The 72,089-nt window shown below is 34.7% G+C and overlaps 4 protein-coding genes across 8 annotated transcripts in view; 2 read left to right on the top strand and 2 right to left on the bottom strand.

Moving 5' to 3' along the window:
• The first annotated feature begins 13,568 nt into the window (after positions 1–13,568).
• LOC145791713 (uncharacterized) lies at positions 13,569–14,123 on the top strand. The gene has a single exon (XM_082872135.1). It carries the CDS (start codon positions 13,569–13,571, stop codon positions 14,121–14,123), a length of 555 nt encoding a protein of 184 aa, XP_082728261.1.
• Positions 14,124–43,421: 29,298 nt separating this feature from the next.
• On the top strand, positions 43,422–46,194 carry LOC114267143 (homeobox-leucine zipper protein ATHB-12-like). The gene is made up of 2 exons (XM_028208139.2): positions 43,422–44,095; positions 45,436–46,194. Exons 1-2 carry the CDS (start codon positions 43,751–43,753, stop codon positions 45,778–45,780), a joined length of 690 nt encoding a protein of 229 aa, XP_028063940.2. The 5' UTR covers positions 43,422–43,750; the 3' UTR covers positions 45,781–46,194.
• A 323-nt stretch (positions 46,195–46,517) lies between these two features.
• LOC114267142 (protein SHOU4-like) lies at positions 46,518–52,144 on the bottom strand. Of its 5 annotated transcripts, XR_003630865.2 has the most exons (6): positions 51,633–52,144; positions 49,078–49,233; positions 47,516–47,727; positions 47,068–47,294; positions 46,865–46,959; positions 46,518–46,769 (listed from the first exon to the last, which is right to left on the bottom strand). XR_003630865.2 is itself a non-coding variant. In XM_082869859.1 (5 exons), exons 1-4 carry the CDS (start codon positions 51,951–51,953, stop codon positions 47,081–47,083), a joined length of 903 nt encoding a protein of 300 aa, XP_082725985.1. In that variant the 5' UTR covers positions 51,954–52,144; the 3' UTR covers positions 46,518–46,959; positions 47,068–47,080. The 5 variants fall into 5 exon arrangements, 3 of the variants coding, with proteins under 3 accessions (XP_082725985.1, XP_028063938.1, XP_028063937.2); XR_014330187.1 differs by having other exon boundaries at positions 46,518–46,959; positions 47,068–47,313; XM_082869859.1 differs by having other exon boundaries at positions 46,518–46,959.
• A 17,504-nt stretch (positions 52,145–69,648) lies between these two features.
• LOC114267141 (ubiquitin-ribosomal protein eL40 fusion protein) overlaps positions 69,649–72,089 on the bottom strand; it is a 6,065-nt gene continuing 3,624 nt past the window's right edge. Inside the window, exons 4-5 of the mRNA XM_028208135.2 lie at positions 70,081–70,147; positions 69,649–69,934 (exon numbers count right to left, since the gene is read on the bottom strand). Of these exons, the coding sequence (XP_028063936.1) occupies positions 69,908–69,934; positions 70,081–70,147 (94 nt within the window). The 3' untranslated portion in view covers positions 69,649–69,907. The remainder of the gene's footprint in view (positions 69,935–70,080; positions 70,148–72,089) is intronic.

The raw sequence follows: 72,089 nt of genomic DNA, 5'->3' as shown, positions 1-72,089 counted from the left end.
TTTTTTTTCACGAACCATCATTTTGAATATAAAAATAACGTTTCTTTCTATATTTTTTTTAGCAAAAATCACTTTTTAAAAATTTGAGCCAAAAATATTTTATTTTTTATTTTAATTTGTTTAATTAGCAATTGAAATTAAAAACAAAATTAATAGGATCCACCATATTTGATAAGTGCTAAAAAGTGTAAATGAACAATAAATTATCACGTGTAAGCCTCATTTTGTTTAATTGATAATTGAAATAAATAAATAAATAAATAACAGAATTCATCATGTTTGGCAAGTATCAAAATAGTTTTTCATTTTCTTAATATTTTTATCTTTTGTTAAAATAAATGAATATATATATCAATATATATATATATATATATATATATATTTCTATTAAAAAAATTATTGTTCAAATCCTTATAGTTTAGAAGGATATAAATCATTATTTTTTTATTAAATTTGAACGAAAAATGACAAAAAATAAAAATATAAACTTTTAATAGCGAATAATAATTTGAATACGTGTATTTAATAATATATTATATTTAGACCAATAGTATTATGACACATCAATATGATACATGTGAATATTAATCTCATTTTAATTGTAAGAATATAATATAAACAAGAATTTAAATTTAAAATTTTATTTTAAGAATATAAAATTAATTTATAAAGCAATCATATTGTGACACTTATTAATAATTTTTTTTGAAAAAATCAAAAAAATGAGAAAAAAGAATTATAACTTTCAGCTTTATAAAACTGGCAACGTTTTGCAATTATAATAGTATGTAGCGTTTTTTCTTATATTATATAATATAGATAAATAATTTTAAGTTTAAATTAATGGATTGCTTTTCATATTTAGTGCCCTTCATATTCGAATTTTGAAATTGATTAATATACTTTTTATTTTTTTATTTTATATACTTGATATATTTTCCATTTGAAAGTAAAAAACCAAGGGATATTATTATTATTATTTTGCTTGAATTACAGTTAGCAAATAGAAGATTTTTTTTAATTATTTAAAATCAAAAAATAAGAAATTTTAGTTTGTGAGATTATTCCCTAAAATCATTATTTCCTTACAATTAAACAAAAAAGAAGTTTTTCCAATTTAAAAATAATAATAATAATTAATAAGTCACACACTCAAAAATATTTCGGTTATCAAATATTCTCCATAAAGAATAAAATGAGTTATATAATTAAATTTTCGTGATTATTCTTTTTTCTCACCATGGCTAGTATTAAACATTTTTATTACTTATTTTCTAACTGCAAATAATTAATTACAAATCAAATAATTTATATATATTAAGCAAAAGGAAGTTTTCAAAGGTGAAGGGTGTGGAACTTCCAAAACCTCATACTAAATTTTACGATTTTATGATTTTTTAACAATTGAAAAATTCCTATTGATTAATTCTCGTTTAATCATAAAAATAAAATTCTAATACTCCCATAAAGAACTCTAGCTATCTCATAAATTATGACTTTGAAATGGAAAGTTTGCTTAACCATTTCAAATTTAAATTTTGTCACTATACATGGAAGCAATGTACTAGAATCTAATTATAATCATAAAAATAAAACTCTAATTATTCCATAATTTATCACTTTTAAAAGGAAGATATATTTTCCCATTTCAAAATTTAAATTTATGTGCCTTTAAATATGATATATAATTCACTAGAATTTAATTTTTTATCTATATATATTATAGCTAACTGATATTTCAATACCAAAGGCTCTAGAATCTTCAAAACTTCATCTCAAAATTCTTTAATTTTGCGATTTTAAAATCCTAAAAAAATGCTTTTAGCTTTGTCATTATATCATATTAATATATATTTACCACAATAAGTGTGGGGATATATTTTCTGAGTACCAACACGTGGCAAGGTGACGCCGATGTGTCAGCCAAGGTGCCACATGTCTTGGTCGTTGTGCCGAGGTCATTTCGGCTAGGCCGAGGTTGCCTCCGAAGATATCGGAATCCGAGATAATCGGATAAAGGACAAGAATCCTAGAATGAAGAGGGAACTCAACTTGGATATGGACAAGAGTCCTAGATTGGGAGAAGACTTCAGTTTGGGTAAAGATAAGACTCTTAGAGAGTTTATCCTAATCCCACTGAGAGTCCCAGGTTAGCAGTAATCCTAAGACCATTAGGCCAGGCTCCTATTGGGACTAGGATTGTATTGGCTATAAAAGAGAGGCACCCCCATGGGTCTAAGGTATGCTTTTGATACTCAAGCTTGTGAATTTAGTACTTGATTTATCTTTGAGAGATATACTGACTTGATCGTCAGAGTGCCCCCGGGTGGTCGAAACCACCGCGGGATTCTTATATTTCTGTTGCAGGTCAGTCAGGTGCCATCTATTCTGCCAGTGCTCTCTAGCTGGTTACTAAGCGGGCAGTGTGGTCGGAAAATCACCCACACAATTTGGCGCCGTCTGTGGGAAAGAAAGAAGAATAGATGGCCAATGACGGACAGAAGGATCAGATTAGAGACAATGCTCCTGCTGGGAGTGGGAGACCTATCGATCTCGACGTTGAAGGGGACAACCGCAACACAGAAACTCGTGACCAGAGTCACGGAGTGAAAGACGGCAGCCAGGAAGGTGACACACCAAAGACAACAGATCGAAGCGGATATCACAACGAAGATGACCTCCAGGTATGGAAGGATAATACCTGCGGAGGAACGAAGACCCTTCCAGAAGGGATGCGAAGACAGGGGGCATGAGCGCTCCCAAGGAGATAATATTCAAGTATAGATGAGCTCAACCTGAGTGAGCAAATCCCGAATCCCAGATCCCAGAAGACATGATCTCAGCCTAGATAAGTAGGTTCGAGAAAAGAAGAGCTCAACCTGAATGAGCAAATCCCGGATCCCAGATCCCAGAAGACATGATCTCGGCCTAGATGAGTAGGTCCGAGAAAAGAAGAGCTCAACCTGAGTAAGCAGATCTAAGATTCCAGAATATAAGATCCCGGCACCTGAGTCCGAGAAGAGAAGAGCACAATGAGCAGATCTCTGATCTCAGAAGATAAAAAGGAAACACACAAGATCAGACTAAAGTTGGCCAGAATTGAGAAGTATGCTAGGGCCGAGGAGGACATGCCGGGAACAAAGGCGTCGGAACAAGAAAAGAGAAATGGCTCGCCGTTGCGAGGCCGAAAATCAAACTCAGGTTGGAGCCAAGTAAGATCAATAGAGAAACCAAAGCCGACAACCTCGGCTTGAATTAAACCTCGGCGACAAGGTCGAAGCTACATATATGATGAGAACCCAAGTGGATTTTAAGTTCACACTGGGGGGGCAGAGAGAAGAAGAATGCGTTTACCATTTGTTAAAATTTGCAGCAATTTACAAGTTGGTTAAACCAAGACGATGCTTAACCGAGTTAAGCCGAGACGATGCTTAACCGAAGTTAAACCAAGACGATTCTTAACCGAAGTTAAGCCGAGATGATGCTTAACCGAAGTTAAGCCGAGATGATGCTTAACCGAAGTTAAGCCCAGATGATGTTTAACCGAAGTGAAACCGAGACGACGCTTAATCGAAGTTAAGCCGAAGATAATGCTTAACCGAAGTTGAGCCAAAGATGATGCTTAACCGAAGTTAAGCCGAAGATAATGCTTAACCGAAGTTGAGCCGAAGATAATGCTTAACCGAAGTTGAGCCGAAGATGATACTTAATCGAAGTTAAGCCGAGATGATGCTTAATCGAAGTTAAGCCGAAGATGATGCTTAACCGAAGTTAAGCCGAGATAATGCTTAACCGAAGTTAAGCCGAAGATAATGCTTAACCGAAGTTGAGCCGAAGATAATGCTTAGCCGAAGTTGAGCCGAAGATGATACTTAATCGAAGTTAAGCCGAGATGATGCTTAATCGAAGTTAAGCCGAAGATGATGCTTAACCGAAGTTAAGCCGAGATAATGCTTAACCGAAGTTAAGCCGAAGATCATGCTTAACCGAAGTTAAGCCGCAGATAATGCTTAACCGAAGTTAAGCCGAAGATAATGCTTAACCGAAGTTGAGCCGAAGATGATACTTAATCGAAGTTAAGCCGAGATGATGCTTAACCGAAGTTAAGCCCAGATGATGTCTAAACCGAAGTGAAGCCGAGATGATGCTTAGTTGAAGCTTAAGCCGAGATTATTCCTTATCTTCACTTGTTGAAATTTGTAGCAATTTACAAGTTGGAGTTAAGCTGATTCCTTAATTCACTTGTTGAAATTTGTAGCAATTTACAAGTTGGAATTAAGCTGATTCCTTATCTTCACTTGTTGAAATTTGTAGCAATTTACAAGTTGGAGTTAGGTTGATTCCTTATCTTCACTTGTTGAAATTTGTAGCAATTTACAAGTTGGAGTTAAGCTGATTCCTTAATTCACTTGTTGAAATTTGTAGCAATTTACAAGTTGGAATTAAGCTGATTCCTTATCTTCACTTGTTGAAATTTGTAGCAATTTACAAGTTGGAATTAAGCTAATTCCTTATCTTCACTTGTTGAAATTTGTAGCAATTTACAAGTTGGAGTTAAGCTGATTCCTTATCTTCACTTGTTGAAATTTGTAGCAATTTACAAGTTGGAGTTAAGCTGATTCCTTATCTTCACTTGTTGAAATTTGTAGCAATTTACAAGTTGAAGTTAAGCCGAGATTACTGTTCCTCTTCACTTGTTGAAATTTGTAGCAATTTACGAGTTGAAGTTAAGCCGAGATTACTGTTTCTCTTCACTTGTTGAAATTTGTAGCAATTTACCAGTCGAAGTAAAGCCGAGGTTATTGCTAAACACTTGTAGCAATCTACAGGTTGGTTAAACCGGAGAAGATGCTTAACACTTGTTGAAATTTGTAGCAATTTACAAGATAATGTTAAGCCGACATGTGATCATCTGTTGAAATTTGCAGCAATTTACAAGTTGAGGTAAAAGCTAAGTATATTGTTTAAACACTTGTTGAAATTCGTAGCAATTTACAAATAGATTATTGTTTAACACTTGTTATGTTAATCCTTGTTGACCTCTGTTACAATAGATCCTTGTTGAAATTTGTAGCAATTTACAAGTAGGCTAGACCGAGATCACCGTTTTAACACTTGTTGAAACTTGAGAAAAAGTTCGCAAAGTTAACATTGAGTAGTATATGTTTCACACTTGTTAGAATTTATGAAAAGTTTGTAGGTCAGTATCTTGCCGAAGTAAAAGTTTTGTAGCTATTATACCCGAGATATGTAACCCCGAGAAGATCGCACAAAGGAGGCAAAGTATGAAAGACATGCAAAATATTCTAAGTATAGAATCATGCAAGAGCAGTTAGAAGAAGATCAAAACAGAATTCGTCGTGATTGACACGCCTTCACCTTACAACATCATCTCGGGAAGGCCATGGTTGCATGCAATGGGGGCAGTTCCCTCAAACGTTGCATCAACTATTGCGGTTCCCCACAGAACATGGGATTGAAGAAGTTAGAGGAGACCAACTGCAGGCAAAGAATTGCTCCATGGCAGCAATGAAAACTACCTGCAACATTCGGGAACCAGGGAAGGCAGAGATTGAAGACGAGGACATGGAGGTCCTAGATGATGTCGGCAAGGAGCCAGCCAAAAAGAGTGAAGAGACACTGAAGAAAATCCTCGTCCAGGAGGGCGACGAAGAGCGCTTCATTTAGAGAAGGAAAGTTGAATTAGACATTCAAGAACAAGGAGGCACATCGGCCATATGCAGAGCTTACATTATCTAACGAACAAAAAGGTACAAGAGTACAAGTGACAAAAAAAGGAAAAACTTCAAAAACTGAGATGATGCTTAACCGAAGTTAAGCCGAGATGATGTTTAACCGAAGTTAAACTGAGGTGATGTTTAACTGAAGTTAAATTGAGATGATACTTAACCGAAGTTAAACCGAAATGATGTTTTACACTTGTTGAAATTCTGAGAGAATTTACAAGTTAAAGAGTGCACAAAGTTAAATGTCGGCAAAAGATTTGCCGGAGTCAAACGTCGTTTTGATTAGAACCACTAAGTGCACGCCAGAAGTGGTGACCAGAATTGTGAAAGGAATAAATGCTTCAAGAAACAGCGATGATAGTTTGCAAAGGCCAAGAGAAAGAGGGTCTAAAGGGGGTGAATTAAATACCAGAAGTTTTAATACATCGGCGAAAGAAGAACACATCAGGTCTGTGACTACGGCACGAAGCCACCTTCCCTAATGTGATCCTAAGTACAACTTACGTTCACATTAGGGGGCAGGGAGAAGGTGTAGGGGGAAGGAATGATAATTAAGGAGCAAGGAATGTTAACACTTGTTGAAACTTTTGAGCAAATTACAAGATGAGTTAACCTAAGATTATGAAGTCTACCACTTGTTGAAATTTGTAGCAATTTACAAGTTTGTTATAGCCGAGATAACACAGAAAGACGTTTCCGAGATATGATCAACCGAGATGACCAACTAGCTTGTTAAGAGCTGAGAAGGTTGGCAAAAGTGAAGACCTTAAAGAACTAGGGACTGAAAGCAAGAACGTCGGACTAATCTGCTTCGACGGACGACAATGGTTCAGCCTCGGCAGTCAGTTGGAGGAGCTTCCCTACCACTACCTTAGAATCAATTTCAAGAAGGAAGCAAACTACTCGGCATCAGCGGTAGGTTGTGTCTCACCCCCAGAAGACAGTTGGAAAGAACTTCTCAGCAGCTTTCTCAGCCACGAACTCAGCATCAACCTCCTGAAGAAATTGATCAAAGCTCTTCTCGGCGATTGGCACCTTGGAGTTTGAAGGCAAAGATTGAAAGCAAGAATCTGGAAAAAGACACAGAAAACAGAAACAAGAATATAATTCGTAATCAAGAATGGTGATGAAGCTATCAAGAAATCAAGACAAAATGATTGCACAAGTGTGTCAAGCCAAGAACAGTGGTAGAAATCAACAGATGTGTGAACAGTGTGTATTCAAGAAGATAATTTGGAAATAACAGGTAAACACAAGCAATGGTGATTAATAATAAAGCAGAACTTCTTGGAAAGCAACAAGAAATAAAACCAGGAGGAATAGTGGCTTACCAGAAAGAGGGAAGCCGGAATGAGAATTACCGAAGTCTGACGACAATGACAGAATGACGTAAAGCTTCACCGGAGGAGAGAAAAGAAGACAATTGCAGAAGCTTAAAAGCTTGGAACAAATGACGGATTTAAGCAAAAGAGCTAGAAAGAGAAGAAGCTAGAGGATTGAATGAAAAAAGAAAAATAGTCAAGAAAATGACAAAGTTCAAAGAATAAAGCTAAGCGCACAGGCACTAAGTAAGTATGTGAAGAACAAGAAAGTAATGAACCAGGCATGATGCTAGCAACAGAAAGCAAATATGACAAGAACAGTTCCAGGCATTCTAACAATTCAAAAACTTGAAGACAGACGAAAATAGAAGGCAACAGATGGCAAATAAACAGATTCAAAGTAAAATCAGAAGAGTTATAAAAGATTGAGCTTAATAGCAAGTAAAGAGTTTATGAACCTACCAAGTGAAATGAACGCCGATATGAAGATCGCCGGAGTCAAATAGATGACTGGAAGTCAAGAACCCACCGAAGAATGTGAGTGGAGCAGTTGCAAAGCTCTTAGAGTTTACGAATTAATGGAACCAGAACCTCGGCTAGGAGGTGCGATTTCAAGCAGCTTGGAGAGCATGAAACTTGATTCTTGACACCAGTGGACAGTAAAGTCCAGGGAACTTTGAGGACGGCGAGTTTGATCTCGGACAGAGGGGCACAGATGAACGAACAGTGTAGGTTCCATCACCTCAGAATGCCGAGGTAATAGAACCTAGGGGGCAGTTGTGGGGATATATTTTCTGAGTACCAACACGTGGCAAGGTGACGCCGACGTATCATCCAAGGTGCCACGTGTCTTGGTCGTTGTGCCGAGGTCATTTCGGCTAGGCCGAGGTTGCCTCCGAAGATATCGGAATCCGAGATAATCGGATAAGGGACAAGAATCCTAGAATGAAGAGGGAACTCAACTTGGATATGGACAAGAGTCCTAGATTGGGAGAAGACTTCAGTTTGGGTAAAGATAAGACTCTTAGAGAGTTTATCCTAATCCCACTAAGAGTCCCAGGTTAGCAGTAATCCTAAGACCATTAGGCCAGGCTCCTATTGGGACTAGGATTGTATTGGCTATAAAAGAGAGGCACCCCCATGGGTCTAAGGTATGCTTTTGATACTTAAGCTTGTGAATTTAGTACTTGATTTATCTTTGAGAGATATACTGACTTGATCGTCGGAGTGCCCCCGGGTGGTCGAAACCACCGCGGGATTGTTATATTTCTGTTGCAGGTCAGTCAGGTGCCATCTATTCTGCCAGTGCTCTCTAGCTGGTTACTAAGCGGGCAGTGTGGTCGGAAAATCACCCACACAATAAGAAATTTTCAATTTCCTTAAAAGCAACTTTTAGTTTGGTAACCATATATTAAAGCTTACTATAATGGAAATATTGTAATTTTTTAAGAGGCTTTCACTAATTGAACAAAAATCTTGGCATGATTTTATATCGTTCTTGATTTTTTAAAACAAAAAATCCTAATTATTGTAATTATATATATTTTAAACTCTAGTTATTTTAACCTATATAGTCTTAATTGTATTCAACAATACCCATGTTCTCTTCCACTTTTTTTTTTTTTTTGATCAGCAAAAGGAAGACTTTATTGATGAAAATTTTTTTTACATCAATAAAGAGGAGCTTGGAGCTATAAGAAGCTCCAACCTCCTAGTTTGTGAGGAACCAACGCACAAAGCAAAAGTAAGAAAAACCAAAGATATTAAACCAGCAGCCCTTCCAGGCTGTGGCTCTACAACAGCCCAACCAAGCACCAAAACCTCCAAACACCAAACAGATAAGGAAATATTCTACCGCAGCCCTTCAAAACAACTCCAGCAGCCCTTCAATCAATCGAAGCTGCATTTTTGTTTATAGCATAGCATTCACCAAGAACAGCACCACAATAGAACAGGCACCACAGACCATCAGCACAGCACCACAACAGAACAGGCAGATTAGACACCAAAACAGAACAACCCCAGTTGAAGCTGAAATTCCATTTCTGTTGCAAAACCACCCAGTGTACCTGATGCAGCTCAGCATACCTTTCAACACAGCAGGGCAGCCCCTCCACCCAGCAGATCAGATCAACCACCAAGCCTTTATGGCATCCCCCAAACCTTACTGCCACCCAGGATACCAACCAGTGTACCTGATGTAGCTCAGCAGCAGAACAGATCAATCACCAAGCCTTTATGGCATCACCCAGCAATAACCCAGTCGAAACCTGACAATAAGGAGATAAAACCCAAACAACCAGAGCACCTCATCAACATGCAACCAGAACACCCCAGGGCTAATCATCAAAACCAGAACAACAGACAACAACTCTGTTGGGCTGCAAAAAGACACCAAAATTCCAATCCTATATTGCCTTTCAACTCTATAAGCTACCAGAGCACTCTGCTGCAGGAACTCCTAAGGTAAGCACTTTCTAATCTGCTGCAGATTATGCACCAGATCATGGACAGTGTAGTTCAAAGCTGGGACATAGGATTTAACCCACAAAGCAATTCGCACCTCAATGGTTTCACACAGAGCAACGAAATTAGGTTCCACCCATTGAACACAGAGTCGTTCCTTTGTTTCCATATTGACCAGAAAATAGCATATGGTATTACACTCCACAACTTCTTTTCAATTAGCCTCATTCTACAACCATACCACCATTGAAGAGCACTCTGAACTGAACCAGGTGACACCCACTGCAGCCCCCATCTTTTGACAAAATGAGACCAAATCAGCCACACACAAGGGCAGTGAAGTAACACATGATTAATAGTTTCCTCTGCTTCTTTGCAGAAAACACAGTAGACATCAACATTGGCATTGAGGATACCAATCCTATGCAAATAACTAGCATATTTGATTCTTCCCCTCCAAACCAACCAACCAAAGAATAGTGCTCTTGGTGGAGCAGGGGCCTTCCACAAACAAGTAGAGATCAAACTATTAGACCCAAAGCCCAATTCAAACCACTGATAGACAGATGATACACTAAAGCAGCCAGATGAAGTAGCATTCCAAGTCAGACAGTCAGCAACATTAGCTCTGAACAAAGGGGGGCTACTTAGATGCTGTAGCAATCTACTCAATTCTTCTTTTTCCCAAGCAAAGAGGGGGCTCCTAAAATTAAACACCCAATTCCCATATACATCTCTATTGCTGTGAAACATGAATACAGACCCTTGCTTGTCAACTGATAGGGAGTATAGCCTAGGAAATTCATCTCTAAGACAGACACCCTCTGCCCAACAATCAGACCAAAATCTAATTCTTCTGCCATCCCTAATCTTGACCACCGCATTGCTCTTAAAAAATTGCATAAGCTCTGCCCTAGAAGCCACAGTGTAAATAATGTCAGCCCATATCTTGGAGAAAGTGCTAGCCTTCTCACTAGAAGGAAACCATGCCCCACCTAACTCCCTGTACTTACCACATATAACATCCTTCCAAAGAGAGTTCTCTTCAGTACCAAACCTCCACCACCATTTCAGTAAAAGGCATACATTCATAATTCTAATTCTCTTAACATATATTATTTTTTTCAACCATTACATCGTTTCATACCATGTATTTTGTAAAATTATGTTAATGTATAGACTCTTATAAGTCATTTACAGTTTATTTTGCTCCATGTGCGAAGAATCCCAATATCATTTCGAAATTAAGTCATGTGATTCATTTTGCATCATGTATATTTATAAATAAAAAAAAAAAAAAAATTAGTAAAATTCATTCTAATATATGTGGGAATTTTTTTTTTCTTTTTACAATTATATGTATCATATGATTTACACTTTTTAGCCATTCACATTTATTTTGGTCCATATGCAAAAGAACCATGTATTAGTATGAATTTTACAAAAAACAATTCCATCTATTAGCATGAAATAAGTAATTTAGTAAGGTGATTTGTGAAAATGCCTGATACAAAATAAGAAAAAAATAAATAAAATAGTTACAATTGAGATAAAATAATTCAATAACCCTAAGAAAAAATGACATTGTTCATCTTCGTCAAACTTCTCTCAATTATGTCCTAACCCAAAGAATAAAAATTAATGAAGTTGTGAGAGTCTTAACTACTATTGAAAATTTAAAATTTTATGATTTACAAAAAAAAAAAAAAAAAGAAGAGTAAGAAATACAGATAATTAACTAATCCTTTCAAATCTAATTTAATTTATATATATATATATATATAGAAAATACAAAATAAAATTGTAATAGTATCTAAGCCATATCATATTTGAAATTTAAAAAAAAAAAAATAAAAAAATAAAAAAAAAAACTGTCTATTTTATCTATGGCAATATGTATCTATCTATCTATAAGTAAGATAATAATTAGTTCCATTTTATTAAATCATTATCACCATAACATTACTCTTTTTAAAAATCTACAAAAATAATTTAAATTTTGTAATGTGAATTATTCACACCCTATTAAGAATAAAAAAATTTATTAGTAAATTATAAAATTATCCTCATGATAAATTATTCTTGTTATTACATCTCATCCAAATGGTAGGCCAAATCCAAATAATTCGGTCGTAAAATAAAATCTAGGCTAAAGTTTTTTTTGATAAGTTAGGTTGTTACCAATAAAATGGGCATATATCCTAATCAAGACCTAAGCCAAAAACAATGGTTGGCCAGGTTCAGTTATTATATACAAATATATATATATATATATATATATATATATATATATATATATATATATATATATATATATATATTATTTATGTGATGAATTAACTAAAGACATTGGCCTATAATAAGCATGCATATTTTTTTCACATTTTCGACTAAAAAAAATTGTCATTAATTTCAAATCTCAACACAATTGTAAATTAATTGAATACATAAGATTATTCAAATTATTTTTTTTTATAAATCAACATACAAAGCTTTCAAATTAGGGAAAAACTATGAGATAAAAATGAAGGAGGTATGTCCTTTAATTTAATCATATTAGGGTTATTTTTTTTGATCGGCAAAAAAACTTTATTGATGGAAAGGAAAATTTACATCAATAAAGAGGAGCTTGGAGCTAAAACAAGCTCCAACCTCCTAGTTGGTGAGAAACCAACGCACAAAGAAAAGAACAAAAGCATGGAGGAAAAATAGACAGATCAGACAGCCCTTCCAAGAGTGGAGAGCAGCTGCCACTCCGAGAGGTGGATGACTGCTGGAAGTATGCACCAGATCAGAGAAGCAACCAGCAGAATGCCTCCACAACCCCATCACAGCAAGCACTCCAAAGCAGAGGTCCCAGTTTAAACACTGCAAACCACCACCCAGGGCATTTCCAAGACACCATGCAAAGCAGACCAGTACTCAAACAGAACAGCACCAACAGAAATGCACCCAAGCACTCAAGCAACCCAGCACACCAGTACTCAAACAGACCTTTCTCTTGAAAATCCTTATCAGTTTTTACAAACCCTGCAACCAAAGCCCCTGGCAATGCTGCAACCCACTCATCTCTGTTGAGATCTGATGGAATAGCAGCCAAAACATTATTCAATAGATTCACCAGCAACCAGCATCCATTCCAGCAGCCCTTCAAGCAATCCACGCCCCAATTTTGTTTAATCCATCACAATAGAACAGCAGGTCCAGATGAACTGACACACCCAAATGATATTTGACTCCATCTCAACCAGCCCAATTACGACATTCCAATTGTGATGCATCTGAGGCACCTCATCCCACCAGTTACAGCATGGCAGCCCCTCCTAACGCAAGCACTTACTAATCTGCTGCATATTATTCACCAGATCATGGACCGTATATTTCAAATCTGGGACATAAGCTTTAACCCACAGAGCAATTCGTACCTCAATGGTTTCACACAGAGCACTGAAATTAGGTTCCACCCCATTGAACACAGATTCGTTCCTCTGTTTCCATATTGACCAGAAAATAGCATATGGTATTACACTCCACAGCTTCTTTTCAATTTTCCTCATACTACAGCCATACCACCATTGAAGAGCACCCTGAACCGAACCAGGTGAAACCCACTGCATCCCCCACCTTTTGACAAAATAAGACCAAATCATCCATACATAAGGGCAATGAAGTAACACATGATTAATAGTTTCCTCCCCTTCTTTGCAGAAAACACAGCAGACATCCACATTGGCATTGAGGATACCAATCCTATGCAAATAACTAGCAGATTTGATTCTCCCCCTCCAAACCAACCAACCAAAGAATAGTGCTCTTGGTGGAGCAGGGGCCTTCCACAACCAAGTAGAGATCAAACTATTAGACCCAAAGCCCACTTCAAACCACTGGTAGACAGATGATACACTAAAGCCGCCAGATTTGAATGAGATTAACTGACTACTCACAATTCGTGGATCCATGGTGCTTGGGGGGTGATTTTAATGAGATTAAAAGCATTTCTGAAAGAAAAGGGTGTTCTAGGAGGGATAAGGGGATGAGGGAGTTCAATGAAATGATAGAACAATTAGAGGTCTTTGATCCACCTATGTGTGGCAGGAAGTTTACTTGGTGTCAGTCACAAGAGGGTGATAGATGGAGCAGGCTTGACAGATTCTTATTAAATCCAGAATGGGTGCAGACATTCAATTTCAAGCTTTGGGGTTTACCTAGACTGATCTCTGACCATTGCCCTATTGTTTTGATGGAAGATGAGAGGGATTGGGGGCCTAGACCATTCAGGTTTATAAGTGCTTGGATTATGCACCCAAAATTCTTGTCATTTGTGGAACAAACTTGGGCTGCTTTAAATGTGGTGGGTTGGGCTGGATACAGGTGCTTAGTCAAATTCAAAGGGTTAAAATCAGCCTTAAAGAGGTGGAATAATGAGGTGTTTGGAAATGTGGAGAACAAGCTTAAAGCTACAGAGAACGAAGTTCATGCACTTGAGTTGGTGGCTGAAGTAAGGGCTTTGTCGACGGATGAAGTAGCTAGGAAAAAAGAACTGAAAGGGGATGCGTGGAATATATATACATACAAGCAAGTTAGATAAGTTTATAGCAGGCTGACAGTAAAACACATTAATCGACTCATTAATTTTAAACATTTAACCCGTGCAACCAAACCAGTCCCATTGACTTGCTCAAACTACACAGATTGATTAGTTTTTTTTTTTTTTTGGGAATCGGCAAATGTTAGTTATTAGCTATTAGATTAGCACCTATGGTAAAAAATCTCTCTACCCATGACAAAGCACCTAAATGTTTGCAGTCTCTTAATTCAACTCTCCTAAGGAAAGTTAAACCCATGACTTTCTTAGAGGCTAAACCCTAAGGAAGCATAGTGGCTAATTAAATTAAACTTAGGTGGTTACATGGATCGATTAGTTTGGATTAGCGTGAATTTTTATTTTTCTCACACTCCTACGCTCATATTTTAATCAATTTTTTTTCTTTATATTTCAAACAAATTTTTTGATATTATTTAATTTTAAAATCAATTTTAATTAATTTTTTATGCCCGTCCATAGACCGGACAATGTGCTAGTTCATTGAATTAAAAGAAAATCCAACCCTAGTATTTAACTATTAATTTATTAAAAATTCCTTTTTTTTTTTGTCAAAGCTTGATCAGACATGGTTTCCTCGAGGATTACATCTCCAACCCCACTTGGGTACGTGTTCTCTCACTTATCTCGCAACCCCACTAAAACCTTGAGCAAAGGGGACTGCAGAGTAAGATGCTGTTTGGGAGGTTAAATTTTTTTTTAAAAAAAAAATTTAATTAAAATAAGAGATAAAAATAATAAATATGTGTAAAAATTTTTTTTACATTTTCTAAAAAAAGGAAAAAACAATAGAGTGAATAAAAAAACATCTTTGACTTTGTAAAATGAGAATAAATCTTTGACTTTTTTTTTTTTTTGGTTAACATAGCCATTTACCACTTGTTGATTTTTTTTCGTGTTGTGTGTAAATTTTTTAAAAGAATTTACAAAACTCGAACACTTTATTCTATTTTACTACACGGATTAAAAAAATATTTAAAAAATCTGGAATGGAGAATAAATCTTTGACCCCTTTTTTTTTTTTTTGTTAACATAGCCATTTACCAAATGATCCTTTGCTGATTTTTTTTCATGTTGTATATAAATTTTTTTAAAAGAATTTACAAAATTCGAACACTTTAGTCTAATTTACTACATTGATTAAAAAAATATTTTAAAAAAAAGGATAAATGTTTTTAAAACATTCAGAAAGAATAAATTTTTTTTAAAAAAATCCAAAAAGAATAAAAAAATAATTAGCTTTTGGACTTTTTTTAATCTTTAGTCAACTTTTTTTTTTTTGGATTTTTTTAGATTTGTTACACAAGACTAATTTGAAAAAAGATCATTAAAAAAAAAAAATTCAAAGAAAGATGTATGTGAAACTAGCCTTATTATTCTGTAGTATTGTTCAGAAAGTATTCTCAATCAGTAACGAAAAGCAATAATTTTACGAATAAAATAGTGTTGGTATTTAAGAAATATGGAGTGAACTTTCTTGAATGTGTTTGCACTTTTTAAATTTTGGGAAGAGATGATGCTATAATTCATCTGGTTTGATGTTGATCATATGACCTACCATAGAAAGAGAGAAAGAGTGAGTCTAAGTGAGCACCAATGTGATCAGGGCCGGCCCGACTTATTAGGAACTTAAGGTGAATTTTTTAAATTAATATCTTCACGTATTATTACTTTAAAAAAATTGTTTGGATATAATAAAAATGATAAAAATTTATTTCTATTGCATTACAATTTAACAAAATTTAGATAACAAATATATATATATATATATATATATATATATAATATTTGAACTTTAATTAGTTGAATCGAATTTTTTTTTTTAGCTTACCAATGCTATGAAAACTAAAATTAATTGGGTGTAAGGATGAAAATTTTCGACACAACTCAAGCAATATATAAAATTAGTAAGTTAGGGTTGACTATTTTTTAACATGAATCTAGGTATGACACAACTCAATGATATGAATTATTAGTTATATATTTTAATGTTCACTAAGGGATGCCATAACATTTTTTTAATCTTTTATTTAACTCCATCTAACTGAATAAAAAAGTATGTAAAATAATAATTAAGGCTAATATCTTTTTTTCATTTAAGATATGTATTTTTTTTTATTAGATTTATTACCTATTTTAGAGTCAATCTAATAAAAAATATATAGTAATAAGGTACAAATTTTTTAATTAGAAAAATACAATTGAATTAAAATCAAACATTCTATGAATAATTTCATGTAGTAAAAATAAATTTTATAAAATTCAACTTATGGGAAAAAATTTAATCTCTTCATACACTTGCTAAGTTAATTTTAATTAAAATTAAAAGTTTTCACATTAAATATCAATTAGACACAAATCAAAATAACACTATACAACAACATGAAAATAAATAAATTGAACTAATATTAAAGTAATCATAAAATAAAACGACATGATACACTCCCCTAATTAAGAACCCTAAATTTTGTTCAAAATTGGGGACCCGAGACGACCGCCTTAATGGCCTCACCTCAGGACCGACCCTGAATGTGATGCCATTCAAGACTCCTCCAATACTTAAATTAGATAATTTGAAAAACAATAAAAGAGAGGGAGAGAGGGAGATATTTGTGATTTAGAGTAGGAAAATGTCTCGTAACTCAAATTTTGTTACTCAAAAGTGGTTCAAATGGCCAAAACAACATCGTTTTGGCCATTTTTATGTTGTTCTGTACTCAAAACGACGTCGTTTTAACTATTTAAACCACTTTTGAGACACAAAATTTAAATTACGTAACATTATCATTTAGAGTATTGCATATCTCATTTTTAATTAAGTTTTTATAGCGAATGTCTAATGTGGGCCACTTGTGGTGAGCCCCATGTAGTGTGTTGAGTATATATGATTAGAAAATGTCAGAAGATCCTCCTAACTTAAGTAACTATACATTCATTAGAAAAAATTGTACAAAGATAACTTTAACAATATACTACTCATCAATTCATTACTTAAATTTAACATGATGGACACAAAACACATTCTCCAACATAGTGGTATCTATTGTGTCAAATTTAGCACGATACTATCCATTGTGCCAAATTTGACAACATAATAAATTTTGACTATTGTTTTCTTTTAATTTATTATATTAACTTAAAAAATATTACGCAACGTAGTTTTATATGAATTCAATAAAATTAACAAATTAATTGGTAAAAAACTAAAAATACTAACCTTCAAATTAAAATAATTTTAATGCAAAAATAAAGGTATTTTAACAAAGAAAAATACTAACCATCAAATTTTACTTAATGTAGTAAACTATATCTTAAATTGTATTATTTTAATTTAAGGACATTGTCTTATACTATTAGATACATAGTTGCATCGTATATTTTAAATTGAAACATGTTAAAAGATATAATATGCACTATTTATTGAAATAAATTCCTTTTGGCGCCGTAATATGTAAAAATATGATATTGACATGATTAAAATAAACAATTTGGTGGAGATGATCTAAATACTATATCATAATACAACCAAATTAGTTAATAATTTCTAGTGCGGAAAGAGGGTAGTAGTTGAAAAGTAGGAAAAGGATAAGCAACCTTTTATGCAAGCTTTATGCCACTCTAGTCAATTGGGGTTTGGTGTCTTCATTCAAAGTAAAAAAATAAGATACTCTTCTCTTACAAAGACAAACCCGTGTAGAATAGAATAGAAAGACAAAACCGTGTAGAATAGAATAGAAAGGAAAAGAAAAGAAAAGAAAAGAAAACTTAGTCAGGTTTAGCTTTTGTTGATTTTTATTTTTAGAAATTCAATTTCGTCACGCATACATAGACCTTTACCTATACCTAATTTTGACAAATATTCAGACATTGCTTTTTTGATTGGTAAAACCTATACTTCAAAACTCTACATGAGACTTTTTTTTTATGAAACCCCCAGGAGACTTGCATCTATGACTCTCTCCAATTGGTACATTTTGTTTTCCCCCTCTTACTTTGGCCTTCAATTTTTTATTTATTTTAATTTGCGCTAACATATGTAAAAAAATGTTTTATCCCCTTGAAGTTTTTTTTTTTTTTTTTTTCACTAGTCTCAAATGTTTTTAATTTTTTTTTTTCCCCAAATCCCATCCCCAACACTACACTTTCTCACTACCATCATGAAAATCTCAACAACACCATCCACTGGCTTACTCCACCTCTTCACTGCCATCACCAACCTCCCAAAACCACCATCAATCATTCACTGCCGTAGTCTTTTCAAATGGATACCATCAAACGATATATTCGGTTGTTATTTCAGTAGTTTTGGAGAGAAAGGGGACGGTGTGCAGAAAACTAAGACTTTTTATTTGTTCCCTTTTATATTGGTAAATTCTAAGCCTAATCACTTTAAACTATGGAAAATTCATATAGAATTGTGCACTAACATGATGTGTGGGTGACGTTTTTGTCGTTAAATATGGACATTATTTTAAAATAACAAGTCCTAATACAATAACCTCAAATTTTATCTTTTTTTTATTTATTTATTTATCATTACTCGTAATGTATTTTCATTTTATTTAATGTTATTTCTCCATTTTCATTAAACCATGTAAATATGAACCAAGGGTCCATTTGTTTTAGGAGATGGATGAAGGAATAAGATTGAGATGGATGTGGGATTCCGTAGATGGAGAGGGGATTCATAAACCCTCCGGATTAGAATGAGTCTTGGATGTTGGGATTAAGATAGAGACCAAAGACTTGGTATTAGAATATTAGTCCTCTGACTTAGCTCTTTTTTTTTTTTTTTTTTTTTTTACATGTTAGGCTTCTTTTTTTTTTTTGTTTTGAACATTAATGTTTTATGTTTTTATATTTTTTGTTAAGTAAAAATCATAGTTTTATTGTTTTATTATTTTATATGTCTTTTATATAAAAATAATGTAACAATTCTCACACTACTAATTATTATCAAAATAAATATAATTTTATTTAATCTTCTCACTATTAATCTCTTCTGCTCTACCTCGGAAAATAAAAGAACCCAAACTCCATGAAAATTGAGGTTGACTAGATTCACAGTCTCCTAATGTAATGACAAGACAAGCATACAATGGGCATAATGTTTCATGCAATTTAGCCTAAATGTTAAGATGGCCAACAATGGTAACTTTAGCTATCTTTTCGTATTTATTTTTGTCCAATAGTGATAAGGCTATGTACATAGATGGTGCTTTTCTCCTTAAGATCACGTGGTTTGCTTTCATTCGTACCAAAGTTAAAATTTGGCAAACATATAATGGACAATTATTTTCATGTCAAACTATAGGAATATCAAATTTTGTGGAAAAATTTAGCAAAAGCTCCACTCTCATGTGATTGGGCTCATAAATTATATTTATATTTGATATTTTTTTTAACAAAAAGAAGAAAGAAATGACATTAATACCTAGTGGCAGAATTAAGAAATTAAATCAGAAGAGAAACTGATTAATTACAATATTAAAAAAATTTAAAAAAATATTTCAAATAAATTTTTACATTTAATTTCAAGAAAGATAAAAATAAAATAAATAATAATAATGTTATTTGTAACTAGTGTATCATGTACAATATATATAAAAATAAAAATAAAAAAAAGTCATGGATATAAGTTTTAAAATAAATTATATAATGATAATGTAATTTTTTTTATACAAAATCTGAGTAAAAATTTAATATAATAGTAATAGTACGTCATTATTGACATGTGATATCACCAATCAATAATAAAGAAACACATGGAAAATGAACCCCACATGTCAAATGTAATTAACAATATAATATATGCCATATTTTTATTGGGATTAATTATGTTTGAATGTCAATAATAATAGATATCATTATTATATTGAAATTTTTATAACCAATCTCTTTATTTTCAATCAAAACAACTATATTGTTCTCATAATTTTAAAAATGTCATTGGCATTTCACTCTAAATAATATTTTTATAAATTTTTTTTATTTAAAATATTTTATTTATATTTGCAACAAAAAAAAAAAATCCAAAACCTAAGGAAACACGTGACCCCCCTAGACCATCTTTACCTCCGCCCTACTGATACCATTTGAGCTGAAATTGTAACATTTATACCATGTTAAAAATTAATTTTGAAATTGTCATTTTCACACTAAGTATTGAAAACGCTCCAACACTCGATTGGCATTTTTAACTATTAGTTCATCAACACCACAATGTCAATACGCCACAAATACACAAAAAAAATCTCACATAAAGTAACACAGACACTCACAAGAGTATCTATAAAAGTTGATTATGTGTATTTTTTTTTTTTTTTTTTTTGTCAGTATTACATCTACTTAAACTCTTACCAACAATTTTACTAAAAACGTACATGTATAAACATTATTGAATATTTAAATATCATTACTTTTGCAATAATCAATCACATTTAACTTCTTGTATATTTAGTATATATAGAATTTTTTTTTCCTCTTTATATTTAATATTCTGGCCTGTCTATCCGTTGATTTTTTGGGCTGGCCCGTGTGGTATATCAGTTTACCAAACTACATGACTTCTCAAGAGTCTCAAGTCCAGATCAATTTTATTTTTTTTCAGGTGCGATGTCTCATGTGGGAGTCTGACAGGTCAGGCCCAACAACAAATTGGGCTCTGGGCTCTTATGAGGATTTGTGCAGCCCATGCGAGACACGTGAGCTCCGGGAGAGTCACGTGCCCACTCAACTTTTATAAAATGGATAAATTACAAATACACCCTCTAAGATTTATTTAAATTACAAATTATCCTTTTAGTTTTAAAAATTATATTATGCTCCTTAAAGTTTCTAATTTCATAACAAATGGGTACTTTTATTAATAAATCATCAAGTTAATTAACAGTTTTTAATAATGTTAAAATTTTATTTCAATAATAATTCAGATAATTTTATTATTGTATAGGTGAACAGTTAAAAATTTAACTTTTTCAATTAATTTTGTTAAACAAAAAATTCTGACAATGAGGTATTTGTAATTTTCTAAACTACAGGAGACAATTCATATTTTAAATAAATCTCTGAGAGTATATTTATAATTTACCCTTATAAAATTATACTCTTATTTCTAACAATATATATATATATTCACTATTTTCTCTACCTTTTCTTTTTTCCCAAAAAAATCTATTTAATTTGTCACTTTAAATGTGTAATTATACTAAAAAAATTCTTATAAATTTTATATTAGAGAAATGTTATATGACACAAATTTTTTGCCATTGTTTTATGAATAATATTTTATGCACCAATTAGTGTACTAATTTTAGAGGTTTTGAATATTTATAATTTATATAATAATGTCATAACACTAGTTAGTACACTAATTGGTGTATGTAGCATCATTGCTGTTTTATACCACTTCTTATATGAACTCATAATTGATTCATTTGTTTACAAATAATTATTACACAATTAATGACAATTAATAAAATATTGTCATATAATTCAATTATATATAATGGTGAGAAAAAAAAAACAAGTGATATATAGAAACCACTATATATTATTTATTCTTTTTTTTTTTTTGTCTGTGTGCACGCGCGCGCATCTTGATAAAAAATTTGTTTTCATATTTCATGAGAGCAACATAGAATTAAATAAACAACAATAAAGATAACGATCGGTTAACTTGAATTTATATTTAAATATAATTTTTGTATCACACTAATTATTAGTCCTACTATCAAATAAAAAATTAAAAATTGGATTAAGTTGGATTACGATTTTTGTTAAAATTTCAACTCAATGGTGTCCCTTCTGAGCCAAAATTCTAGCTCTGCCATTGCGAAGAAGCACAATCTTCTTCCAATAATGTCAGGAATACTAACACATTTATTAACAATACTACTAACACATTCACAAATTTTAATAAAATTAACCATCACTTGATGTAAGGTCCACGACAATTTATAAGTATGTTAATAAAATTGTCAGTAAATCTAATAATATTAGTAAATTCTTCAATCTTTCACTGGACTCATCATCCACTTATCTGCTATCCCAACTCTCAAAAAATTAACAAAACACTCCTAACAGGGAATTAATCATTGCTTACAGTTTGTTTGGATTGAATGACTTGGTGATAAAATAAAATAAAGGGTAAATTACATTTACCTCCCCTGAGGTTTCTGACAAATACAGGGACCTCCCCTGTAGTTTGAATAATTACAGTAACCTCCCCTACTTTACCTGACAATATCAAAATTCCCCCCTGCCGTCAAAAGTCACTAAACGGTGTTACTTTTTCCTTAGAAAATTACCTTATTGCCCTTCCCTTGAAAATATTAAAAAATGTTTTTGGATTGGAGGATAGGTTTGGAGTGTTTGGAACAGTATTTTTTGATTTATTTTTTTAAAATATTAAAAAATGTTTTAAAAAAAAATATTTTTTATTTTAAATATGTAATTTTTATTTAAATATTTTATTTTATTTTGTAAATATTTTAATATTTTAGTTTTAATATTTTAAACTCAAAACACAATTTCACACTCAAATCGTAACCAAACACATAACTCAAAACTCAATTCAAAAATTATTTTCAAACCTCATAACCAAACATATAACTCGACACTCCATACTATTTTCAAAACTCTACATTCAAATCGTAACCAAACGCATAACAAAAAAATAAAATATTTATAAAATAAAATAAAATATTTAAAATAAAACTATATATTTAAAATAAAAATAAAAATTTTAAAAGTTTTTAATATTTAAAAAATATATTTAAAATATTAAAAAAATACAACACATAGATGTATGAAATATAATGCACATTAAAATAAATAAATAAATATTTAAAATATAAAATATTTACCCTAAAAAAATAAATTCAAAAAATTTCAAAATTTATAACCAAACAATTTTTTTTTTTTTTCAAAACTCATAACTCAAAATACGCTTCTACACTCAAATCATGATTTTAAAAATAATTTAAAAAAATAAAATAAACTTTTTTTGAATTTTTTTTTCTTTTAAAATAGAGTTTTTGAAAAAGTTTGGTTTTGGGTTTTGGAAAGAGTTTTGAGTTTTGAAAAAAGTTTTGAATTGAGTTTTAAGTTTGTGTTTGGTTATGAGTTTTGAAAATAATTTTTGAATTGAGTTTTGAATAATAAAAACATGTTCCGATTTTTTTTTTTTTAGAAACATGTTTGGTTCTCTTTTAGAATCACAATTCCAATTACAAATACAAATTTTCAAAAAAAATTTCAAAACTCATAGTGTTAACCAAATACACAATTCCAATTAGAAATTTTCAAAAATCTTTTCAAAACTCATAGAATCACAATTCAATTACAAATAATTTCTTGAATTTATTTTTTTAGGGTAAATATTTTATATTTTAAATATTTATTTATTTATTTTAATGTGCATTATATTTCATACATCTATGTGTTGTATTTTTTTAATATTTTAAATATATTTTTTAAATATTAAAAAATTTTAAAATTTTTATTTTTATTTTAAATATATAGTTTTATTTTAAATATTTTATTTTATTTTATAAATATATTTATAAATATTTTATTTTTTTGTTTTGCGTTTGGTTACGATTTGAATGTAGAGTTTTGAAAATAGTGTGGAGTGTCGAGTTATGTGTTTGGTTATGAGGTTTGAAAATAATTTTTGAATTGAGTTTTGAGTTATGTGTTTGGTTACGATTTGAGTGTGAAATTGTGTTTTGAGTTTAAAATATTAAAATATTTACAAAATAAAATAAAATATTTAAATAAAAATTACATATTTAAAATAAAAAATAATTTTTTAAAAAACATTTTTTAATATTTAAAAAAAATAAATCAAAAAATACTGTTTCAAACACTCCAAACCTATCCTCCAACCCAAAAACATTTTTTAATATTTTCAAGGGAAGGGCAATAAGGTAATTTTCTAAGGAAAAAGTAACACCGTTTAGTAATTTTTGACGGCAGGGGGGAATTTTGATATTGTCAGGTAAAGCAGGGGAGGTTACTGTAATTATTCAAACCACAGGAGAGGTCCCTGTATTTGTCAGAAACCTCAGGGGAGGCAAATGTAATTTACCCTAAAATAAATTGAGAGAGAAAATTTTTCATCTTTTTTTCCTTTTTTATTTTTTAATTTTTTTTTCTCATCACTTATTTGGATGATTAAAATTGTAAGATTTAATGAGAGAATAAAGAGAAATGAAAAAAATTATGTGTTCTCTTTTATTTTGTGCTATTTAAATAAAGATTACTTTCCCAGTGAATAATGAAAGAATTGTTATGGATCTTAAATGATTTATCAATTTTTTTATCAATCCTCTCATATGAATGTAAAATTCACATAAACTCACAAATGTGTGAGTCTCGTACGTATGAATGTAGGACTCACATAAACTAACAAATATGTGAGTCTTATACCCATATAAAAAAAATTGATAAAAATTTTAATAATTCATTTAAAATCTCTAGAATAACCCATAATGAAAACGACTGCAATTTGATCCTAAAAACTCATCAAAATCAAACAAAACATCGAGTCCACGTGTTCCCAAAGGGTCGGGTCGATCTGATCATAGATCGTTCCACGTGGCAGAGAAAGTGCTGACTTGCTTTGATATATTTGTCTTTTCTATGAACCAGTTGGGTTTGCACACACGTGAGAGCGGGATAAAAATTAGTCCATCATTAATTAGTCTATGCTTATCTCCTGGATTATTATTAGCCCCGGACGAAAGAAAATGCTAACAACGGGCTTTCTCTTTCTCCACAATAAAAGGCTTGAAAGTCTTAAACCTTATCAGTGACCATTTTAATTAGTTTTTTAATTTTTTATATAAAAAAAAAAAAGAAATGCAGATAATTAGAAGAGTAATGCAATTAAATATTTCAACTTTTTAATTATTTTATTAAAAGAACCACCATCCCAAACATGATGTTGTAAAAGATTCTGACCTAGGTTGCCTTATTGCTCTTTCTATCAGTTCTCCCATACTTTCAAGGCATGCTTGTTTGGACAAATATGGTTATGAGATTGAACTAATAATCTAACAAAATATATAATTTGATATTTGATTGAGAAAATTGAGATATGGACTAATAGCCCATCCGGACATAGTATTTTTTAAATAGGGATTATTGAATCTCAAGAGGGGGTCCGATACAAAATGAAAGACTATAGAAAGGATCAGACCATCAATTGAATCTTATAATCCTACGCCAAACTAAACATGATATAAAATATATAATCTAAGGTCATGTTTGATTCACAACACTAATAGTGAGGTATTAATAATCCTATTAAATTAGTGTGGTATTAGTTATCCCACCCCTACCCCATTACTAATAATCCTACAAATTTGTTGGATTAATTATCCATTGGATTAATAATCCTAAACCAAAATGTCAAAACAAACATAGGATGATTGGGCCCACGGATTAATAATCCCAATCCTATGCTTTAATCCTTCCAATCAAACATGCCCTAAAAGGACTGATAATCCTAGCACTAAGAGTCCTAAGAATGCTAATCCATTCAATTTAGTTTGTCCAAACAAACATGACCTCATTTTATTTCCATGACAATAATAATAAAGTCTACTTCTTAATTAATTTATAAGGAAAATGATATATAAACCCATAATTTTTGGGTTAGAATAGCATTACCCCCCATTCATAAATATCATAGATTTCTTCATTTTTTTTTCTTTTTAATATAATTTTTTAAGAGAGAAATTTTCTAATAAGTTGAAAGGACACTTATAAAAATATAAGAGGAATTACATTTGATATTTCTTTTATTATTTTGGTCAGTGTATTTTTTTAATTGTAACAATTTATCTCTCAATTTTGAAATTTGTCTCTAATTAATCCAATCAATAATATTGGTTACTTTTATTTGGATGAAAATTAAGCATGTAGGAAAATTGTACATTCACTGCTCCAACCATCATCTTTCCCTCCCACCTCCTCCAACAACTAGACACAAGTGTCACCATTGTGTTGGGAAATTTTTAAAATGGGTTTTCAAAATTTATTATTTAGTTTTTGAGTGCTTTTAAAACTTTCATTGTTTTTTTTTAGAAAGCTTAAAATAAATTTGGAGACTTTGTCTCATATCAAAAAGAGAGAAAAATATGGAACACATAATAAAGTAGTATACGAAATATTCCTTTAAATATAAAATTGTGGGATAGATGCTAGTGTACATGCACTCACACCATAAGGGGCGCGCATATAGCGTGGGCTATGTGGCGTTTGATGGCGCACTATGTGGCGTTTGATGGCGCACTATGCACTTTGCACTTAGCACTGACGCCGCCGCCATTAGAGCGCTTTCCTGTTTACATCGGACATTTTGGAGTAATGGTGTGGATCCAACATGACATAGGTGACGTGAAATACAGTCAGCTCCACATGGCAGTGATGTATGCATCAATGTCTATAAATAAGCTCCGAAATCAGCCATTTCAATCAATTCAAAAATTCAGAAAGCATTCCTGCAAATTTTTTTTTCTCTCTCTCTCTCTCTTCCTCTTGATTTAGAGTTTTCAATCAACAATTTCTTAAATAAGTTTCTTCTTTTCTTACTGATAATCAAATTCTGCAGACTTGATTATCAGTGCCTTCGTTTTTTTGATTATATCAAGAATATTCTGATCTACTGTCGTCAATGCAAACGCTGATAGACTTGATCTTTAAATCAGGCTTCATTGTATCTTGGAGGTGAATTTACTGTAATCCCTTGCACACCTTTCGGTGTGTGCAAATATTATCTTTAGGAAAGTGACTAAGTAACGCGACTTGAAACACCAAATTTCTGTTTTACATAAACAAGATCATCGCCAAATTTTGAAGATCCGAAGACCACCAACTGAAAAATTCAAGACGAATTGTCCCAACACACTGAACTAAAACTCCACTTCATTTCCTCTACCAAAACCACCCAACTAACACCTCAACTAAACCACCACCAACAACCACCTACCAAGCTCACTACACCACCACTTTTCCTCTTTCCCTAACCACAATCACTTCCTTTCTCTTTTTTTTAAGCTATGTTTGGTTAATAAATTTGAAAAAAAATAAAAAAATAAAAAATAAAATTGGAAAGAGAAATAAAAAATATAGGTAAAAAGTAAGTGAAATATTATTATTTTTTACCTATATTTCACACATTTTTTCTCTTTATATTTTCAAATCCTTCTTCAAATTTATGAAGCAAATACATCCTTAAAAAATAATTTCTTATAGTGTTTCTCTGGCCACCTCGTTTCCCTTTCCAACAACTCTACAACAGCATCCACTTCTTTCCCTTGCTACCTTCTGTGCAAGATCCACCATTTATTGTAGCATCTTGTTGATAATGCCTTCAATATCTATATCTTCAATTTCTCTCAAATGCTGACAGCACCAAAACTTTTGCATCGAACACCCACTTTGTTGCAGTTCATAGGGAATTGAAACAATGAAGAATAAACACAATTTTGAATATGTTGCCCTGTTTAGTAAAATCTCTTGATAGTGAAATTCTACCTTCAATTGAATTTGGCGTATGTGATTAGGGGAGAGCTATCCTATTGTATAACCCATCCCTATTTGACCCAAAAATAAAAAATAAAAATAAAAAAGAGAGAAAAAAATAAAATTTAAGATTCTCAATACAAGCCGTTCAATTGTTTGCAAATTTGAGAGAAGTTTAAGATTTAAATTGCATCCGATTCCTAATGTTAAACCCACTAAACCTAACCCACTACTACCTACCACACACACTCACCTCCTCACCTAACCTACCACTACCACCTCCACTTCATCCCCTACCACTTCACCTACTACCTTCTTCTCTTCTATATATTTGATCATTGTAAACATAACAAAATATCAATATATACAACAATCTTGTAAAACATCAATCAGATATCAATCAATAATACATATATTCTTACATGGTATCAGAGCAAGGTTAACAACTTAGTAATTCCGCTTCACCGGCGGGCGGCAACCTCGCCTTGGCCGCCCGCCGGACCTCTACATATACCTTCACTCCGCTGCCCCAACACTCAATCTCATACTTCTTTGAGTATTTCACAAAAGCCTTCTTCTTGGACTTGCACCAGTTCTTGTAGAATCACCTCCTCACTCAGATGCTGAGCCCATACAGTGTTCAATGAACGGAGACCACGTGGTGTCTTCACATAAGCGACCACATCAACAATGACCATCGGAGGAGTCTCCATAACTGTTACAAGTCTGGCATGACCAGGTTGACAAACCTGGATCAAAGCTGCACAAGAAGGAGACATGCGAGGCTTGACAAACCTGGATCAAAACCTCTCCTCTCTCTCTCTCAAACCCAGCTCTCTCTCTCTAACAGAGCTCTCTCACTCTCTCGGCACCTTCTCTCTTTGCAACATACACATACACGCTGCCAATTCACTCCTCTCTCTCTCTCAAACCCAGCTCTCTCTCTCTAACAGAGCTCTCTCAAACCCAGCTCTCTCTCTCTCTCTCTCGCAGAGCTCTCTCACTCTCTCGGCACCTTCTCTCTCTGCAACATACACATACACGCTGCCAATTCACTCGGCTATCACACACAGATACACATCACCCAACACACACACCAACCCAGGCACACGGGCACACACCCTTGGCACACACAGGATGCACGACTTATACAGAGAAAGGCCTCTTTTTTTTTTTTTTTGCACAACAAAGGCATCCAAAGGCATCTTTTTGAAGCTAACAAAGGCATCTTTAAAATAAAACACATGCACACTGATACACCCTGCACCCCGCACATGGGAGACATGGAACTTTTTTTTTTTTTATTTAATCACCCCACTCCCTCTCTCTCTCTCTGGTCCCTTTGTTTTCTCTCCACCACCGCCCATGCTTTTCTCATTACTATATTATTATTATTATTATTAAACAAAAAAAAAAAAAAAAAAAAATTCCAAATACCATTGCTGTTTTTCACAAATCCGTGTGCTAAAGATTTAACCATATTTTATTCATCTCAGGGATCAACCCCGCTCACATTTTTACACACCAAAAAAAAAAAAAAAAAAAAAAAAAAAAAAAAAAAAAAAACGCAAACAAAACAGCCACATCCACAGGCCGGATTTTCTTCTCTACTCTGCCGCCGGTCTCTTCTTCTTGCCTCCGTCCTGAGCGGCCCTTGCCGGTGCTGCCTCCGTGTTTCTCACTCCACTGGGCACGATCACTACTCCCTGCTCCTCCACTGCAGCATATGGCGGCCCTCCAAATCGGAACATCACGGTGGCCTTCCGCTTCAGCTCCTTGTTTTCTGCCCTTAGCACGCTTATCTCTGCTCGCGCATCCTTATACATGCGTTGGAGCAGAGCCAGCTGGGAGTTTAATTGCTGCACCTCATTTGTCCTACTCTGCAGCCGGTGCGACAAGTTTGTGACCGCCGTCATGGACTCCACACATGCCTTCAAAGTATACTGATTCGCCTCCACATCCGTTTGCACTGCCATTTTTTGCTCCACCGACTGCATCGGAAAGTTCAACGGAGCAAACCCAGTGGTGTTTGGTTGAGGTTCACGGGACACCGCACCAGTTCTCTCTCCTGTGGACTCGTTCAGGTCGGGAAAGAGAGTGAGCAGCCCACGGGACGACGAAGCCATTTTCTGGGCAACAGAGTATTACAGAGTCTCTCTATCAGAAACGGCAGAGTTTTTCAGCGAATTTCGCAGGTTTTTTGCTTCTGCCTCGGCCTCAGGCTCTGTCTTGGTTAAATAGCCGAGGCAGCCACGCGCATCGCGCACCTCTTCTCGCCGACAAACTGGCACGCCTTTTCATGGCACGCCTTTTGATGCATTCGGGCACGTCTTTTGATGGCACGCCTTTTGAGGGTGCGGGCACACCTTTTGAGGGCACGACTTTTGAGGGCTCGATATCTACATCCATGTATATTTTTTGGGCAGCCTATATACACACTCATACAGTGTCTTCTACACCGGTCAGCTTTATCAATCCCTTTTCAACCTCAAATAGGTTTTTATCTTCACACCTATTTGAGTTTGAGGGGGGGTTATACACAGTATCATGTTCAAGTCACCCCATGGCGCACTCCCTAAGTCGCCCCCTTGGAGCACCACCACAAGCTTCTACAACGGTCCGACATGACCCCGTAAACTGTCCTGCTACAACGGTCCGGCATGACCCCGTAAACTGTCTTCTACATCGGTCTGACACGACCACACAGTGTCTGCTACAACTGTCCGACATGACCCCGTAAACTGTCCTGCTACATCGGTCCGACATGACCCCGTAAACTGTCTTCTACATCGGTCCGACATGACCTCGTAAACTGTCTTCTACAACGGTCCGACATGACCCCGTAAACTGTCCTTCTACACCGGTCCGACATGACCCCGTAAACTGTCTTCTACATCGGTCTGACACGACCACACAGTGTCTGCTACAACGGTCCGACATGACCCCGTAAACTGTCTGCTACAACGGTCTGACACGACCATACCGTGTCTCCTATCCTGTTTTATTTTATTTATCAGTTTATTTTTCTGTTTTGTAACTCTCTCCAAACTCAAGTTGGTTTGTGTCTAACCTCCTTGAGTTTGAGGGGGGCTGTTAAACCCACTAAACCTAACCCACTACTACCTACCACACACACTCACCTCCTCACCTAACCTACCACTACCACCTCCACTTCATCCCCTACCACTTCACCTACTACCTTCTTCTCTTCTATATATTTGATCATTGTAAACATAACAAAATATCAATATATACAACAATCTTGTAAAACATCAATCAGATATCAATCAATAATACATATATTCTTACACCTAAGATCTTAAAACATGACGACATTGATGTACTGTAATCATATTAGGTTTCATGGCTTGTATAAATGAATAACCAATTCAATAAAAAATAAATTTACATGTTGCTAAAAAAATTAATGCAGTATGCTAATAATGCGGAATTAAAATATATAATTTGGTCCGAGAAGATGCACTTATATATGAGAATTATTCTAAATGCCAGTAATTAAAGTCAAACTTGACATTAATTATAATTTTAATAAATTATTCTTTAATCCATTTTTGTCTTCTTAACAGTTATGGGATTTGCTTATTTTTTGCTTTTTTTTTTTTTTTTTTAGGACTTATTTTCGTCTTTAACAAATTTGTTTTTAAAAAAATTTAAGCTTTTAGATTCAGCTCAAAAAGACGAATCAAAAAATTATAATTTAAAAAAAAATCAGAAAAAGACACCAAAAATAAATAAATAAATAAATAAGCAAGTAGTGAATTTTTTGGCTTACCGTGGTTTATTTCAATTTTCGTTTGGAATTTTTCAAAAATATATATATACATTTTAGCCCCGTCAAGACGGAACAGAAAGTAAAAACTTTTAATATAATTTTAAAACAAAATCACTAAAAAAAAAGAAAAAAAAAAAAAAAGAAATTTTTAAGCAAGTTGCCAAAAGTGATGGTTTAAGTCATCGGGTAGTCATTGGTGGTGTGCAAGGCCGGCCTTGGGATGAGGCGATTGAGGCGGTCGTCTCGGGCCTTTAATTTTGAATAAAACTTAGGGTTCTCAATTAGGGGAGTGTATCATGTCATGTTATTTTATAATTATTTTAATATTAGTTCAATTTATTTATTTTTATGTTGTCGTGTGGTGTTATTTTGATTCGTGTTCGATTGATGTTTAATGTGAAAACTTTCACTTTTAGTTAAAAATAACTTAGCAAGTGTATTGAGAGATTAAAATTTTTCTCATAAGTTGAATTTTATAAAATTTATTTCAACTAAATAAAATTATTCATAGAAGGTTTGATTTTAATTCAATTGTAGTTTTCTAATTAAAAAAATTGTACCTTATTACTATATATTTTTTATTAGATGGACTCTAAAATAGGTAATAAAAAAATATATATCTGAAATGAAGAAAAGATATTAGCCTTAATTATTATTATTTTACATACTTTTTTATTCAATTAGATAGAGTTAAATAAAAGATTAAAAAAATGTCATGGCAACCTTAGTGAATATTCAAATATATAACTAATAATTTATGTCATTGAGTTGTGTCATACTTGGATTCATATTGAAAATAGTCAACCTTAACTTGCTAATTTTATATATTGCTTGAGCTGTGTCGAAAATTCTCATCCTTACCCCCAATTAATTTTTGTTCTTATAGCATTGGTAAGCTAAAAAATAAATATTCGATTCAACTAATTGAAATTCAACTATTATTTGTTATCTAAATTATGTTAAATTGTAATGCAATAAAAATAATTTTTTATCTTTTTTGTTTTATCCAAACAATTTTTTTTTTTTAAATAATGATATATGAAGGACTTAATTTAAAAGATTCGCCTTAGGCCCCTAATAAGTCAGGGCTGGCCCTGGTGGTGTGTTATAATGGGCTGGTTTGGAAATTTGATCATTTTAGTTAGATTTTTTAATTATTTTGATTATTTTAATTTGGCTAAAAATATGTCAAGTTTGGGAAGACTAAATAAGTACACTTTTTGACTTTTTATGAAATATGGGTTGGATTTGGGTTGGGTTTGAAGTGATGTGTTAGAGAGGTGATATGACTTAAATAAGATGATGTGACTTAAATAGGATAGTGACTTTTTGACTTTTTAGATTTTTTGGAGGATGCCAAACTTGGCCTTATATTCAGGATAATAGTTGATTTTTTTTATAATTGATTTGATAATTGTGAGAAAAAAATTAATTATAATTTAAATGTAATATTTTATGTTATTAATTATTTTAATTTATTTTATCTTTTATTAGTATTTTAATCCAACCCAAGTTCGAAAACATCCAAATATGGTGCATCTGAACCCACCTAATCATTCTCTACTTAATTAATCTTAAAATAAAAAATAGAAAACAAAATAAAATAAAAGATTGATGGGTGCCTGCATCACCCATTCATCACACCACGTGGCGTGTAGAAAAAGGCGCGTTACGACAGACAGACACCTGTGTACTTCCTATTCTTGTCCCTACTACAATGGACTTTTAAAAAACGTGGCACGTGTCCAATACATTCCTTCCATCAAGCTAAAAATCGACTCCTAAAACCATAGGTTTATTGCCAAGTCATGATGTGCCCACCTAAAATTTCCCAACGAAAAAGACAGACGTGTCGTGGCTTTTTGACCATTGGGGCAGGTGGCACATGTTCATTGGGTGACGTGTCACAAGTGAAGGGTACTTGTCCAAAGGCAACTTAAACCATATTGGTTATCACTACTTTTAACTTTTTTATGTTTCTTTGCTTTTAGCTGTAGGATTTTATTAATGACACTTCATTAAGCATTTGTTAAGAAATGATTAAAAAGTTTGAAGTTTGAAAATTAATTATTTTAGTTATTTTTTATGAAAATACATATAAAAAAAGTATAAAGAAGAATGGATTTTTTTTTAAATAATTTTTTGATTAAAATTTTAACCTTTTAAAATAGGTCTGACTATCATTTTTAATAATAAATGATTTTTTATTATAAAAGATTATAATAAATAAAGTTGAAAGGAGAATGCAAATCCGGCACGTTGTCCCCGTGCTGGTGGTGGTGAGGCCCAACCCAACCACCACCTGGCCGGCTTAGGCGATAAATTAAGATATTCATCCTCATATTATAGTTTTATATTTTCTTAAGAGCAATGATATATAATTCTAATTTAAAATTTTTAAATAGAGTTTTAGTGAATTGATAAGTCAAAAGAAAATGAAAAATACCAATAGAAAGTAATAATAATTATACATAAACTAGTGCTACGTAGTTAGAACTCTTTCAGCGTTCTTATTTTAAAACTACCAAACATTTTTGTTTTTTGAATGACTAATATATTTAGGGTGTGCTTGATTGGAGGGATAAGGGAGAGATTATTTACTGTGTGGATTGTAATCCGGAGGAAACATCTAATCCACCATTTGTTTTTTTTTAATCCGCCAGACATGGAGTTCGACCGGACTCCTTATCCCCCATATGGGGGACTATTGTATTCTAGAGGGGATATGAGACAATTTTTGGAGGACTATCTACTGTTGGGATTAGGTGGTAAAATGACCATTTTGACCCTCTACTATTTAATTATGTGTTATATTTAATAAAATTCAACAAAATTTAAATGTCTCAATTTAAAAATAAAACAATTTTATTTAACTTTTTATTTATGTTTTATTTATTTAATTTTTTAAAAATAATTTTTTATAGATATTTTATTAATGTTTTATTTTAAAATTTTGTTTATATTTTATTTAATTTCATTATTCAAATTTAATAGCTGTTTTATTTAATTTCATTGTTTAATTATTATTATTTTTAAAAAATTTATTTAAAATTTTAATTAAAAAAATAACATATTTTTATTGATATTTTATTTATTTAATTTTAAAAAATAAATTTATTTAATTGTGTAAAAAATAAAATAAAATAAATTTTTATTTAATCTAGATAAAAATAATTAAAATATTAAAGATATGTTTAATATTGCTATTACTTGGTAAACAATTAAAAAGAGGTAAAATAGTCTTTTATTCATTTATCCTATCCAGTCCGTTCAACCAAACGTTGGATTTACTAAAAATAGTCATTTCCAGACATCTAATCCCATGAAAAAATAAACACAAGATACATATTCAATCCAACCAAATAGTCCGGAGGATTCACAGTCCCAGGACTCAAGTCGATAGATTCTAGTCCCCCCTTATCCAGTCCGTCCAATCAAACACGAGTGTGTTTGTTTTGAAGGATTAGGGGGGAATTGGACTATTAGTCCCACCGGACTAATAGTCCATTATTTGTTTAAAAAAATTTACTCCATACTATTAGTCCCACAAATATGTGACTATCCTATCCCATGGGGAGATGTGGGATAGAAACCATGGGATTAGTATCCCATAGGATTATTTTGTGAAATGTCTATTTTACCCTCTATGCTATTACTTAGGCCTCGTTTGGGAACAGGTTAATTTAGTAACTTTTTTTTGGCTATTTGGTTAAAATATGAGCTAAAAAAACTAGTATGTTTGAAATGACTTTTTGACTTTTTACGAAAAAATGTGCAAAAAGTAAAGAGGAAAGAGAATCTTTGACTTTTTGGTATGAGTTGTTGGCTTTGGGAACCCTCATTTTTAGTCAAAAAGTTAATATAAGTTACTAAATTAGCCAAAAAGTCAACAACTCATACCAAAAAGTCAAAGATTCTCTTTTCTCTCTACTTTTTGCACATCTTTTCGTAAAAAGTCAAAAAGTCATCCCAAAATACTAGTTTTTTTTTTAACTCATATTTTAGCCAAATAGCCAGAAAGTTACTAAATTAACCTGTTCCCAAACGAGGCCTTAGTAACTTTTTGACTTTTTGACTAAAAGGGAGGGTTCCCAAACGAGGCCTTAGTAAACAATTAGAAAAGGGTAAAATAGTCTTTTCAACATTTATAAATTATTTTTTTAGTGTTGTTAATTTAAAATTATATATTAAATAAAAAATTGAAATTATAAATTATAAATTATAAATTATAAATTAAATTTAATTAAAAATAATAAATTAAAAAGTATGGCCTTATAAATTAAATTTTTTTAATGTTGTTAAAAAATTAAATTTACATATTAAATAAAACTATTTTTTTAGTGTTGTTAATTTAAAATTATATATTAAATAAAAAATATAAATTATAAATTAAATTTATTTAAAAATAATAAATTATAAATTATGGCCTTATAAATTAAATTTTTTTAGTGTTGCTGAAAATTTAATTTATATATTAAATAAAATTATTTTTTATTGTCATTAATTTAAAATGATATATTAAATAAAAAATATAAATTATAAATTTAATTTAATTAAAAATAATAAATTAAAAATTATGGCCTTATAAATTAAATTTTTTTAGTGTTGTTAAATTATAAATTATGAATTATAGATTACAAATTTAAAATTATATATTAAATAAAAATTTTAAATTACAAAGGTAAAATAGTCTTTTGAACATTTATCCTTATCCAGTCCGTCTAACCAAACGTTGGATTCACTAAAAATAATCCAATCCAGACATCTAATCCCATGATTAAACAAACATAGGATACAAATCCAATCTAACCAAATAGTCCAGGGACAATGTATCCCGGACTAACAATCCGATGTATTACAATCCCCCTTATCCATTTGTTTGGACGAACTGGATAAGAGGGATTGTAATCCATCGGACTGTTTGTTTAATCAAATAGAGTCACATAAGTTTGTATATATATATATATGAAAAATGCTAATGATTGCCCCAACAAATGGTCATTAATCTCGATGTATTTATAAAAAAAAAAAAAAAAAAAGTGTATAAAATATTTAAAATTGTATTAAAATATATGAAAAATTTACTAAAATTATTATTATTTTAGCATTTTATATCTTAGCTGCAAAAATGATATAGACCCTGAAAAAAATCATAATTATTTTTTTATATAATACTCATATCGGTGTGGAACTAATGTCATTGTGTAAAATTTCTAACATAATTACTGTTAAATTGTCAGAAGGGTTGGCATTCAAATTTTAGTGAGATCAAAATTATTGTCATACGGAAGGTTTCTTTGCCTCAATTGATTATGTGATGATAAATGATAATAAGCAAAAGTGTTTTATTTTATTTTTATTTTATTATAAAAAAAAAACCACCTTACATATAATAAAATAAACGGAATAAAATTAATTTCTTTCTTTCCTTTCATTCTCTTCTTAATATTTGTTTGTATCTTTTACCTTACAAATCTACATACACACAAACACAGCCGAAACTCAAAAGGTTGGTAGTCTTATCAAATATCATATTATAAGAATCAATGAATATGATATTAAACATCACAAATTTGTAAAATAACTTTTATATATATATATATATATATATATATTTGGCACTATGTCAATCTGTCAAGACATGGGGACACTTTGATATGGCTCTTCCCAAACTTGGCCCCACCCATTAAAAATTAAAAAATAAAAAAACTTCACTAAATTTAAAATGCTTAAAACATTAGGGTGTGATTCAATGGCTCATAATCACACCTAAAGGTGTGAATGAGATATTAGAGGTTCGAAGCAGTTATAAGTCTAATCTTTGACGACAAAAAATAATAATAATAATAATAAGAAATAAATAAAAAGTTTAAAACGCTTAATATAATTATCTCAAGTCTAACTTTTAAAAAAATAGTAAAAATATTATATATAATTTTATTTTTATTATTTATTATTAGATGTTAATCTTATTTCTTGATTTATTTGGACACTTATAGACATAAATAAATAGATTCTATGTGCCTGTGAATTCCACGTTATATCTCGCCGTGTGAAAATAAGAGAAGAAATTAGATTAATTATAACATTTAGTCTTAAAGAAATTTTAAATTACAAGTTTGCTCACATAACATGTTGTATATGAATTATTTTATATGTTTTGAATTTTAAATTACAAGTTTGCTCACATAACATGTGGTTGAGGGATTTGAGGAGGAATTTGGAAAGAGAAATGGAAAAGGTAAGTGAAATGTGAAAAAAATATACCTACATTTCACATAATTTCACACACCTTTTCTCTTTTTCTTTCCAAATCCCTTCCCAAATTTTCCAACCAAACACAACATTAGTGATTTATTTATTTGGCGAAGTTAATAGTATTGTATTTCGTTTGTAACTCTACCTCTTGTATTGAGATTGGCACATTCCCTGCTTATTCCGGTGGTAGGTCTCTTTTTTGGGTTAGATTAAATCTTACCGTCAATTCGTTATTCCGGAGTAAGAGTCGTCGGATGTTAGGATGTTCTCACAAAATCTTTTTTTATTTATTTATCTCAAAAAGAAATTTATATATATATATATATATATATATATAACTCATAAATTGTAATCTTTTCCATTACATATTTATATTGTACAGGCTTCATTTTAAGTGTAATAATATTTTTTAATTTAAATTAATTAAATATGTAATAAAAATCTGTCATTATATATATGAAATAGAAGAGGTTAAAAAAGTGTTTGGAATGATATAAATGAAAATATTTTTTAATTTTTTATGAAAAAAAATTTAAAAAATAAAAAAATAATATAACTTAAAAAGATAAAAAAAAAAATTTAAAAATTAATAATACACTTTTATAGGAAATTTCAAATAGTACTCAAATCTCACAATTTTAGGATAGAGCGTGATTCATGTAGCCGACACTATGCGATTAAAAGGACAAAACTTGGACGATGACGACCATGATTGTGACAATTAATATTATAATATCATATAACATATATATATATATATATATATATATATTATAATATCATTGAGATATGACCTAATATAAAATAAGCAATTGTTTCAAGATCGCTTCTATATAAAAAGTATTATATTAATAAAATTTATAAATAGTTCAAATGTGAATAGTCATCAAGCTAAATAAAAATTACATATAATTCTCATAATAATAGAAAAATAAAATGATACTATGTTAGAAAAATAAATAGTACCCGCCATCTCACTTTACAAAATGATGTTGTATCATAATTTCTAGAATTTTGATTCAAGAGGAGTAAAATTGAATTAAAACCTTATTTAGCCTCCGTTTGGGAAGTGGGTTGGCTTTTTGGCTTTTTGGCTATTTTAGCCTGGGCTATTTTAGCCTGGTTTGGGAAGGGCTTTTTGGCTTTTTGGCTTTGTTGACTTTTTTTGTGAGAGAGGATTGTAATGATTATGGGTTGGATTTGATGTTTTGTTTTTTGTGGCTAAAATAGCCTATTTTGTTTTTTGTGGCTATTTTAGCCAAAAAAGCCTGGGCTTTTTCTTGCCAAACGGAGGCTTAGATTTATCACAATTCAACCAAATTTTATTTTTATTTGGTGATAGAATAATTAAAGATTGTTAAAGTTATATGTTAGAATTTACTCTAGTTAACTAATCATTTTTATATTATTTTTTGTTGTTAATTTATTTTCCTATTTTAATTTTGTAAACATGATGATCATCACAATTCAAAATACAATCACATAACTTTCATAAAAAATGAAAATAAAATTGTATCAATATGCACACAAAAAAGAGGGATAAAGAGGGTTAGGGAAAAAGATAGAAAGGAGATAAGAGACAAATAATATAAAATTTATAAGAGAATATTTTAATAAAATTAAATATTTAAAGCGACAAATTATAAGAATTTTGTTAAAAAGAAAAAAAAGAAGAAGAAAAGAAGAGGGAAAGAGTTGGGGGACATACCTAAAATTTCAAGAGAATTAATTGAAAAATATTTTTAAATTAGAGGTAAAAAGCAATTTGAGGTGGGACGTATATCCTTTCTAGTCCTGAGTGGTTCCATCTAGGGCTGCAAATGAACAGAGTCGTTCATGAACAAACTCGAGCTCGGCTTGGTAAGAGCTCGTTCGAACTCGGTTCGTTAATTTTTTTTGCCGTTCGAGCTCGAGCTCGAGCTCGTTAAATTTTTAATAAACAAGTCCAAACATTCTAAAACTCGGCTCGTAAGCTCGACTCGTTAGCTGGCTCGTTCAATATTTATTATTTATATATTAAATAATATAAAATTATGTATAAAAAAATAAGAAAAATATGCTATTTATATATTAAAAAAATATAAATGTAAATAATACTTAACTATAGATAGTATATTTATATAATAGTGGTAGTAGATATTATTATTTTAGTAAAATATGGACTTTGTTTAGTATGTTTATATATATTGTATATATAATTGTATAATCAAAGTTTTAATTGTAACTTTAGTCTTACATGCAAGTATGAATTTATAAATTTTTTGGCTTGTTAGGGTTCATGAACAAGCTCGAGCTCGAGTCGAGCCTAAGCTAACTCGGCTCGAGCTCGGCTCATTAAATTTTTATTCAGCTCGAGCTCGAGCTCGAACTCGTTAAAGTCTTAATAAACAAGTCCAAACGCACCAAAACTTGGCTCGGCTCGGCTCGTTTGCAGCCCTAGTTCCACCACATTTTATAAGGCACTATATTCTATATAAATTATCAATTACTTTTCCTTATATAAAACTTTAATATAAAAGCAGTAAAATTTAGACCTTGGGACTTGGATTTTTAGTAAAAAAATTAAAATAACATTATAAATTATTACATTAATATTTTTATTTTTTATATTATTTTATAAAAAAATTAAAATAATCAATTTTCAAATAAAACCTCAGTCTACTATTCAATCACAATCAAGTTTTTAAGTGCTGGATGGCAAATATTGTACAGTTCTCTCATAAAAGACGAGCACAAGTTAAATATGAAACTGAAGCGAGTCAAACCATTCATAAATATCCACAGCGTCTTCTAGTGCAATGTTTTAGTCATACCAGGAAGAAGACAACAAAGAAAATAAAATTCTTATTCATTTAACATTAAATAAAAGAATTTTCATTTTTTATTTTATTTTTACAAGAGTTCTATATAGAATTTTCTATGAAAATGATATAGATGTGTCAATTTTATAATTTAAAATCATTTTCACAGAGTGTTATTTTATTTTATTTAAGTGATACGTGGAAGCTCACCCCCATTATTTGTATTCAATTTTATTTTAAATAATTTATCTATTGATATAATATTATTCTAAAGTTCTATTTGAATCTTCGATAATATCAGTTTTCCATTTATTTCAATTTTTTATCTACAAATCTACCCACAAACCAAACACAACGTAATATAAATGTTTTTAAAGTTTAAGAAATTTAAAATGTGTGAGAAATTTTGAGACATTTAACTCAACATTAGGCCTCGTTTGGCATGCAACACTTTTACTCTAAAAGTCAAAAAGTTATTAAAAAAATTAAAAAGTCTATAATCTATATAAAAAAGTTAAAGATTTCATTTTCTCTTTACTTTTTGAATATCTTTTCGTAAAAAAATCAAAAAGTCATTCCAAATATATTAATTTTTTTACCTCATATTTTAACAAAAAAATCATAAAGTTATTAAAATAAGATTGAGAATAAGTGACCTTTAGATTATATGAATTAAATTTGGATGACTTTCAGATGTACTATAGAATTCTTTTCGTTACACTCCCAATCTCATGTGAAGGTAATAAAGAGAATAACAAAAATAGACCCAAGTCCGAAATTTATTTATTTTTGGTGCAAATGGAGCCGAGGCCAAAGCCAACAACGAGCAAACCCAAGGCCAGCAGACCTCAATGCTGTGTTTGGTTGGGGTTTTTGGGGTGGGATTTGGAAAAGGAATGAGAAATGTAATCCTATTTATGTTTGGTTATAATAAAAAATATATGGGAAAAGAAAGGGGGTGAGAAATAAATAAAGAAATAGGAGACCTTTTAGGACATCAATTCTATTTTATAACCAACACAACCAAACATAGTTGGGATTTGGAATTCTATTAATTCTTTCTCCTTTTCCTTTCATTTTCATTTCCCTTTCCATTTCCCTTTCCAAATCCCCCAACCAAACACAGCGCAAGAGTATCTTCCTCTGTCAATCTGGCCAAATCCTTAATGGTGTGTTTGGTTAGGGAATTTGATGATGGATTTGGAAATGGAAAAGGTATGTGAAATGTGAATGAAATCTACTTATATTTTATCTAGTTTCACACAATTTTTTCCTTTTCCTTTCCAAATCCCTTCCAAAATCTCCCAACCAAACATAGCGTAAGGAGAGAATAAGAAATTTATGTTGGATCATTCGATGAAGAGCATTCTTGGCAAGGAAATCCACGCACTTGTTTGCCCCATACTGGATAGGTTGGATATTACACTCCCAATTACGGGCCAGTACCTCCCTAATTTCTTGATATACATTGAAGGTGAGATGAACCATGACAGAAGACTTTAACACAAATAGAGCCTCAACGCAGTCTGATTTAGAGCTGAGTAAGAAATCTATAAAAATTCATAATTCAATCCAGTCCAGTATAATTCGATAGATTTGGATTGGTTTTTGAATTTGTGGTTCGATTCCGAATTGAAAAATTAAAAATTCATAGTCTACGAATCGGTTCCAGATTGAACCCCACGGTTTCGAATTTGAACCAATTCAGACCGTATACAAATATCTTATATTTAAATTATACAACCTATAATATCTTCTCTTATTCTATATAATCTTAAACCCAAACATAAATCCGTATAATATCTTCTTTTATTGTTTTTGTTTGTTAGTTTTTAATTTTAATTTGTAATGATTTAAATATTTGTGGTGAAACTAGTTTTCTTATAGTTGTTTAAATTCTAAAACAGTATGTCGCTATTATAGAAAAACATGCTGCTATTGTGAAACTAATATGATACTATGTTTATGTTTTTATAAAATTAAAATGTTATATATTTTTTTATTATTTAATTATGTGAATCCGTGATCCTAAACCGATCAAATCCATATTTAATAGATTGATTCCTCGATTTAAACGGATTTAATTAATTCTAATTTTTTAAAAACTATTGATAATAAATTAGTACTAATTTTACCTCAATCCAAACCATGCTCACCCTAATCAAATTCGACAATCACCTTGCAATACCCCATCTGCCAAACTAAGTCCGAGCCAGATAGCCCATATAACTCCGCAGAAATAACAGGACTGAACCGATGTGGTCCCAAAAACCACCAATCTATTTTTACCTTGATCTGACCGAAACTTTCTTTAAAAGAGAACTTGCAACACTCAAGTTAAAATTTCTACAAAAATATTCCCAGTAAACATTAAATTTTTACTGAGTCATATTAACACATAAATATGATTATTCAATATTTGGATAAATTACATTGACCTCTCTCAACGTTTGAGAAAAACAAAAATCTCATAGTTTTAACATAAATAAACGAACTTTCATTTTAATAAGAGTAAAATGAATTGAAACTAATACACATAATGTAAAGATATAAAGATAAACAAAATAAAAAATATATTTTAGTATAAAAATAATATCAATATTAATTTTTCATCCATACTACTAATAAAATTATAAACGAAACGTATACGTGAATTAAAAGCTTAAGAGAATTATTTTATGTCAAACTTAAAGATTAATTCATGTTAGTGTAATTTACCCTTAATATTTTACCAAGAAAGAACAATGTTGTAAAGGTAATTATTCAGTAATTCTGAAATATAGATATATGGTATTTTATAATATTATTTGTAATAATAAAAATGAGTAAGTGAGATATTATGTTGAGTAATTAGAAAATATAAAAAACATATTAAATAATAATTGATTAAAAATTACAAACACATCATATTTTAAAAATATTGAGTAATTTCCCGTTGAAGAGGCAATAGAAGAAAGTCACCATGTATGATATCAGATTCCAATGGGATGGGATTGGGATATAAATGGCAACTCACAGGATACCCCCCAAAATAAAAAAATAAAATAAAACCAGAGTACACACACTGACTTCAAAATCCAACGCCAATAGCACAACACAACACAACACAACAAACGCGCGCGCGCGCGCGCACACACACACACATCCTAAAACATTCGTGTCTTCTTAATTTCCAGACTTGCAGTGTCTCTGCAAACTTTGTTTATAATAACAACAACCTAAATATGATGATGGATGGAGGTGAATACTCGGCGGACTACTTAAGTAGGTCGAACTCGGTCTCCAAGAAGAAGAGGAACAAGAACCAAAGGCGGTTCAGCGATGACCAGATCAGATCATTGGAGACCATGTTTGAGTCAGAGTCTAAGTTGGAACCACGGAAGAAGATGCAGGTGGCTAGAGAGCTTGGGTTGCAGCCGAGACAAGTTGGGATATGGTTTCAGAACAAAAGGGCTCGCTGGAAATCCAAGCAGCTCGAGCGGGACTACAGCGTTCTACGAGCTGATTACACTACCCTGGTTTCCCAGTTCGAAGCCTTGAAGAAAGAGAAGCAGGCTTTAGTATTACAGGTACTTACTTGCTTCCAAACCTTCTTCTTTTTTTTTAATTTTTAATTTTTAATTTTTTTTGGATTAAGGAAAGAACTGAAATCACAATTTATCCCGCTGTTTCTCTGATCCTGTATTTTGTATCCTACTCAGTGCGGAATTTTTTGCCCCAATAACAAGACGCCGCTCAATTTTACCACCTCGCATCTTCCCATCCTGATTATATTTATTAATTAAATATTTTGTATGTATATATAATTTAATTTAATTTAATTTGTTAAACATACTAAGAATAAATAACAATATATCCGTGTAATTTTTATTTTTCATATCTTTATCTCTTAAATTAACTTTTTTTTTTATTTATTTTATAACTATTATCATTTATCAATTATTGTCTCTCGTTTGTTATATCATCTCTCTCATTATTACCGAGTGAAAAATTATCTCGGCATCTCACTGTTATTTGTTCTGGTCTGCCTTCTTCTCAATTTTCCTTTTATTGTCACCACCTTGACAAGGAAGAAGGAAGCAGGGATAGGACACCACAAACTCGCCACTATTCTACCTTGTTGCAATTGTGCCTAAGGATTCTGTTCTCAAATAATCCTATCTCTGTTTCAAATCACTCATAATCATTAGATATGTTTTGAGATTTTCACATCTTGAATTCTTATATGATTTAATGATTGTGAATAATTTGAAACAAAGAAATAAGATTATTTGGAGATAAAGAATCTTTGTTGTGCAAATGTTACTATGTCTTAAATTCAATCCAATTATGCTTACTATTCATTTGTAATTTGTCAAGGCAGGACACGACCCCACAAGCCCACCCTTGCTCTTTCCTCGATTTTCCTTGCCTTGTCCCACCTTGACAAAGACCGGGACAAGGACATGACATCACAAACTCACCACTATCCCATTTTGTTGCCATTCCTACTGTGTCTAAAATTCAATCCAATTATGCTTACTATCCACAGGTAATTTTGTGGAGACGGGCAAGACAATACAAGCCCGTCCCCACATAGTTGCAATTTCTGCAATTTCTACCGTCTTAAATTCATTCTAATTGACCCACATAGACTAATTACTAGTACGCCGTGGTATTTATATTTAGACAGATTTTGACCCCATTTGATATCATTTGACTCGTTATATACATATTAACTTATTTTCGAGTCCTAAATTTGCGTGGTATTAAGAACTTCTCTAACAGAAAGCCGTAATTGAGAGAACCAACTCAGGCTTATAGCTTAAGAGCATAAATTTTTGGGTTCTTGTGTGTTTATTTTGTTTAATCGATCCTCAATTTCTGATATTTCCATAACACAAGCTTATCAATACTCTCTTATTGACAGTTGCAGAAGTTGAATGACCTGATGCAAAAGTCCCGGCCAGAGGACAACCTGGGTTGCAGGCAAGGAGTACCAGAGAATAACAGCATTGGGGACCGATTGGACAGTGGAGAAGATTTCAAGACTGAATTTGCAGTGAAACCCAGCCTGTCGATGGAAGATGACGACAATAGCAACATAGAGGCCAAGTACTTTGGGATTGATGAAGAACCAGAACTTCTAAACATGGCGGAAGTAGAACCAGCAGATAGCTCCTTGACATCACCGGAAAATTGGGGCGGCTTCGACTCAGATGGCCTGCTTGATCAATCTGGTAGTAGTGATCAGTGGTGGGACTTCTGGTCTTAGATGAATTAAACACAGTAAATGGTATGGAGGAAATGTATGCAAATAATCTTCGTTCTGTTTGGTAGGACTGGATAGAGACATGGAATGGTGAAAATTGAAATAGCTCAGCAGATTAATGAATTCAGATGCCAATGAATGTGTTTCTTCGTGATTTTGAGGATGGCAAACAGCGCACTTCAATTGATCCCCTCAATCTCACTGCAATACATTGTTGAGCACACTACCGCCTGTGTGTGTGCACGCACGCAAGAGAGAGAGAGAGAGAGAGAGAGAGAGAGAGAGAGAGAGTCCAGTTTATAGTAGTACATCTGTTACTTTGTATTCTCCCGGTTTACAGTAGTGCATCTGTTACTTTGAATTCACCCAACACAATTATTTTAGCATATACTTAAAATATCAAGCAGCTTTTAAAAACATCATAGGTCCATGGCTGGGTATCACTTAACTTTGTTTAGCACAAAGATTGCAAGCTGGACCACCAAAATCATGAATAAAAGAGGCTCTTGTATTATTTCTAATGCAAGTTCTGATAGGAACTTCTAATCACTGACCGTGAGACTTCAACTCTAATTTCTGAGACGGCAAGTGATAGATTTTGTATGTGTGTTTGTGAACGTAGAACACGTATTCCTGTCATGCAAGGGGGCTAAAAATGACTCGTATCAACAGTTAGAAAGCAGGTAAAATTTAGTTCATCCACCACAACCCGAAAAGGAGCTAGTAGATTTTCTCAAATGTTGAAGCAAATATTAGAAATATTTCATTAACATGCTCAACCAAAAGGAGAACAAAAATTCAAATAAATACACAATTAGATGTGGTGCTCAGGCAATTCGGCAGCAGCATCACCTTAGGCCTACACAAGAAGTTACAAAAGGAAGGACAAGAGGTCACTCACTGCATCACCAATTGAAGATTTTGCTCAGAGGCTTAGACAACTGTGAATGTCAAAAAAATTTGGCGCCCGCCAAACAACTACCAACCCTAAACTGTTTACAAAAGATAAATTCAGCACAAGAGTTAAAAACATTTGGCAACAACAGTTTCAAGCAGATGTATCAAGTTCATGGGATTAAGTCAATACATTGAGTCTCAATGATTGACACGAAACCATATATAACTGCTTTCTGGAACCGTTGAGAAGAAACCAAAAGAAAACTGTTTCCAGGACTGGTGGCACTGGCAGCACAGAATGATGAAACAAATTTGAAATGAATAAAATAAAAGGAATTGGGGAGTTAAATTTCAAAAAAAAAAAAAAAATCTAAATTCTTTCTGTATTTCTACCATGGATCAGGTGTTACTGTTGCAGATGTGGCACAGAGTTGGGATCGGTCAACGGACCAGTCACCCTGGGGGGGCCCACGATAAGTCCATCAACATCAATGGGAAGAAGCAGCTTTTTCCATAAACATCCTGTAGAGATGAGCTCTGGTGGCTGAACAATTGTGACAATGTCATTACTTCTATGCAACATTCCGATTACACTCACGACGCTGCCTTCCTTTACATACCTGCCAAAACTCATGCAAACTGCAGCTTATTAGCTTCTAAAAATCATGTCACAGAGTTTCAAATATTGGCCGTAACGTATTGTATCGTCCATTACGTATCAGGATTTTAAACTTCCAATATATATGACCGTATGGATGATACCAATCCATTTTCCGATACCATTATTTAAAACCATGTCAGATGCTGTGGAAAAAGCATGATACCAAGTTAGATGTGTTACCCTTCTTCTAGACGCAATAGACGGGCTTCAGCTGAGAGGTTTCTGTCTCTCAACCATTTCCTCAAGTGAGTAGATAGAGTGTTGCATTTTCTTGTAGTGGTAACAAGTCTGCTCTCGATGATAAGGGGAATCACTTTACAATCAGGTCCAGCTTTCACCAGAGCTCTAATACCTGACTTACTATCAGTTATGTAGAAGTCGGTGGAGAACCTCTGCCAGGAGAAAACCCTAGCACATCAATATTTATCTCCATCGTGACTTAAAACAAGTTTAAAAGTTAGTAGATATGGTAGACCATGCTAAAAAAAATGAAACAAAACCCGACTAAAAACCCTACTAATGTAATTTTGAAATAAAAATATGCTATCAGTAAGTTTTTTTGAAATTGAGTGAAGAAGAGAAATAATTCACAACTCCGATTGCCACCACTGTTACGCTTCAGCATTACACCCCCCAACAACATCATCACCACTATTTTTTTTTTTTTTTTTTTGATAAATAACAACATTATCACCACTATTACTGTCATGGCAGTCACCACTGTTACTTAAAACCTTGGTGTAGCTCGTAGAATGGGTAAACTTACGTTACTTGATCTTTATATATGATTTTAGTAGTTTTAGATGAGTTCAGATTGGTTTCCAAATTTGGGTCCTTTTGGAATCATAAATCTATCTAATTGTCATTCTTAGTTGCCATCTTTTTACTCAAAAATAAAACCATGTAAAATTCTTATACTTCAATAGAGAACATGCTTCAAGGGCATTTCATGAAACTTTGAAATTCTTTTTGAATTGTGCGATACAATTCTAAACTAGTTATGATACCTGTAGATTCTAGTTGTGATGCTTAGACTCTTCTTCTTTCTTTTTCGTCTTCTTCTTACTTTCCTGCACTTTTACGCTTTAACATCGTATTCATCACTTTTTTCTACCTGTATTAAAAAAACAAAAAGATCCTATTGTCCAGCCCTAACCATTCCCTCTTCCACTAGTCAACCCTAAATCGAAAACTAACACAACCTGTTCATTTCGGTTCTGGGGTACTATTCATAGCCCCTGGGGCCTGGACAAGCCCAAAAGCTCTTGTATTCTTGATAGAGGTACTGCCAATTACAAACAAAGATAGAAAGTCAAATGTTGATTTATTAATGCAACAAGACGCAATGGCATCCCCATTAGGATAGCAACTTCAAGTTGAAAATATTTAAACAACAAAGATTGCAAATTGAGGTTAGAAGGATGAACATGATGCAACATATTCTTAATTAGGGCCATATGATTCCAGATAATGGTACGTGTAGAAGCATTGAAGTAGTTGAATAAGGACTCATTGTGTGTTGAGATGTTACCCATCAAGTTGAGTTTATTATCTGTAAGAATAAACTATCTTAAAGAATACCTAATAATTAATCATTTTTTTAAAACATAAATTGGACTTGAGGCTAAAATGGACAAAGAAACGATCTGACACCAGTTATCAACTTCAAGTAAATCCAACATATTTTCAATCAGAAATAGAAAGTGCTGAAGTCCATTGGTACAATAGAAGAATTTACATACCTCAGAATATGCTAATCTCCACTGGAAGCATGCCCTGCTATCATCAACAGGCTTCAATCCCAATTCTCCATATTCATACAAAACAGTAGAAGTATAAATACATCTAGAAGCCTTTTCATATGAAGATTCTAGGGAGGCACTACCACACATGACAATCTGAAAGCATCCGAAAAGGAAAATGCAATTAGCTTATTAATAACTAGACTAGAAAGGCAAATATTATCTACTATGAGCGTAAAGCGCATAATGGATAAACAAACAAAGATCAAATAATAGTGCACATGAGATTAAGAGGGATGAATTTTCATGTGAGAGTTATATCCTCGAAGGAATAGAAGTAACTGCATAATCAGCTTGTAGACCCATGTTAAGCGATTATATTTTCTTTTTTTCTGGTTACGACATTAAGCAGTATGAATGCTATTTGAAGTTTAAATAACAGGTTTGTTTTGCAGAAGGAATTTCAAGGTCCGTTTTCATTACAGTACCCCAAAAAAATGGCAAGACATGACTGTCAGTATTCTTGTTACCAAACATCTAAAACAATATTTTGCTGCTCTTTTTGCTTCTGGAAACAACAGAGGTAGAAAATAAAAGGAAGTCCCATCTTTCTTTTGAAAAAAGAAAAAGAAGCAAGGATGTAGGAAAGAAAAGATTGCTAACAATGCACGAGGAGAAAAAAAGAAAAAAGAGGTCATTTTACAATTTACAATATGTTTTGTGATGTAATGTTATTGCAATTTCCGTAGACAAAATGTAGACTAAGGTGTCTAGGTTGAGAGTATAGTCCATGATAGAAGACTTTCAGAGAATGCAATTGTGGTTCCAAGTAGTCATTGAGTATAATCGTATTTTAGCATATTGCAATAATCTAGGCCACGACTTTATTTGATAAAATTGAGTCAGAATGACCTGGACTTAATCAAGCATGTTTGTAACTATCAAAATGTGGAAAAATCATGAGTTCTGGATAAAAAAAAGTGCCCCTTGAAGGTCACTCAAGCAAAAGGCCTATAAATCTGTAGAGACACCCACTCAAAGGGCTTTTGAGGGGGCTTCACTAATCTCTACATAATGAGATCTAGATAAGGCAACTCGAAGTCCGCCCAATATGCACTCCAGTGGCTTGTCGATTTAAGAAATTTGGGATTTTATTCTTTGACAAAAACTATAATTTGGGCAATACTAATTTGATTTCAACAGGTCCAAAACTTTGTGGTTGGCTCAACCTCCTTCGAATTTCAAAGTTTTCGTAACTATCACCTATATAAACAAAATGAAGAAAAAACTAAATAAGGTTTTGGACCTAAGCTTTTAAGTTATTATTCAATTTGTGTTTTCTAAAAATCCCACACACTCGCACCTTTGCAATCTTGCATTGGTGCTTGGCCAAATGTTGTTCGGACCTGGTTTGCAAAGAAATGAGCAATCCGTTGTGGGAACCTTGCTTGGTTGATTGTGCAACAGTGGTTGGAGTTGCACACAACAGAGATCGGGATGAGGAGTCCGTGATTCTGTAGACCAAAATCAAGAAAATTCCTAGGAGCATCAGATCTCCTGGTGTTTGGAGATCGAACAAGGAGTTCACAGAGACAAGATGTTAAGAGTAAAATGCATCAGGCTGGGTTATAACTCATTTCGTCTTGAATTTTGTATGATCTAGTGAATTATTCACACCAGAAGAATGCCTATAGTTTTTCCTTAGGGGTTGTTTGTTGTCTCTAGGATTTTCCACAAAAAATTGTCTCTTTTACTTTACTTCAATTTGTGTGGTTGCCATTATTAACGAATATTGATTGGTATTGTGAATTGTATCGAATGTCATATTATTGTTGAATTGAATTTTAAGTTTTACGAGTAAATTTGATTTTAAAATTGACCAGAAACTACCTAGCGTTTGGCTTATTCACCCTCCTCTGGGCACAAAGTTGTCCGTCTCCACTATTTCACAATGCACAAGGGGCAAAAAAGATTATAACCATTCTCATATATTTCCTCTCATATTCCGAGGGAACCAAAAGATTTGGAGACAGTTGGTCTAGGTAATGAGTTGGACATGGTTAACCAAAGGAAAATTTTCATTCTAGGGTTAATATATTAAAAAAATAAAATAAAATAAAAAAGTATGCAGACATTGAGACAAATTTCTGGATAATTTAATCATGATAATTTACCCAAAAACTATTCAATATCAGTATTCAAGAAAAAGTTGACAACTCCAGGTGTCACTAAATCAATTTTGAATTCAAGCACCCTTATAATATAAAACTTAAAAAATAAAAACTGAATAAATGCAAAAAAACACCAACTTGTCAATTAGCCATTTAAGGGACAAATAGCTGCTCAGGAATGACAGAGCAAATACAAGTAAAAATAAAACAAGCAAAATTCAGCGATAATTTCAATCAAACAACTTCAAATTCATAATAATAATAATAATAATAATCATGAAATTGGTGATGAAATAATGAGAATTTTAGAGCACGCAAACAAACCCTAGAAATGAAATTGAGCACACAGAGAGAGAGAGAGAGAGAGAGAGAGAGAGTACGGACCCCAGTGATCTTGACAAGGTGGGCGTGAGGAGCGAAGCTGAGGTCGGAGTCGGGGAAGGAATGAAGGTAGAGAAGGAGGTCAGCTTTTCGTCTCCAGTTGAGAGTGTTCCAGAGGAGGAATGAGGCGACGAGTGAGGAGAGAGAGAGGAGACAGAGGAAGAAGGCGGCGTTGTGAACAACCACAAGGATGAAAATGGAGAGAAAGAGGCCGAGGAGGAAGAGAAGGACGAGGACCAAGATTGCTACTCTTGGGATTGGTTTACAGCTCCAACAATGCCGCTTCTTATCCTGCTCTCTCAAAGCATTCGACAGGTCGTTCATCTCTCTCTCTCTCTCTCTCTGCCTCCTCTGCTACTTTCCACTCTGCTTTGAAATCGCTAAACCAGAGAGAGAGAGAGAGAGAGAGAGAGAGAGAGAGAGGAGTGAGGGTTTTGGGAAGTGTAATTTTCCTGGGGCAGACTTTTGGAAGTGAATGATTTAGAGAAAGAAAAGTGATTAACAACTTTAAAATTAGAATTTTAGCTCAAGTAATATATAATAATATACTATAGAAAAAAAAAATACAAATAAATAAATATAAATATCATATTACATGATGGATGTCATCCTTAGAACTCTTCTTACAATTCTAAAATTAGAATGCAACGTGTTGTGAACAATTATAAGGATAAAAAAATTAAAAATTAATTGATTAGATTAAATTTATATCAATGATAATTAAAATTTTAAAAATAAATTATTGATTCAAATATGATATGATCAAATAATTATTAATATTCGATCAATATAATTTTTTATAAAAATAAAATATTTTATTAGACTTGCACAATAAACATTTTAGATCAAATTTTGTGGTTAACCCACATAAGCTTGACAGAACACTTGAGCTGAGAAACTCAACTGTGACAATTATACTGTTAATATAATATTGTTAATTGTATAGCTTTCTTGCTAATTGTATAGCTGTCTCTTTTCCTTTCTGCTTTCGGTGGTAATGGATCATCATTTGGTATCCAATGTACATTTCTTCTCTCTATAAAGAGAGAGTTCATTTCTCTTGTAATTACAGAACACACAATACAGAAACATTTTTGCTCTCTAGCTTCTCTCACTCTTTGCTCTCTAGCTTCTCTCTCAAACAAATCTTTCATGGTATCAGAGCACATCAACCTGTGCGAAATTTTCTCCTGAGTCCAACGGCACCAAGCCCGTTCTCAGAAAAGCCAACACGCGCCCACACGCGCCGCCCTTAGCCTTTGCGCGTCAACACGACCGCCACCACTCTCACACGCGCCCACACGCGCCAACTCCTGTCGCTCACTTCCGCCACGCGCCCACACGCGCCCACACGTCCGCGGCTCCCATACGCCGCGCCTGCTACCGTACGCGTACCGTGCGCCGCTTTGCTAGTGTGCACCCGCGTGCGCCAAACCAGCTACCGTGCGCCGCGCCTGCGCCTGTCTGCTAACGTGCGCCGTTGCCTTCCTGCTAACGTGCTCCTCACTGCACTCTGCTAACGTGCGCCGCTGACATCATTGCTGACATCATCTCTGTCCAGCATACCTTTCCTTGCTATTTTCGACCTTCCGGACTCACTGGTACACTCTGTTTTACCTAATTTTGCTCCTACGGATCTATTTCTATTACTTTAACCCTACTCAACTAGTATTATGGATCGTCATGATGCCTCCCATCCCATTTCCGTCATTTTAAATGGTTCAAACTATGTTCTGTGGGCCCAAGCTATGTCATCTTTCCTCAAAGGCAAGAAGCTCTGGCGAATTGTCACCGGGGATGTGGCTAAACCAGTAAAAGACAGTGCCACTACTGAAACTCCTGTTCATACTGCTACATATGAAGACCGACTTGAGGAATGGGACAGTAAGAATTACCAAATCATTACCTGGTTTCGTAATACATCTATTACCTCTATCAGTCTTCAATTTGGCCGCTTTCAGCTTGACTCTGTAACTACTCCTGCGAAAGACATCTGGGATTTTTTGAAAGAACGATACCAGACTACTGGTCTTGCCCATCAATATCAACTTCATAACCAACTTCACCGCATGCGCCAAGAATCCACTCAGTCCATTAATGACTTCCTTTCTCAAATGTACTCTGTTTGGGATCAGCTTGCTCTTTCCGAACCAGCATGGCATGACCCCGAAGATGCCGTTTTATTTACTATCCATCGCAACCAGCAAAGGTTGGTGCAATTTCTCATGGCTCTTACCTCATCTTTTGAGCCCGTACGTGCCTCTCTGCTTCATCGCCATCCATTGCCCACTCTTGAACAAGCAATTTCTGAGTTGCTCTCCGAGGAGACTCGTCTCGGTACTCTTCAAACTCATCATGTGGACTCTGTTCTTGCCACTCCTCCGTCCCGGCCATCATTTCCCCAGCGGACTACTGCTTGCCTCTACTGTCAGAATCGGGGCCTTCCTTCAACCCATCTCCTGGTCCATTGCCCCGTCAGATCCTGCCGCTACTGCAACAAACTTGGTCCTGGCCATCTGTAACAGGATTGTTTTCGCAATCCCTCTCGCTCATCCTCCAATAGCCACTCCTCTCGCGGTGGCTCTTCCCGGGGAAACTTTCACCGTTCCGGCAATCAGTCTCATCACACTGCTGCTGCTGCTTCCGGGAATCAGTCTCATCCCACTGACACTGCCACCTCTGCCGGGTTCTCTGAGTCGCCTACTCCATCTACCCCTCGCTTTTCTCCAACAGATGTAGAGGCCATGCTCAAACAGCTTCTCTCCCCATCTGGTACACCTCCTCCTACTGCTTTGTCTGTCATTCCAGGTAACTCTTCTTGGTATTTTGACTCTGCCTGTTGTAATCATATGACCTCCAGTTCTACTATTTTTTCTTCCTTATCTTCCTCTCCTCATATTCCCTCAATGCATACTGCTAATGGTTCTCTCATGTCTGTTCGTCATGTTGGTACTGTTTCCACCTCTTCTTTATCCATACCTCACGTTTATCATATCCCTGCTCTTACCTTAAACCTTATTTCCATTGGTCAATTATGTGAACTTGGTCTAACTGTCACATTTTCTGCTACTGATTGTTTGGTACAGGACTGTAACAACCCTCGTACTGTTTACTGATTTATGACCGATTGATTACCGTTAATCACCGATTACTGTTAAACGAAGCTGATAATGACTGATAACTAACTGATAATCGAACTGAATGAAATACTGAACCGACTGACTGAAATTGAAACTGAATTGACTGAGTATATGTTAGTTAATTGCATTCTATCTGTTTGATTGTCTGATTATCTGTTCATGCTTATATGTTTAAACTGCTAATTGAAGGCCTTATCGGCGGCCGAACTAGAAACCGATTGATGTTACGTAACCCTCATATTTAATGTGATTTATGGTATAAGTATCTGAAAATTGATTAGGTATGATTAAATTAGATTAAAATAAGCCAATTGAAGAGTTGGACTTAATTACCGTTTTGCCATTGAGTGGGCCACTATCTCACACACATACTTGAGCCAAGAACAACATTTCCTCAGCTATTTTCCTTCTCATTGCCGACCAAGAGGGAAGAGAGGAGAGAGAGTGAGAGGAATTGAATTCTACCTTGGGTTTTGCTTGGAGAATTGAAGGAATTGAAGTATAGATTGCATATTTGAGCTCCTAGTCTTCTAATTCAAGCTCTAGGTAAGGATCTTATCTTCTTATTGATGCTATTGAACTAGTTCTTGCATGGTTCATGCTTCATTGTAGAACTAAGTCATGATTTGGGTCATTAATGGTGAATTGAAGCTCATTTCTTGCATGCATGGTTGAATTAATGAGTTTTGAGTTGAATTCATGGTAAATGGTTACATGCATGTCCATGTTGTAAGAGTAGACCATGTTTTCATCTTGTTTTGAAAAGAATAAGCTCATTTGAACAAGCTTTGAAGCTTTGATTTGGTTTAAATCCTTGCATGTTTGCATGTTCTTCATATTCTTGAAAATGGGTTTGAATTTGGTTCTAATTGACTCACCTTTGGGGCTTGAATTCATAAATTGAGCTTTGAAACTTGTTATACATTGAATTTAATGATGTTTTCCAGAATTTGGGCCCAAGAGGTCGAGTTTGGAGTGGTTGAATGCTTGGTTTGAGCTTGGGAGGCAAATCTGGAAATTCCAGATTTGGCTTCCTCGCTCGAGCGAAGGATTCCCCGCTCGAGCGAGCACCTTTGTCCAGGGCTCCGCTCGAGCGACCATCGAGCGACCATCGCGCGTAAAATTTCAGCATCCAGTACTTTTACTGTTTTGCAGACCGCTCGAGCGAAGGATTACTCGCTCGAGCGAAGCCTTTGATTTTGGACTTACGCTCGAGCGTAGAAAGTCTCGCTCGAGCGAGGCTCCTATTTTCAGCAAACTTTACGAAATGTTTTCTAAGTGTATTTTTGCATCCTCATCCCATCCTAGGCATTCTTAGGCCTAGTTTAAGGTATCTTGATGAGGATATCATTGTAGAACACACCAAGGCAAATTAGGGATTAAGTTATGAGATTTCCCAACTGTATAGCTTAGTGTGTTCAACCTGTGAACTGTGTAGGGTTGGCAACTGGGGAGACACGCTCTAGCATACTGTAGCCCAGAACTCTGTGAGTAACAATTGTGTAAAGATATGTTCAACTGATTATCTTCTGAATACTGAACTGAACTGTTTACTGAACTGGTATTATTTACTGAATGAATGTATGTCCTTTATTTCTGAACTGTACTGTGGCATCCTTAGTATCTACGGTTTACTGTTACTGTTACTGTCACAGAGATCTCTGTCGGTTTCCTTGTGGAACCACTACTGTTTACTGACTGATGGCCATCATTACTGTTCGGTCTTTTAAGACCTACTGTTACTGTTATGCTAATGGATGTACCACATATGACTGTTTACTGTACTGAGCAACTGAATTACTGATTGAAATGAACTGGTTTCATTACTGTAAGGACATTCATTCTAAACCCCTTTACGCTTTATGTTATTCACTGGGCTTTAGCTCACTGCTCATATATATATGTAGGTGTACAGGCACCAGACCGCAGCTAGAGGCGTCAGGGTTACTCCAGTTTTGTCAAGCCAGCCTTTGTGCCTCACTGCGAGGTTCCGAGTTGCCATGCTATGGCTTGGGGGTGTTTTGTTGGTTTTCCCCCGCCTGTCTTCTGTACTGTCTAACTGTTCTGTATAGCCTGACTGTTTACTGTACTGTTATACAGGGATTAGGTCCCTGTACTGTGTGACTGTAAATTTTGTATAGACCGTACTGTTTTGTACAGACGGAATGTTTTCTGTACGGTTCTGTAGGGTTGAGTCCCTAGTTGGAATGGATGTAAATATTGTACTTACTGTTCTGTACTGTTTATGTGTGAATGTATGAAAAGCCTTTTTGCATACAGACTGTCACAGCTCAATGGACACTATTTAATTACTGTATTGGCTTCCGCCAGGCCCTGTACTCTGTTTCACTGTATTACTGTTCAGCAGGCCTTCGGTAATCTCGGATTACTGGCCGGTTACGGTGCTAAACCCATAGGGCCGGGTTTGGGTCGTGACAGAGTGGTATCAGAGCGATACTTACCACGAGTTATACCGCACACACGTGTCCAAATGAGCTATAGGGTGTCCTAGAAAGTGATTAGGGCATCTCATGAGCATGTTAAGTGTGTGGCTATGTTATGACTGAATATCTGTTAATGTGTTAAACTATGAAACAAATGATTGCTTATGTTTAAAACTGTTATAACTGCTTATAGTGAAATGGACAATGCAAATGAACCTGAGTCCTCATCTACTGAGGCAAGAATGGAAAGAATGGAAAGAATGATAGAACTGATAACTGCTAGACTGGAACAACAACAGAACCAACAGCCTCCTCCTCCTCCGGTACAGCCGGAACCTAATGCGAATGCGGATGATGGGGATATTATTGCTCTCACCCATAAATTCAGTAAGATGAAACCGCCATCCTTCCAGGGAGGCCTTGAACCGTTAAAAGCTGAAGCGTGGGTGCTTGAGACAGAGAAATTATTTGAGGTGTTCCCGTGCTCTGAAGCGAATAAAGTACTGTTAGCTACCTTCACCTTACAAGAAGAAGCTAGAAGGTGGTGGATGTTAATCCGTGAAACAAACACTGTTATGACTTGGGCTCAGTTCAAGGAGTCCTTCTTTGAAAAGTACTTCCCTCAGTGTGTCAGGGATAGAAAAGTGACTGAATTTGAACAGCTGAAGCAGGGCACAATGTCCGTTGCAGAATATGAAACCAAATTTACTGAACTTGCCCGTTATGCACCGCACATGGTGGATACTGAATATAAGAAGGCCAGAAAATTTGAAGGTGGCCTTAATGTGGCAATACTTGACCGGATAAATGTTTTGAAATTACCGACTTTTGTGGGTGTTCTCGACCGGGCATTGATGGCCGAGTCGAACATTGCAGCAGTGAAACAATCTGAAACACCAACAACTGAATGGCCTGGAAAAAGGCAGAGTTTCAAATTTAAGAAAGGCAAGCACAACCCAGCCAACAAGAAACAGAATACGGGGTTGACAACTAGCCCCAGCCAAGGGAGTGGTTTCATACCACCCTGTTCTGAATGTGGCAAGAAGCACAAAGGGGTTTGCTACAGAATATCTGGAGCCTGTTACAGGTGTGGCAAGGTGGGCCACATGGTTAAAGACTGCCCCTCTGCTCCACAAGCCAGTGGTAAAGCTGCACCAAGCGCAGCAGTATCAAATGCTCCACCAAAGCCTAACCCTAAAGCTACCGGGAAAGAGCCTATGAGGCAAGGCCGAGTGTTCGCACTAGTACTCAAAATGCATATGTACTGATTGATTCGGGGTCTACGCATTCTTATGTATCATATGCTTTTTCACGGAAATTGGATAGACCCTTAGAACCTATGAACTATCTGCTAGTCGTATCATCACCCATAGGGGGATCTATGACATGTGCTTATATGTACCCCGCATGTGAAATCATTGTTGGGGATATGCATCTGTTTATTGATTTACTACCATTGAACATCGATCATTTTGACGTAATATTGGGGATGGATTGGTTACAAAAATATCATGCCACTATTGACTGTGTGACCAAGCAAGTTGTTTTCCGTCCACCTGGTTTGCCTGAATTTGTGTTTAATGGGAGTGGAGTAGTACCTCCTCCGTATTTGATTTCGTCAGTGAAAGCTGTTAAATTAATTAGAAAGGGGTGTAAAGGATATCTGTGTTCTGTACTGACTGTGTCTACTGATGATAGCGTTAAAAATGATGTGAATTGCATTCCTATAGTCAGAGAATTTCCAGATGTTTTCCCAGATAATCTTCCAGGAGATTTGACTGACAGGGAGATTGAATTTACCGTTGATGTGATTCCCGGAACACAACCAGTTTCTAAAGCTCCTTACAGAATGGCTCCAACTGAACTGAAGGAACTGAAAGTGCAACTGCAAGAACTGTTAGACAAAAAGTTTATCAGACCTAGCACTTCGCCATGGGGTGCTCCTGTTTTGTTTGTCAAGAAGAAAGATGGCTCACTGAGACTGTGCATTGACTACCGTGAACTGAATAAGGTAACTGTAAAGAACAAATACCCTTTGCCACGCATTGATGATTTATTTGATCAGTTACAGGGTGCACAAGTGTTTTCTAAGATTGATCTCAGATCGGGGTATCATCAACTGAAGGTTAAACCGGAAGACATTGATAAAACTGCTTTTAGAACAAGGTATGGACATTATGAATTTCTAGTTATGCCTTTTGGAGTCACGAACGCACCAGCTGCTTTTATGGACCTCATGAACAGAGTTTTTAAACCGTACCTTGATGACTTTATTGTTGTATTTATCGATGACATATTGATTTACTCCAAAAGTATAGAACAGCATGAACATCATCTGAGACTTGCCCTACAAACCTTAAGGGAACAGAAACTGTATGCTAAACTGTCTAAATGTGAATTTTGGCTTGACCATGTTATGTTTTTGGGGCATGTTGTTAGCAAAGATGGAATTTCTGTTGATCCGCAGAAAATTGAAGCTGTGGTGAACTGGCCTAGACCAACAAATGTGACTGAAGTCCGAAGCTTTTTGGGATTGGCTGGATATTACAGAAGATTTGTCAAAGATTTCTCCAAAATTGCTCTACCATTGACTCAGTTAACTCAGAAGGGGACATCATTTGACTGGACTGACCAAAGAGAATCTGCCTTCCAGGAGTTGAAAACTCGATTAGTGACTGCACCGGTTCTTACCTTACCTTCAGGTACGGATGGTTATACTGTATTTAGTGATGCTTCTCATAAGGGTTTGGGATGTGTTTTAATGCAGAATGGGAAGGTCATTGCTTATGCTTCCCGTCAACTGAGACCACATGAAAAGAACTACCCGACCCATGATCTGGAACTTGCTGCAGTAGTAATTGCACTGAAAATCTGGCGTCACTATCTGTATGGGGTGACATGTGAAGTATACACCGACCACAAGAGCTTAAAGTATTTCTTCACACAGAAAGAACTGAATATGAGACAGCGGAGATGGCTGGAACTGATTAAAGACTATGACCTACAGATATTGTACCATCCGGGAAAAGCCAATACCGTTGCCGATGCATTGAGCCGGAAGTCGATTGGAAACTTAGCCTGTTTGCTTACAGGACAGAAAGAGTTGCTTTGTGACCTTGAAAAATCTGAAATAGAAATTGTTTTGAGAGAACAAGGTGGAACCTTAGCTGCTATTTCTGCTCAACCGGCACTGGTTGAAGAGATTAAAGAGAAACAGCAACTGGATGACTTCTTGAAGAAGATCATCGAAGAAAGAGAATCTAAACCGAGACCGGGATTCAAATTCGAGAACAATGTACTGAAATTTCATGAAAGACTGTGTGTACCAAATGATACTGAACTGAAAAGAATAGTTCTGCAAGAGGGCCACAACTCAAGATTGTCTATCCATCCGGGGAATACGAAAATGTACCAAGATCTGAAACAGAATTTCTGGTGGCCGGGAATGAAGAAAGAAATTGCTGATTTTGTATCCAAATGTCTTCATTGCCAACAGGTCAAAGCTGAACATCAACGACCTGTCGGATTACTGCAACCCTTACCCGTACCGGAATGGAAATGGGAGCACATCACGATGGATTTTATCGTTGGGTTACCTCGCTCCAGAAAAGGTATGGATTCAATTTGGGTTATTGTTGATAGACTAACCAAATCTGCTCACTTCTTACCTGTCAAGACGATTTATAATGCGGACAAATTGGCTGTTATCTATATTGATGAAATCGTTAGACTGCATGGAGTGCCTGTGTCTATTGTTTCTGACAGGGATTCGAAGTTTACATCGAGGTTTTGGCAAAGCCTACAGACTGCATTGGGTACTGAATTGAGGCTGAGTAGTGCCTATCATCCTCAGACAGATGGCCAATCTGAAAGGACCATCCAAACTCTGGAGGATCTACTGAGAATGTGTGTCCTTGATTTTCAGGGAGACTGGGAAAGCCATTTGCCCTTAGCTGAATTCGCCTACAACAACAGCTACCATTCGAGTATTGGTATGGCGCCTTTTGAGGCATTGTATGGCAGAAAATGTAGATCTCCAATTTGCTGGGCAGAAGTTGGAGATGGGCCTTTGCTTGGGCCCGAGATTGTATATGAAACAACTGAAAAAGTGAAACTGATACAGAAAAGATTGAAAACTGCACAGAGTAGACAGAAAAGTTATGCAGATGTCAGAAGACGGGACAGAGAGTATGAAGTGGGTGATCACGTTTTTGTGAAAGTGACACCAATGAAAGGCCAGACTCGTTTTGGAGTCAAAGGCAAGTTAGCACCGAGATACGTCGGACCTTATGAGATTATTGAGAAAATTAATCCGGTGGCGTATCAAGTTGCGCTCCCTCCTGAAATGGAACACATGCATAATGTTTTCCACATTTCTATGTTAAGAGACTATCTCCGGGATCCCTTCCATGTAATAGAGCCTACCCACGTAGTGTTGAGTGATGACTACACATACGAGGAACGGCCTATACAGATTGTAAACAGACGGATCAAGAAACTGAGGAACAAAGAGATCCCGTTAGTGAAAGTTGACTGGCAAAACCACGGTGGCGCGTATGCCACTTGGGAAAGGGAAGATGACATGGCTAAACGATATCCTGAACTGTTTCCACTGAATCCTGTTTTCTTCCAGAATGAAGGTAACTCGAGTTTAGAGGACTAAACTCTTTATAAGGAGGGGAGACTGTAACAACCCTCGTACTGTTTACTGATTTATGACCGATTGATTACCGTTAATCACCGATTACTGTTAAACGAAGCTGATAATGACTGATAACTAACTGATAATCGAACTGAATGAAATACTGAACCGACTGACTGAAATTGAAACTGAATTGACTGAGTATATGTTAGTTAATTGCATTCTATCTGTTTGATTGTCTGATTATCTGTTCATGCTTATATGTTTAAACTGCTAATTGAAGGCCTTATCGGCGGCCGAACTAGAAACCGATTGATGTTACGTGACCCTCATATTTAATGTGATTTATGGTATAAGTATCTGAAAATTGATTAGGTATGATTAAATTAGATTAAAATAAGCCAATTGAAGAGTTGGACTTAATTACCGTTTTGCCATTGAGTGGGCCACTATCTCACACACATACTTGAGCCAAGAACAACATTTCCTCAGCTATTTTCCTTCTCATTGCCGACCAAGAGGGAAGAGAGGAGAGAGAGTGAGAGGAATTGAATTCTACCTTGGGTTTTGCTTGGAGAATTGAAGGAATTGAAGTATAGATTGCATATTTGAGCTCCTAGTCTTCTAATTCAAGCTCTAGGTAAGGATCTTATCTTCTTATTGATGCTATTGAACTAGTTCTTGCATGGTTCATGCTTCATTGTAGAACTAAGTCATGATTTGGGTCATTAATGGTGAATTGAAGCTCATTTCTTGCATGCATGGTTGAATTAATGAGTTTTGAGTTGAATTCATGGTAAATGGTTACATGCATGTCCATGTTGTAAGAGTAGACCATGTTTTCATCTTGTTTTGAAAAGAATGAGCTCATTTGAACAAGCTTTGAAGCTTTGATTTGGTTTAAATCCTTGCATGTTTGCATGTTCTTCATATTCTTGAAAATGGGTTTGAATTTGGTTCTAATTGACTCACCTTTGGGGCTTGAATTCATAAATTGAGCTTTGAAACTTGTTATACATTGAATTTAATGATGTTTTCCAGAATTTGGGCCCAAGAGGTCGAGTTTGGAGTGGTTGAATGCTTGGTTTGAGCTTGGGAGGCAAATCTGGAAATTCCAGATTTGGCTTCCTCGCTCGAGCGAAGGATTCCCCGCTCGAGCGAGCACCTTTGTCCAGGGCTCCGCTCGAGCGACCATCGAGCGACCATCGCGCGTAAAATTTCAGCATCCAGTACTTTTACTGTTTTGCAGACCGCTCGAGCGAAGGATTACTCGCTCGAGCGAAGCCTTTGATTTTGGACTTACGCTCGAGCGTAGAAAGTCTCGCTCGAGCGAGGCTCCTATTTTCAGCAAACTTTACGAAATGTTTTCTAAGTGTATTTTTGCATCCTCATCCCATCCTAGGCATTCTTAGGCCTAGTTTAAGGTATCTTGATGAGGATATCATTGTAGAACACACCAAGGCAAATTAGGGATTAAGTTATGAGATTTCCCAACTGTATAGCTTAGTGTGTTCAACCTGTGAACTGTGTAGGGTTGGCAACTGGGGAGACACGCTCTAGCATACTGTAGCCCAGAACTCTGTGAGTAACAATTGTGTAAAGATATGTTCAACTGATTATCTTCTGAATACTGAACTGAACTGTTTACTGAACTGGTATTATTTACTGAATGAATGTATGTCCTTTATTTCTGAACTGTACTGTGGCATCCTTAGTATCTACGGTTTACTGTTACTGTTACTGTCACAGAGATCTCTGTCGGTTTCCTTGTGGAACCACTACTGTTTACTGACTGATGGCCATCATTACTGTTCGGTCTTTTAAGACCTACTGTTACTGTTATGCTAATGGATGTACCACATATGACTGTTTACTGTACTGAGCAACTGAATTACTGATTGAAATGAACTGGTTTCATTACTGTAAGGACATTCATTCTAAACCCCTTTACGCTTTATGTTATTCACTGGGCTTTAGCTCACTGCTCATATATATATGTAGGTGTACAGGCACCAGACCGCAGCTAGAGGCATCAGGGTTACTCCAGTTTTGTCAAGCCAGCCTTTGTGCCTCACTGCGAGGTTCCGAGTTGCCATGCTATGGCTTGGGGGTGTTTTGTTGGTTTTCCCCCGCCTGTCTTCTGTACTGTCTAACTGTTCTGTATAGCCTGACTGTTTACTGTACTGTTATACAGGGATTAGGTCCCTGTACTGTGTGACTGTAAATTTTGTATAGACCGTACTGTTTTGTACAGACGGAATGTTTTCTGTACGGTTCTGTAGGGTTGAGTCCCTAGTTGGAATGGATGTAAATATTGTACTTACTGTTCTGTACTGTTTATGTGTGAATGTATGAAAAGCCTTTTTGCATACAGACTGTCACAGCTCAATGGACACTATTTAATTACTGTATTGGCTTCCGCCAGGCCCTGTACTCTGTTTCACTGTATTACTGTTCAGCAGGCCTTCGGTAATCTCGGATTACTGGCCGGTTACGGTGCTAAACCCATAGGGCCGGGTTTGGGTCGTGACAAGGACCCTCAGACAGGGCAAACTATTGGGATCGGCCATAAGCATGGACGTCTCTATGAACTCATTCACCTTCATGTTCCTGCCTCTCCTCAAATTGCTGCTCCTACATCTACTTCCTCCTTATCTCCCTTTCATCTTTGGCATTGTCGTTTAGGGCATATTTCTGTTAATCGCTTAAGGTCTTTGGTTTCTAGTGGACAGTTGGGTCATGTAATTCCCGATAATTTCGATTGTATACCCTGTCAACTTGCCAAACAACCTGCTTTATCATTTAATAAAAGTACTTCTGTTTCTCTTGCACCTTTTGATCTTATACATTCGGACATTTGGGGACCCTCACCTACTACTACTATGGGGGGATCCCGCTATTTTGTTGTTTTTATTGATGATTTTTCCCGGTTTACTTGGCTTTTTCTCATGAAACATAGGTCTGAATTGAAACACATTTATTATCGTTTTGCACAAATGGTCCACACCCAATTCTCCAAAACCATCAAAATTTTTCGCTCTGACAATGCTATGGAATATCGGGATTCAGATTTCCTTTCCTTTCTTCAGCATCATGGTACATTGCCTCATCGTTCCTGTGCTGGCACATCCCAGCAAAATGGCCGCGCTGAACGGAAACATAGGCATATTCTTGACACTACTCGCGCTCTCCTTCTCTCTTCTTCCTGCCCTGAAAACTTTTGGGGCGAAGCTGCCCTCACTGTTGTTTACACTATCAACTGTGCTCCTACACCTGTCATCCATAATCAAACTCCCTTTGAACGTCTGCATGGCACTCCCCCTCCATACGCCAATCTCCGGGTTTTTGGCTCTGCCTGCTTTGTTCTACTTCAATCCCATGAACACACCAAGCTTGAACCTCGCTCTCGTCTTTGTTGCTTTCTTGGGTATGGCATTGAACATAAAGGCTTCCGCTGTTGGGATCCTCTCTCTAAACGTCTTCGTATCTCCCGCCATGTCGTTTTCTGGGAACACCAAATGTTTTCCTCGCTATCCTCTTTTCACTTACCCGGACTTTCCACTACTGCACTATTTACTAATCCTTCCATCGATCTTTTCTCTGTTGATTTTGATACAGGTTCCTCCTCCATCGAGACGCCCTTGCTCACCCCTGATCCTGTCCAGCCTGCTCTACCTGAAGGTCTACCTCTTGCTACCACACCTCCTTCTCCACCGGCTCTTCCTCTCACCGATCCTCCTCCGGGTCGACCACGCCGGGTAACTCAACCTCCTATTCATCTTCGTGATTATATTGTTGGATCTGCTGCCTTCTCTACTTATGAACCTACCTCCTATCGTGAGGCTTGTACTAATCCTCTTTGGCAGCAAGCTATGACTGATGAACTCCATGCCTTGGATAAAGCTCATACTTGGGATCTTGTTGATCTTCCTCCTGGCAAGACTGTAATTGGCTGCAAATGGGTTTACAAAATCAAAACACATTCTGATGGCTCTATTGAACGCTACAAAGCTCGTCTTGTTGCCAAGGGCTTTAACCAAGAATATGGCATTGATTATGAGGAGACATTCTCTCCTGTTGCTCGGCTTACATCTGTTCGCAGTTTACTTGCTGTTGCTACTGCTCGCCACTGGGGGCTCTTTCAGATGGATGTCAAAAATGCTTTCCTCAATGGTCATCTCCTTGAGGAGGTCTACATGCAACCTCCACCTGGGTCCACTTTTCAACCTCATCAAGTTTGCAAACTACAGCGTGCTCTCTATGGTCTCAAGCAAGCACCTCGTGCTTGGTTTGCTACGTTCAGTTCTACCATTCTTGACTTCGGATTCACCTCTAGTTCCTATGACTCTGCTCTCTTTATACGGACTACTTCTCATGGTACTACTCTTCTTCTTCTGTATGTCGATGATATGATTATCACTGGTAATGATACAGCTGGTATTCTCCACCTCAAACAATTTCTCCACCAACAATTTGAGATGAAGGACCTTAGTACTCTTAACTACTTCTTAGGCCTTGAAGTCTCTCATGATTCTACTAGTTCCTATTTGTCCCAGGCCAAATATGCATCTGATCTTCTAGCTCGTGCTGGTCTTACTGATTGCAAAACTGCCTCTACTCCGATTGATCCTCAGATTCGTCTCACTCCTCTCGATGGCACTCTTCTCTCTGATGCTACTCTTTATCGCCAGCTCGTCGGCAGTCTTGTCTATCTCACAGTCACTCGTCCTGACATTGCCTATGCTGTTCACATTGTCAGTCAGTACATGTCGGCTCCTCGCACTCCCCACTATACTGCTCTACTCCGCATCCTTCGCTACCTCAAAGGCACTCTGTTCCATGGTCTTCACTTCTCGGCTTCTTCATCTCTTGACCTACGTGCCTTTTCCGATGCTGATTGGGCTGGGGATCCTACGGATCGACGCTCCACCACGGGATTCTGCTTCTTCTTAGGGGATTCTCTTCTTGCTTGGCGTAGCAAAAAAACAATCTCTCACTGCCCGCTCTAGCACAGAAGCTGAATACCGAGCTCTTGCTGATACTACTCAGGAACTTCTCTGGCTTCGCTGGCTCCTTGCTGATATGGGAGTTTCTTCATCTACTCCTACCCCTCTCTACTGTGACAATCGGAGTGCTATTCAGATTGCTCACAATGATGTTTTTCATGATCGCACCAAACATATTGAGATTGATTGTCATTTCATTCGCCAGCATGTTACTTGTGGAACTGTTCATCTTCTTCCTATTGCTTCAGTCGATCAACCCGCTGATATCTTCACTAAGGCTCATCCTCCTGGCCGCTTTAATGATCTTGTTTCCAAACTCAACTTGGTAGATGCTTTCCCTCCTTGAGTTTGCGGGGGGCTGTTAATATAATATTGTTAATTGTATAGCTTTCTTGCTAATTGTATAGCTGTCTCTTTTCCTTTCTGCTTTCGGTGGTAATGGATCATCATTTGGTATCCAATGTACATTTCTTCTCTCTATAAAGAGAGAGTTCATTTCTCTTGTAATTACAGAACACACAATACAGAAACATTTTTGCTCTCTAGCTTCTCTCACTCTTTGCTCTCTAGCTTCTCTCTCAAACAAATCTTTCATATACAAAATTTCCAATCAAATGTCACAATTACATTTTTATACATTGGAGAAAAAAAACAAGCTTGCCAGCCATGATTTGAGTCAAAAGGCTTGATCTAGGCTTGCATAGGTTGCAGTAGCTTCAAAACTTAATGATGGGGGAGTAAGATGGTGCGAGTCTTACAATTTAAATTCTATCATCTATATCTATATTAAAAAAACAAAAAAACAAATAAAGAGGTTAAGAAAATCAAACAATATGTTTAATAATTTAACCAAAATATTTATGTGTGGTTTGAGTTTAATTCTGTATAATGAAACCTATGTTTGAATTTAATCTCAATTATGAAATGTTGTTTCAAAGTATTTTTTTTGAATAAATTTTTTGAGTAATTAACATTATTGATATATATATATATATAGGAAAATGCTTCGAACCCCAGTGGGGGTGCTGGAGGTAGGCTGTGATTGGCCCAAAAAAATTATTTTTCTTTTTTTTTTTGTTTTCAACTAATGAGAGATTGACACGTCACTGGGGTGCCACTAGGAGTCGGAAGTATTGTTGATATATATATATATATATATGGAAATAATATAATAAAATAAAAAGAAAGAAAGATGGACCAATTAACTTTAGTAGCTTGTTTTTTTTTTTTTTTTTTTGGGCAAAGAATGCAATAAAATTGTACAAATTTCTACCAGCCGAAGCTAAAGTGCTCCCATATTGTTCAACTTTTCTTTTGAAACTTTCATCCAATGATATAATTTTAGACAAAAGCATAAGAGATAAGCTTTTGTTGATTAAATTTTTGATGGGTTTAGCATCTTTGAAGAAAAGTAAAGTTTTTAAAAAGGATTCATTACTTGAGTAGTTGTGTGTAGTTTGAAAAAAGAAAATACAGCACATCTCACAAATTTAACATAATTATATGTTAATTATAAACTAATTAGAAATAATCTAGTTGACTACCATACCTTCCTTAAGACTTAGTCTATAGGAAGGTCATGGATTCAACTCCTTTTAGGATATTAATCTAACAACTAATATTTACTGATAAAATTTTTTTTTACCATAATTATAATGTACCCCTTTGCTATTGTTTTTCAAATAACACTTAATCTCCTGTTCATTATCTATTCCTTAATCGGATAATTTCTGATAGCTCGAATAATTGGCTCGACTTTTGGCTCGAATCTGTAAAACGACGTTGTTTTACATTTTTTTTTTCCCTTTCTTTTTCTTCCTTTTCTTTTCTTCTTTTCTTCTTTTCTTCTTCGTTGAAACCAGGAACAGAGGGGAAGAGGAGAGAGGGAGCTCCCCCGCCTCCGCCCGTCGTCCCCGTCGCAGCACGCCGCCGATCGTCGCAGCACGCCGCAGAAGCTCCGATCGTCGCAGCTCCGCGCAGCCCCGCCTCCGGCCCCGACTCCTCCTCCAGCCATTTTTATGGCCCCCTCCCCTCCCTCCCCCTTCCTCCTCCTCCTCCTCCGACTCCGACGAATTTGAGCCAAATTCGAGTCTCGAATTCGAGTTACGAATCATCACCGTCCTTAATCGTAAAGATAAAAATAATAATAATAATAATTTTATCATCTTTTTTAACACTGAGAATTGCGTACTTTATCATTGACCATCTCTGCCGCAATAATTTAGTTTGCTTTAACTTTATTAAAATAAAATTAGTGTAATCACACCAAACTTCGAAGACTCCTGGTATATTTTCTAAACTTTTAAGGTGATCATTTTAGGCTTCGTTTGGTAAGCCTTAGTTGGGACTTTTTTGATTATTTTAATCATAAAAAATAAAATAAATTTTTAATTCAATAAAACAAAACATCTTATTTAACTCATAATCATTCCATTCTTTCTTTCACAAAAAAATCAAAAAAACCAAAAACCTTCCCAAACTAAATTTTTAAATCCCAAGCTAAAATAATAAAAAAATCCAAAAAAGCAATCCCCTCCCCAATCGAAGGCTTAATTTACCCTTAAATTTAACAAAAACAAGAACCATCAACAAAAACAAGAACCATCAACACTATTTGATAGGATTTAAACCCACACCCTTCCAGACCAAAGCGTAAAATCTCAGAAATTGTAACTCACCCTACCACGAAAACAAAATATATCCAACCAAGATGAAACTAATTAGGCAATAAAACCCCATATTTCCACACCACACCACCACTGCACTGCACTGCACTCCCTAAAACAATTACTGGGAAATGTGCTTTGATTTCATGATATAATAAACACACCAACAATATGCCGTATTGTTGAACACAAAAAACCATACTAGCAAATCATTATAATTCTGCAAAATAATATCTAAACAAACCAAAAATAGTTAATGGTCCATCATAGCCACTACAAGCAGACAGCGGTTTTAAAAACTTCAAATTCCTACAAACAGTCAGGATGCCATAGAACAAACAAATCAATGCAACTAGCTGATAAAAAGCTTCAAATCATATCTACTTGATCTTCTTCTTTGGCCTCAACTGCAATTCAAATATCAAAAAACAATTAATATGTAAGAAAGTTCAGCATGCTTAATCAAAAAGGGTGCATTTGTGATTGATATTATAAATAATAAAAAATATGCCATGAGTTAAAAAAATAAAAAATAAAACAGTAGTAGAAGAACCTGGTTGCTGTGTCCACACTTTTTCTTCCTGCAGTTAACAGCACGGGGATGGAGGCGAGCATAACACCTGAAACAATCAAGTAAAACATGTAAATTTGAAACATGAATTGTCATCACTATACAGAGAGTTGTGTCACACAAGTTAAAAATCAATATGGTGGTTACTGCATCTAATGTTACCATAGACACACACCAGATAACAAACTTTAGCCTCAAATGAGTGGGATTCAGAGTGATGGTTTTGAACTCCCAACTAATCATCAATTTAAAGAGAGCAATGTAAGATCTACCAACCACTAATCCGAGGCTGAACAAAGAGTGCATCAGGACCATATGTTCAGATGTTTGTACTGTTTCAGGAATGTTGGTCCAGTACTAAAATTCAGCACTAAATCAAGTAAGAAATTTCCAAAGAAATTTGGAGCCAGCATTAAATCAACTAGAAATGTTCTACAAATTGACTAGGAATGTTAGGCCTGGCAATAAAACTTCAGGAATGTTGGACCCAGCATTAAAATTGAGCAATACAAAATGGGATAGTTAAGTAGAAATTTCCTCACAATCTACCACATGAATAAATTGTGCCTTCGCACCATCAAGTGGAAAGCAACAGTACAGATCACAAATTGCTTTCAAAAGGATAATCTAAAAAAAGGCATGAAACCCACATAAAAAAGCCGGGGTTAAGGAGGAGGGTTGTGTGTTAAGTAACCGACAGCCAACACGTAAAAAAGCCGCTCGGATCCCTTATGAAAATGAATCCTACTTTGAATCGTTTAAATGCTAGGTCGTTCCCCTCAAGTGACGCGTTGCGCCTGCCTCCGGGTGTTTCGAAAAGTGAGCAAGGGGCGCCGCATCGACGCCTGGATGCGGTGAAAAATGGGCAAAGGTTTCCGTGTTTTTTTGGATGAGCGCGGGTAAAGAAGCTAGTCCAAGACTATAGGTTTAGGGTAGCCACTTGGAACATAGGAATCTTAACTTGTAGGACGATGGAATTGGTAGATGTTATGATTAGGAGGAGAGTTAGTATAGCTTGCATACAAGAAACTAAGTGGATGGGAGAGAAAGCTAAGGAAATTGAGGATACTGGTTTTAAACTTTATTATAGTGATAAGGATAGACGCAGGAATGGGGTAGGAATCATAATTGCCAAGGGTCTTGTGGAAAGTGTGGTGGCGGTCACTACGAAAGGAGATAGGATTATGCTAGTTAAACTAGTTATTAGAGGGAATATAGTGAACATTATTAGCGCTTACGCCCCTCAAGTAGGGTTAGAGGGATTTTTGAGAGGAGATACCCGTAGGAGAGAACCTGATTATACGTGGAGATTTTAATGACCATGTGGTATAGATAAACTAGGTTATGAAATAGTGCATAGTGGATACGGTTTTGGTGACAGAAATGAGGCTGGAGAGAGAATCTTAGGTAGCGTTTGGTAGAGTTTTGTAAATGTGATTTGAGAGTATGAGTTGTATTTTGAGTTTGTGTGTTGTGGAGTTATGATTTGAGTGTAGAAAATTTGTTTGGTAAAGAGTTTTGAAAATAGTTTTGGAAAAGAGGTTTGATTTGAGTGGGGAATTATTGATGTGACATTTGACATGTGATACAAAAATTTACAACTCATAACTAAACATACAATTCAAAATTATTTTAAAGCACATAAAAAATTAAAAAAATTTCAGAAAATATTTTTTCCGATTATATAAATCAATTGCAAAAAAAAAAAAAAAAAAAAAAATTACTGTTCCGGACAGCCGGCCGGTCAACCGGCCGGACGACCGGCCGGACGTCCCCTTAGCAAAAATTTTGAAAAAAAAAACAGAGCAAAAGAGCGGCTGAGACAGATTTGGTACAGAGCTCTCAGCAGAGCTTTTGAAACGTGATTACAAAATCCTAAACAAACATCATACTGAAACACAGGTGTAGAATCACGTTTCAAAAGCACAACCAAACACAGCCTTATATTTTGCGTTGGCTTCTGACCTGGTGGTGGCCAATACTATGTATAA

This window comes from Camellia sinensis, chromosome 5, assembly GCF_055761805.1.
Source record: "Camellia sinensis isolate YWXY chromosome 5, ASM5576180v1, whole genome shotgun sequence".
NCBI classification, from domain to species: domain Eukaryota; kingdom Viridiplantae; phylum Streptophyta; class Magnoliopsida; order Ericales; family Theaceae; genus Camellia; species Camellia sinensis.
Note: the sequence above shows the minus strand (reverse complement) of the source record. Positions and strands in the feature narration are given on the sequence as shown.

Coding starts and splice junctions, on each gene's coding strand:
- LOC114267143 (XM_028208139.2), top strand. CDS start 43,751: ATGATGATGGATGGAGGTGAATACTCGGCGGACTACTTAAGTAGGTCG. Junction 44,096..45,435: donor AGCAGGCTTTAGTATTACAG/GTACTTACTTGC, acceptor TCTTATTGACAG/TTGCAGAAGTTGAATGACCT.
- LOC114267142 (XM_028208136.2), bottom strand. CDS start 51,953: ATGAACGACCTGTCGAATGCTTTGAGAGAGCAGGATAAGAAGCGGCAT. Junction 47,728..49,077: donor GGAGATTAGCATATTCTGAG/GTATGTAAATTC, acceptor TTCTCCTGGCAG/AGGTTCTCCACCGACTTCTA. Junction 47,295..47,515: donor CTATTGCGTCTAGAAGAAGG/GTAACACATCTA, acceptor GAGTTTTGGCAG/GTATGTAAAGGAAGGCAGCG.
- LOC145791713 (XM_082872135.1), top strand. CDS start 13,569: ATGAGGGAGTTCAATGAAATGATAGAACAATTAGAGGTCTTTGATCCA.